Source organism: Daucus carota, chromosome 3 (assembly GCF_001625215.2).
Source record: "Daucus carota subsp. sativus chromosome 3, DH1 v3.0, whole genome shotgun sequence".
Taxonomy (NCBI): domain Eukaryota; kingdom Viridiplantae; phylum Streptophyta; class Magnoliopsida; order Apiales; family Apiaceae; genus Daucus; species Daucus carota.
In genome coordinates, this window is record NC_030383.2 from 12,707,957 (window position 1) to 12,778,265 (window position 70,309).

The 70,309-nt window shown below is 35.1% G+C and overlaps 9 protein-coding genes across 13 annotated transcripts; 5 read left to right on the forward strand and 4 right to left on the reverse strand.

Annotated features, from left to right (window-relative positions):
- The first annotated feature begins 2,330 nt into the window (after nucleotides 1–2,330).
- Nucleotides 2,331–8,650, forward strand: LOC108214239 (coatomer subunit alpha-1). Of its 2 annotated transcripts, none has more exons than XM_017386118.2 (4): nucleotides 2,331–2,507; nucleotides 2,612–2,823; nucleotides 3,384–3,878; nucleotides 5,349–8,650. In XM_017386118.2, exons 2-4 carry the CDS (start codon nucleotides 2,616–2,618, stop codon nucleotides 8,291–8,293), a joined length of 3,648 nt encoding a protein of 1,215 aa, XP_017241607.1. In that variant the 5' UTR covers nucleotides 2,331–2,507; nucleotides 2,612–2,615; the 3' UTR covers nucleotides 8,294–8,650. The 2 variants fall into 2 exon arrangements, with proteins under 2 accessions (XP_017241607.1, XP_063945323.1); XM_064089253.1 differs by having other exon boundaries at nucleotides 2,341–2,507; nucleotides 2,597–2,823.
- Nucleotides 8,651–10,309: 1,659 nt separating this feature from the next.
- LOC108212259 (uncharacterized) lies at nucleotides 10,310–11,095 on the reverse strand. Its single transcript, XM_017383984.2, has one exon. The coding sequence runs from the start codon at nucleotides 11,093–11,095 to the stop codon at nucleotides 10,310–10,312; it is 786 nt and encodes a 261-aa protein (XP_017239473.2).
- Nucleotides 11,096–17,867: 6,772 nt separating this feature from the next.
- On the forward strand, nucleotides 17,868–20,637 carry LOC108213094 (protein EXPRESSION OF TERPENOIDS 1). Of its 2 annotated transcripts, XM_064088782.1 has the most exons (3): nucleotides 17,868–18,816; nucleotides 18,901–19,283; nucleotides 20,379–20,637. In XM_064088782.1, exons 1-2 carry the CDS (start codon nucleotides 18,165–18,167, stop codon nucleotides 19,236–19,238), a joined length of 990 nt encoding a protein of 329 aa, XP_063944852.1. In that variant the 5' UTR covers nucleotides 17,868–18,164; the 3' UTR covers nucleotides 19,239–19,283; nucleotides 20,379–20,637. The 2 variants fall into 2 exon arrangements, with proteins under 2 accessions (XP_063944852.1, XP_017240325.1); XM_017384836.2 differs by lacking the exon at nucleotides 20,379–20,637 and having other exon boundaries at nucleotides 17,869–18,816; nucleotides 18,901–20,331.
- A 7,533-nt stretch (nucleotides 20,638–28,170) lies between these two features.
- On the forward strand, nucleotides 28,171–32,247 carry LOC108210444 (uncharacterized). Its single transcript, XM_017381727.2, has 6 exons — nucleotides 28,171–28,499; nucleotides 28,644–28,752; nucleotides 30,740–30,870; nucleotides 30,948–31,028; nucleotides 31,597–31,746; nucleotides 31,872–32,247. Exons 1-6 carry the CDS (start codon nucleotides 28,290–28,292, stop codon nucleotides 31,989–31,991), a joined length of 801 nt encoding a protein of 266 aa, XP_017237216.1. The 5' UTR covers nucleotides 28,171–28,289; the 3' UTR covers nucleotides 31,992–32,247.
- A 167-nt stretch (nucleotides 32,248–32,414) lies between these two features.
- LOC108212261 (protein NRT1/ PTR FAMILY 8.2-like) lies at nucleotides 32,415–34,969 on the reverse strand. Its single transcript, XM_064090333.1, has 5 exons — nucleotides 34,731–34,969; nucleotides 34,517–34,631; nucleotides 34,219–34,436; nucleotides 33,575–34,134; nucleotides 32,415–33,439 (listed from the first exon to the last, which is right to left on the reverse strand). The coding sequence occupies exons 1-5, from the start codon at nucleotides 34,824–34,826 to the stop codon at nucleotides 32,533–32,535; spliced, it is 1,896 nt and encodes a 631-aa protein (XP_063946403.1). The 5' UTR covers nucleotides 34,827–34,969; the 3' UTR covers nucleotides 32,415–32,532.
- A 798-nt stretch (nucleotides 34,970–35,767) lies between these two features.
- Nucleotides 35,768–39,679, reverse strand: LOC108211313 (uncharacterized). Of its 3 annotated transcripts, none has more exons than XM_017382878.2 (7): nucleotides 39,467–39,679; nucleotides 38,057–38,195; nucleotides 37,329–37,476; nucleotides 37,173–37,248; nucleotides 36,974–37,085; nucleotides 36,754–36,845; nucleotides 35,768–36,122 (listed from the first exon to the last, which is right to left on the reverse strand). In XM_017382878.2, exons 1-7 carry the CDS (start codon nucleotides 39,497–39,499, stop codon nucleotides 36,102–36,104), a joined length of 621 nt encoding a protein of 206 aa, XP_017238367.1. In that variant the 5' UTR covers nucleotides 39,500–39,679; the 3' UTR covers nucleotides 35,768–36,101. The 3 variants fall into 3 exon arrangements, with proteins under 3 accessions (XP_017238367.1, XP_017238366.1, XP_063946404.1); XM_017382877.2 differs by having other exon boundaries at nucleotides 35,768–36,126; XM_064090334.1 differs by having other exon boundaries at nucleotides 35,768–36,146; nucleotides 39,467–39,655.
- Nucleotides 39,680–43,423: 3,744 nt separating this feature from the next.
- Nucleotides 43,424–44,429, forward strand: LOC108211151 (uncharacterized). Its single transcript, XM_017382676.2, has one exon. It carries the CDS (start codon nucleotides 43,542–43,544, stop codon nucleotides 44,364–44,366), a length of 825 nt encoding a protein of 274 aa, XP_017238165.1. The 5' UTR covers nucleotides 43,424–43,541; the 3' UTR covers nucleotides 44,367–44,429.
- Nucleotides 44,430–49,800: 5,371 nt separating this feature from the next.
- LOC108214520 (thioredoxin H-type 1) lies at nucleotides 49,801–50,758 on the forward strand. Its single transcript, XM_017386542.2, has 3 exons — nucleotides 49,801–50,088; nucleotides 50,184–50,306; nucleotides 50,398–50,758. Exons 1-3 carry the CDS (start codon nucleotides 49,999–50,001, stop codon nucleotides 50,545–50,547), a joined length of 363 nt encoding a protein of 120 aa, XP_017242031.1. The 5' UTR covers nucleotides 49,801–49,998; the 3' UTR covers nucleotides 50,548–50,758.
- Nucleotides 50,759–50,971: 213 nt separating this feature from the next.
- Nucleotides 50,972–57,033, reverse strand: LOC108214519 (beta-galactosidase 5). Its single transcript, XM_017386541.2, has 19 exons — nucleotides 56,661–57,033; nucleotides 56,478–56,573; nucleotides 56,267–56,379; nucleotides 56,090–56,156; nucleotides 55,909–56,001; nucleotides 55,656–55,799; nucleotides 55,346–55,434; nucleotides 55,156–55,261; nucleotides 54,986–55,073; nucleotides 54,368–54,486; nucleotides 54,102–54,266; nucleotides 53,798–53,976; nucleotides 52,899–53,008; nucleotides 52,647–52,756; nucleotides 52,423–52,533; nucleotides 52,228–52,341; nucleotides 51,950–52,152; nucleotides 51,529–51,865; nucleotides 50,972–51,436 (listed from the first exon to the last, which is right to left on the reverse strand). The coding sequence occupies exons 1-19, from the start codon at nucleotides 56,829–56,831 to the stop codon at nucleotides 51,317–51,319; spliced, it is 2,535 nt and encodes an 844-aa protein (XP_017242030.1). The 5' UTR covers nucleotides 56,832–57,033; the 3' UTR covers nucleotides 50,972–51,316.
- Nucleotides 57,034–70,309: the final 13,276 nt, after the last annotated feature.

Sequence of the window (70,309 nt, forward strand, 5' to 3'; positions counted from 1 at the left end):
AAAACTAGTCTTTTATTAATATTAATGAAATCAAATACGAATACAAGAAAGTATTTCCTAACTCATCATACATGATTGGATTTAGGACAAACACTTTCATTGAATGCATCAACTGTATTGTCTATAGTCATAGATGCAGAAGATGAATTATCTAGTTTAATTATATTAAAAGAAGAAGTAATGATGTTTTAAAAATCGGATTCAAAACTGTTCACTTAGCCTTTTATATGTCGATGGATTATAGGTCGATGTAGAGTTATTTGCAATATGGAAATTTAATAGGCAAGTTTCTTAAGCTATTGCTATTGAACTTTGATTCAATTCTTAGAAGAATAGTGACACCAGATTAAAATCGAATGCTCCTCCTAATTGAAAGGATTTCGAAGAATGTACAAGGGAGGAAAGAGCAAACTATGTTTTTCCTTGAAAGCAGAACTGATCAAGTTTCTTTATTTTCAATGTTTTCTGAGGTTTTTGAGGAGAAGTTTTGCTTGTATAAGAACCTGTAAGCACTAGAGCGTGCACTTCCAGATTATAAAATGGAGTTCCTGCACACTATCATTCCTCAAATCGACGACATCCCTTTATTGATTTTGGAAATCTCTAGAAAAAACTTGGTTAATGACAGTTTCAACTCTACTCTTGCGGTGGATAGTAACGATTTACGCTGTACTTTGCTGATTAAGTTTGTTGGAGAAAATGGGAGAGGGCCAGGCATTGGCGTATCTAGCTCCGAAAGTAAGAGAGGTCATATATAATATTTTGTAATGAAGTTTAATTGGAATAAACACAGGAAAAAATTTTAATATTCATATTATATAATTTTTTACCGTTGCACGAAATAAATAAGTCATGCCCACTTTGATTAGAATAGTGGATACCAAAATAATATTTCGATTATGTTATTTTTTACCGTTACACGACATAATGTAATTATGTAAAATTAAGAACAAAAATTATTTAAAGGGGCTCGACTGGCCCCCTTCTCCTATCAAGATTTGCCTCTGGGGCTAGGGGTACTTAAAGAATGAATTCACTTACAATTCCAAAGAATTCTAGCTATATCCATACACTTCGAAGGCATTCGAAATGATCACCGAATACTAATACCGACAAGAGGTATTGATATTAAATTTTGTTTGTTATATTATTAATGTGCTTTATGTTCTTTGAATTAATAAGGGTATGATGAAATTGCCAATTGTTTCTTGAGAAAGAGTAGTGCCGATCTAAAACTGAAATATTTGATAACTTATATAGAACTCATATAGTTATTTGGGAGTTCCTCTTGATGGCGTAATAATTTTTTTGGCCTTGATTTGTTGTCTATTTTTGCAGCAAATGTGAAAGATGTTAATTTTTCATCTATTTTGGTCGGCTGCATGCACCATGTGCAAGGAGGTTATGCTTGAACCTATAGTGATTAAAATACTAGCAAACAAAAAAAAATCTCTTTACGGGAGTTTTTTAATTATTTAAAATTTTTTTAAATATATTTTAAATGGTGCGAAAAAATTTAATTTATAAATAATAAATCAAAATTTTCAATAAAATAAAATATGAAATTATAATTTGTTTGTAAGTTAGAACTGTTGTAAAACACCATCAGAACCATTAATGATTTCAAATAAATTATTGTAATTAAGCCATTCCTTGTCTCGATCCAACGAAGAATAAGCTTTTGGACCATACAATCATGCGACCAAATTATCTCTTTTAGGCTTATTATATATTATTATATATAAGTATATAATATAATTTAATTTGCAGTACTGTGTTGTATCAATACTTCATGCATATTCTTAATTTTGTAGCTTGTAATGTTAATATTTTCAAAAAAAATTCTTATCTAATTTTTTTGTCTAATATTTATCATTGCAATATCATGAGTTTGATTAAATATTAGAATATATTTATATATTTTTTTGATAAGAAAATATATTTATATTAATTGTATTGATGATATTTTATATTAAAAGTCCTAGCTTATGATAATTTATTACATAAATCTTGAATCACGTAATCTTAAATTATAATAAAAGTTATTATTGTTTTTTTCTCTCTAAAATTTATATCAATTTGATATATTTAAAATCTAAATTCAAGTTTTATTGAATTCAAAATTTTTTAAAAATGATAAAATATATTTAAATCGGGAGGATATACCGGATAAGATTAATTGCTAAACATTTAATAACATATTTGATAGGACCCTTGTAATTCAATAAGTTTATTTAATGAAAATACTTTATAATTTCTTATTGTATGTTAAAAATTATAAATTTAAATCTCGAAATAAAAAATAAAATTATTGAATTTGATATTGGCGTAGATCCAAATCAACACACCCCCAGACCCAGTACATCCACCGGCACATTCCGCACAAATGCACAACACCACATTAGCCTACACCCCTCTTTGCTTATCCTGCGCTCACTTCACCGTCGGCAATCAATCTCCGCCGCGGTGATCTAACAACCTCGGGTCTCCTACTTGTCAGATCTAAGGTGATTCTGTTAACATTGTTCTTTTCAATTACGTCATCAAATTTACGATCTTTTGTGTCAATTTAGTGCGATTTGATTTGATTAATTAGGGATTGATATTGTAGAAAAATGTTAACGAAATTCGAGACCAAGAGTAATAGAGTAAAAGGACTGAGCTTTCATAACAAGAGGCCTTGGATCTTGGCTAGTTTACATAGTGGAGTGATCCAGCTTTGGGATTATAGAGTCGGAACGCTTATTGATCGGTTCGATGAGCACGATGGACCTGTTCGGGGCGTGCATTTTCACAATTCTCAGCCGCTTTTCGTTTCCGGAGGTAATTATCGTTTCCTATGATGTAGACTGTATTTTTTAGATCACTTAACACTATAAAATATATATCTTGCTGTTATAGGAAATTATTTAGTTTCCATAAAATTGTTTAGTAATTGAATTGTGATGTGATTGTTGTGTTCTTGGTTCACATCGTTATGTATTAGTTGCGAATCCAAGGCAAATATTGATGCTGAAGCCTGAATTGATGTCTGTGGAGCGTAGCTGTTACCAATGTAGGTTTCGGAGAAGGTTGAACTGATTGATTAATATTAAATATAACCATTGATCTTCAAATATAACTAGATGATAGTTGCCAGCAGTGTGGCTGATATATATTACTTGTGAAAGTAGCATTTTGAAAATCTTTGGACAATTTAAGTCGCTGAACTGAGGATAATACTTGGCAATACCTGTCATATACGTTGAATTCTCTATGTGATGTTTTTTAATTTGGTTGAAAATACATGCATGTAATTCTTTTGCTAGAAAATCTCGATCCTTACTTCTAAGAAAGAACTCAACATGTATTCTTGGGTTTTAATTAAAATGATCACTATGCAGGAGATGATTACAAGATTAAGGTGTGGAATTACAAGCAGCATAGGTGTTTGTTTACACTTCTTGGACATCTTGATTACATCCGTACTGTACAATTTCATCACGAGTATCCCTGGATTGTTAGTGCTAGTGATGACCAGACTATAAGGATCTGGAATTGGCAGTCTCGTACCTGTATTTCTGTGTTGACAGGTCACAACCATTATGTTATGTGTGCATTGTTCCATCCAAAAGAGGACCTTGTTGTATCAGCTTCGTTAGATCAGACGGTGCGAGTTTGGGATATTGGTGCTTTGCGGAAGAAGACAGTTTCACCTGCTGATGATATCCTGCGTTTGAGTCAGATGAATACAGATTTTTTTGGTGGGGTTGATGCTGTTGTTAAGTATGTCTTGGAAGGCCATGACCGAGGAGTCAACTGGGCTTCATTCCATCCTACTCTCCCCCTCATTGTCTCTGGAGCAGATGATCGCCAGGTTAAAATTTGGAGAATGAATGGTATGATCCCGAAATATAAACTCAAGTTCACTTCTTTTTGTTTAGCTCTGCTTTTCAAAAAGGGGCTGTTTGATAAAGCAGAATCAAAATTACTGATTCATTAAATGACTGAATCAATTAGTTTATCTGAATGAATAATTCAAACTTTTAACTGAATGAAAAATGTTCTTTGGTAAACATTCATGTAATATATCTGAATGATGTTAAATTTATTGATAAAATTTTAAATTTGCATTGTAAAAATAAAAAATTAGCAACCCGTGTGATGCATAGATTATCTTTAATATTATATATATATTTATATTATGTTTTAATTATTATGAAATTGTAATCTAAATAAAAAGTTGTAATCTAAACTAGATTAAAATTTAAACTAAAGAAAAAAGCAATAATATTATACAACAAGAATGCAAAGCACGAACAAATATAAGTTTTAGACATTATTATATTTTATAATAGTTTGAACTTTTTTATTGAAAATGTGCACAGCCATGAGACTGAGCAAGGAAACAAATTTCATTTAGCATTTGTGCTTTCGAAAAAGTTAAGAGTTGGATTGCTTAACGAGAAATAAGGAAATGAAGTGGAGATTGATAAATGTTATGCTCTAAAGAATTAGGTCTACAGTGTCAGTAGCTGAGATACACAACCCTCACTTGAGGATAACATAATAATGCTTAGCCTCAGGAGAACACTAGCTACGTGCATGGATGTCGTATTTAAATTATTTACAGACTAGTGGTGTTGGTGATAATTACTTGTAAACAAAATTGATTTGCTCCTCTTTTCTTCCATTTATTTTTGCATTTTACATTAAACAAGTTCTGATTTTTTCCTCAATTGTGTTCATATGCTTCCTAGAAACTTTAACATGGATTGTGCATTAAGAAGATGTGGGCCACAGCCAGTCAGCCACTATGTTACTCTGACTTGGGTACGAAGGACACAACATATATCTGAGTGTCGTGGACTTGGAAAATCTGAAAATTGAGGTCACGGGGACACTGTCTATTTTTGGACACGAGTACAGGGACACGGCATAATACATTTAGTAAAAAAGCATGATAAGTAGATACGTTAACAAAAAGTAACAATCAAGTTCTGAACAAACACAGTTTTGTCATGAATTTTGCAAATTAGGGATCTTCTCTTCTTGTTTTTTCTGATTTGCATTGTACATTCAACTTATACGTGGTCTTTTAGTTGGTCAAAGTGTCCACATTTTAGTTAAGTGATCCGACACAGAATAAGTGTCGTGCCCAAGTGGCGGACAGGGATACGGATAGTCGGATACCTAAACAGAAAGAGTCAGAGAAACATAGGTTGGCCATATGGTCAGTTTTTCATGAACATAAAATCAGGCTTTCAAATTTTACATGATTTCCTTATATTATTATTTGTTTTTTTTTTTTGCACATGTGTAATAATAAAAGGTTCACTTGGCCATCATAGTTTACAATTTGATTGCAGATACAAAGGCCTGGGAGGTTGATACCTTGAGAGGGCACATGAACAATGTGTCATGTGTTCTTTTCCATGCGAGGCAGGATATTATAGTTTCAAATTCAGAGGATAAGAGCATTCGTGTGTGGGATTCTACTAAAAGGACCGGGCTCCAAACATTTCGCAGAGAGCATGACAGATTTTGGATTCTTGTGTGCCATCCTGAGATGAATCTTCTGGCAGCAGGCCATGATAGCGGTGTGATAGTGTTCAAGCTGGAGAGAGAACGGCCTGCCTTTTCTGTCAGCGGAGATTGTCTGTACTATGTGAAAGACCGTTTTTTGCGCTTCTATGAATACTCAACCCAAAAAGAAACCCAAGTTATACCTATTCGTAGGCCTGGTTCAACTAGCTTGAACCAAGGACCTAAGACTCTTTCTTATAGCCCTACCGAGAATGCAGTTTTGATCAGCTCGGACTTGGAAGGGGGATCTTATGAACTATATATTATACCCAAGGACAGTTTTGGTAGAGGCGATTCAGTTCAAGAGGCAAAAAGAGGTTTAGGGGGTTCAGCAGTATTTGTTGCTCGAAACAGATTTGCGGTGCTTGAGAAAAGCAGTAATCAAGTGTTAGTCAAGAATCTTAAAAATGAAATTGTCAAGAAGAGTGCCCTTCCTGTTCCTACTGATGCAATTTTTTATGCCGGCACTGGAAACTTGCTATGCAGGGCAGAGGATAGAGTTGTAATTTTCGATCTCCAACAAAGGATTATTCTTGGAGATCTTCAAACTTCTTTTGTTAGGTATGTTGTTTGGTCAAATGACATGGAAAATGTTGCCTTATTAAGCAAACATTCTGTTGTTATTGCTGATAAGAAGCTCGTGCATCGATGCACTCTTCATGAGACAATTCGAGTTAAAAGTGGAGCCTGGGATGACAATGGTGTCTTCATCTACACAACATTGACCCACATTAAGTATTGCCTTCCAAATGGGGATAGTGGAATTATAAAGACCCTTGATGTCCCGGTTTACATCACGAAGATCGTTGGAAACACAATATTTTGTTTGGACCGAGATGGGAAAAATCGTCCAATTATCATCGATTCAACTGAATACGTGTTTAAACTTTGTCTGATGCGGGAGAGACTTGAACAGGTTATGACCATGATTAGGAAATCAGACCTTTGCGGGCAAGCCATGATCGCTTACCTTCAACAGAAGGGGTTTCCTGAAGTTGCACTTCATCTTGTAAAGGATGAGCGAACTCGTTTTAATCTGGCACTGGAAAGCGGGAACATCCAGATAGCAGTTGCTTCTGCCAAAGAGATTAATGAGAAAGATCACTGGTACAAATTGGGGGTAGAGGCACTTCGTCAAGGTAATGCGGGTATCGTGGAATATGCATATCAGAGAACAAAAAATTTTGAAAGGTTATCTTTCCTCTATCTTATTACAGGAAACTTGGATAAGCTTGCTAAAATGCTAAAAATTGCTGAGGTTAATAATGATGTTATGGGTCAATTTCATAATGCGTTATACCTGGGTAACGTCCAGGAGCGCGTTAAGATTTTGGAGAGTGCGGGTCATCTGCCTCTGGCATATATTACTGCTTCTGTTCATGGGCTCCATGATGTTGCTGAGCGTCTTGCTGCTGAACTGGGTGATAAAGTTCCTCCTTTGCCAAAAAAGAGACCAGCATCTCTTTTAATGCCCCAACCTCCTATTGTATGTGGTGGCGATTGGCCATTATTGATGGTCACAAAAGGCATCTTGGAGGCTGGTCTTGATAATATTGGAAAGAGCAGCCAGGAAGAATATATGGATGCCTCCGAAGCAGATTGGGGTGAAGACCTGGATCTTGTGGACGTTGAGAACATCCAAAATGGGGACATCAGCTTGGTTCTTGATGATGAGGAAATACATGAAGAAAACGACGGGGGATGGGATCTTGAGGATCTTGAACTTCCACCTGATCTTGATACACCAAAAACTAGTAATGCGCGCTCCTCTGTATTTATTGCGCCTGCTGCTGGAATGCCCGTGAGCCAAATTTGGGTTCAAAAGTCTTCTCTTGCTGCTGAACATGCTGCTGCTGGCAATTTTGACACTGCAATGCGTTTGCTAACACGGCAACTGGGAATAAGGAATTTTGCTCCCTTAAAATCTTTATTTATTGATCTCCATACGGGCAGCCATACTTATTTACGTGCATTCTCCTCTTCTCCCGTCATCTCATTGGCAATCGAGAAGGGATGGAGTGAGGCAGCCAGCCCCAATGTGCGGAGCCCACCTTCACTGGTGTTCAGTTTCACACAGTTGGAAGAGAAGCTCAAGGCAGGATACAAAGCCACAACTGCTGGAAAATTTACTGAAGCTTTGCGGCTTTTCCAGGGCATTCTTCATACCATCCCGCTTATTGTTGTCGATACACGTCGAGAGGTGGATGAAGTAAAGGAATTGATCATCATTGTTAAGGAATATGTTCTTGGTTTACAGATAGAGCTCAAAAGAAGGGAAACAAAGGACAATCCAGTTCGTCAACAAGAGCTAGCAGCATACTTTACTCATTGTAATCTTCAGCTGCCTCACTTGAGACTTGCTTTACTGAATGCTATGACTGTCTGCTACAAGGCGAAAAATCTAAACACAGCAGCCAATTTTGCCAGGCGACTTTTAGAGACCAATCCATCCGCTGAAAACCAAGCCAAAACAGCCCGCCAAGTTTTGCAGGCTGCCGAAAGGAACATGAATGACGCCTCTCAGCTGAATTATGACTTTAGAAATCCGTTTGTGGTTTGTGGAGCAACGTATGTTCCTATATACCGAGGACAAAAGGATGTCAGTTGCCCTTACTGCAGCTCACGCTTTGTGCCATCTCAAGAAGGGCAGATTTGTACTGTTTGTGACCTAGCCATTGTTGGTTCTGACGCTTCTGGTTTACTCTGCTGTCCCTCGCAAACCAGATAATTTGATTTGCTGAGTAATTGTGTCTTCCAGTTGTGATGCCAACAAATATTCTGTTTCTTTCCAACAGAGATAGAGGAATATTAAAAGACCAGTTGAGTTTCAGTCAGTATGTGTTTCCATTCTAATATTTGTTTTCAATTCTACTTTCCGCTTTTCTTATTTCTTCCTTCCCTTCCTTTCTAAGCTTTGCCATTACATCCTTGAGTGTAATAAACTATTTAGAGAATTTTGTCTTGAGCCATTCATGTAATTTGATGATAATATAGAGGTTAAGTTGAAAATTTTCACCGAGTACATTGGATCTTGTGACAATGTAATTTACATATATTAATGTTATAGTAACTTTCAGTTCCTTTATTGTATTGTTTTGGTGTGTATGAAACTGAAATTCCTTTCATAAACAGATTTTGACTTGTAGCAGCTGGAAGTACGCTGCAGGATTGACATAGATTAGTTATATTGTTGCTGTTGGTTACTCTAAATTGTGAAAACTAGAAGTTGGATATCTTCATTTCAGGATTCTCTAATTGCTGCATCTTAGAAATAGGTTTTAAAGTACTTGGGCAGCATGTTGTTTTGTTTAAACTTGTATTTATTATTGCACAGCAATGGAATAAAACTTTAAATCATATGCTTGACCGGCTAATTTGGTGGTTCATAAAAGATATATTCAGAACACCCTGATGCTTAATCTGTTTCGCTGAGAATACTCAATTATTTTCAGTTTCCAAATTTTCTTCGTTTTAAGATGTTCTGTTGATCATTTGTGGTATGAGTTGGAGTCTTGGAGATATTTATTGCGTAAGAGTTGGAGAGAGATAGATTCTGTTAACAGTTTGAGCTATTTATCCTTGAGTTAACTGTGGTCTGTAGATGTTGATGAATGTAATCTTGTGAATACCAGAAAATATAGAAGCTAAGCGAGAAAAGGTCATTTTGCTTCCGGCGTTCGAATCCCTTCCGGACTATACCATTTCCCGTTGCTTTTTCCCAATCTACCCAACTCCATTCACTTCTTCCCTAGATACCCACCTTTTGCATCTTCCAGAATAATTAAATGATAAAATGGAGCCCACCCTTAAGTTGTACAAACAAAAGTAATGAATAATAAACATGCACACATACATTTTACAAATAGGTCACTTAAATTTATTATTTTTATTAGATTGATTTTACTTTTACTTAATTAATTATAATAGATGTATGATATCAAGAATAAAACTAGCTAATCAGAGAAAATTGATACATAAGGCCAGGTTCAGTAGCAAACAGTAGATAAAGAGCTGAAGACATTCCATAGAAATAACTTGAAGTCTTGAACCAAAAGGGCATGCATGTCAAGGTGTTAGACAGGCTCTCCATGTTTCTACTTTCTACCATGATCAGGAACATGTTAGACATGGAAAATGGGGTCGGGCTAAAATAGTTATCTAAAATAATATAAAATAGTGATAATATAAGATTTTGTTGCATTCATGAATCGTTGTATTTTGATCATTTAATAAGATTGCGGTTATAATTTAAAAATGATATATTATTTTAAATTGTTAAAATTAAAATAATTAATATTAAATCGTGTCACAAGTCTTTAAAGTCAACAACAAATTTGTAGAATATAAAACTGATTTATATTAATTCTTGTTCCTCTAAAAAAGATTACATCCATATTTATAACAAACGTACTTGACTCCTAACAATACTCTGCTACTTCTAATAAATCTCCTAAAACAAGATAGACTCAATACCTCCTACAAACTCTCTATAACTCCAATCCAACTACTACAATCTAAAATTAATCCTCAAAATAAATAACTAAACAAATAATAATAGTAAATAAATTTAAGATTATTCCAACAATCACCTCAATAATCTTAAATTTACTTAACAGAATTTATGAAGCACTTCTCTTCATTTTTGTGATGCACTTCTCACCACCATCAATTTATTGATGCACTTCTCATCAACACCAAATTCACTGGAGCACTTCTCTCCCGGTGCACATAATCACCCATCACTCTAAAGTAGAGGTTCTGCCTCCATCAGTTGTGCCATGATTTCTTCATCACCTTGAAATCTACAATTCTTTGCCAAGTGTCCATATCTCTTGCATTTGAAGCATTGTGGCTTTCCTTTGTTCCAGCAGTCCTTTTCTTCGTGACCAATCTTATGACAGTGGTTGCATTGAACTTTGTTACTTGTGGCTTTTGCAAAGGAACTTTTCGCTAATAGGAGTCCTTCAGTTTTTCCTCCATTTTCTTCCTCCCTCATTAATCTCCTTTGATCTACGGCACTAAGAGCATTGACTAATTCCACTAGGGTTATTTTGGATAGGTCTTTGGAATCTTCAAGTGAGGATATTTTAGACTCATATTTTTCAGGAACACTCACCAGAATTTTATCAACAACCCTCTCCCTGGCAAATGATTCATCAAACAACCTTATTTGATTAACAATGCTCATAAGCTTACTCACATATTCCTTAATAGTTTCGTTCCCCTTCATCCGCTGCATCTCGAATTCTCGTTTGAGATTCAAAATTTGCATCAACTTTGTTTTAGCATTTCCTATAAACTCTTCCTTTAACGTGCTCCATGCCTCTTTTGGTGACTCACAAGTCATGATACTTGTAAAGATTCCATCCGACACCGCCGAATGAATACATGAGAATGCCTTTGCTTCTCTTGCTGCTTCCTTGTCACGTTTTTTTATTTGAGCTGCGGTTGGATTTTGTGGAAGAATGGTTAATTCAACATCACTTTCAATCGTTTCCCACAGACTCATAGCTTTCAAATATGATTTCATTTTGATAGCCCATGAATTATAATGATCTCCTTTGAATGTAGGTATCGAAAGGGAAAAATTATTTGATGCCATTTGAAAAAAATACAAAAATTGCTTATCTATATATGTATTGTCATAACTTCACAAGCACTTTAAACCTGGCTCTGATACCAAGTGTAGAATATAAAACTGATTTATATTAATTCTTGTTCCTCTAAAAAAGATTACATCCATATTTATAACAAACGTACTTGACTCCTAACAATACTCTACTACTTCTAATAAATCTCCTAAAACAAGATAGACTCAATACCTCCTACAAATTCTCTAGAACTCCAACAATCATCCAACTACTACAATCTAAAATTAATCTTCAAAATAAATAACTAAACAAATAATAATAGTAAATAAATTTAAGATTATTCCAACAAAATTATGTAAAAAGAATTTGGGATATAACGTGAAATTATTAAAAGGAATTGGATATCAAATTCGTAGCGGACTTGAACTATAGCATTCAGTTTCTTTTTATAATACAGTCTTATATATTTTACAAATTAGTATCTGCCTTAATAATTTTCAGGATGAGCTAAAATCGAACCGGTTGCCCCGGACACCAAAGGATTTGATTAGTATAAAACTTCACCAATGGATGCTTTCCTAATCTTAATATATTTCAAATGCTAGCCGCTTAATTCACAGTGAGAAAATCATCTAAAAGAAACTTACAAACCACTCGTTTCATTTAAGGTGACAGTAGATGAAAAAGGAAGTCAGTATCTGGTGACAATGCAGGCTTTTTACAATGCATCCATACTCTTTAGATCATTACTTACAGAGTTACAGTATTGAGTAAAGAATAGCTGCACTATTAATATACAGTATACAACGTAGGACCAGAGAGAGTGTCAAATAGTCGAAAGAACAAGGATCCTTTAGCCTCGGGCCCTTAAACTTTACTGTAGCATTCTATTCCTTTATACTTTTATAAATTTCACTCAATATTTTGTTCATATATTTAAATGTTAATTAAACAACATACAAAATTAGGGAGTATTTTAAAGTAACATGGCCACTGATTAGGTCCATCACGTGCTTGATTGAGCGTTAATTAGCCACTAAAACAATCCTTTAACAGCCACATACATTATATAGGGTTTTATAGACTCTATAGCATGAATCCCAAGCAAAACTGTAAGTTTAATTATAGGGAGGTCCTGCCCTACCATCCTCGTCCACCACTCAATTACCATATTTTAATATATATTTGTAGAGATAATGATTAGGCATGTGAATTGAAGTGAGATCACAATCAAGTCGATTACAATTTGTTGATTTATTTCATCCATTCTTTATTTTCTCATCTGATGCCACTTTTAACCACCGGGCCGAATACTCATTGACCATGTATACATCCACACAGCATGTACGTGATAGAATAATGTTATGTTCAACTTGCACTTACGCGTATCTAGTGATCTAGGTTGCATTTTCATGATATTTCACATTTAAAATGAACACTCGTACTATTGCCTGAGAAATATAAACAAAAATTCTACTTTATAATAATTACATATAAAAATTATTCAGATATTATTTATTTATATGATTATATACTTTAATAAAATTTAGAGGTCAGTTTGATTCTCCTTTTCATTCGATTCAAATCATACATCTAGTTTGGTTAGAAAACTTTAGATTTTTTTTTTTTGCTGAAACCAATATTTTCACAAGAGTGGTGGCATATATAAATTAGGGTTATATATATCATTTCTCTTTCTTTAATATTAATTTCTATTTTAATACAAATTATAAATATTAAATAAAATTAATTACACAAAAATATATAAAAATATTAATTAAATTTATGAACTAATTATAATTAAGCTTTCAAAAATAGTTAAAATCAATGATATATTTCTTTTGCCATAAACGAAAAGTACTTTCATTAAACGGAATAAAATATTATCCCCGGCCGAGAAGTTGAAAAACAAATAATATAGTAACAGCAACTCCGGCCAACAAAACTCTTATCTAAAAAGTGAGTTAACATATGAAAAATAAAAAATATAGATGATTTGATTTGATGAAAATATCACACTCCAAATATACTCTCTTCTTGTCTATAATTATAGGCAAGCTCGTCGTATAGATGATTGTTAAGTCAACGAATAGTCAAGGTGTTAGTGGTTAGTTAGTTGATAGTTACAACAGTATGGTTAGTTAGTGAGTAACAGTAACAAACTTAGTGGTGTGTCAACTTGTATATAAACACATCTTGTAGTTCATTCACACCAAGTATTGAAAAATAAAAACATTTTCTTCTTTCTCAAGTCTCTCAAAGTTACATGGTATCAGAGCTTGCAGAACTTTAATGGCGATTTCGATCTATTCACACATTACGATAATGGCGATTCCAGGTTTCACACATCACACGCATTCGTTTTTCTTTACTTCTCTGTGAATTACATCTCTGTTCATATACAATTCACTGTGAATTTTCTGAGATTTCTTAAGTCTCTGCGATCTGCGATCTGTGATCTGTGATTACTTGCGTCTTCTCTGTGCGTATTGTTTTACGAGTATTGTTCTTGCTTTTACTTCATCAATGGCGTCTGAAACCAGTAGATTAATCTCCAATAATGATCCATCGAGCGTATACTATATTCATCCGTCAGATACTACTTCATTTCAACTTGTTTCTGTCAAATTCAATGGCGTTGGTTATCACAATTGGCGTAGATCTATGATGCTGACTCTGTCCACTAAAAACAAGCTAGGGTTCATTAATGGAGGTATTCCAATGCCTCGAACAACTGATGTCTTGTACAAACAATGGGAGCGTTGTAACGATCTTGTCATCTCCTGGATCCTTTTCAATCTAGATGAAACTATTGCTCAGAGTGTTCTTAACATGAAAACAGCTAAAGAAATTTGGGATGATATTGAGGAACGTTTTGGTATTGCATCTATCGCACAGATCTATTCACTTGAACAACAGCTTTTAGAAGTTAAACAAGGCGTTGACTCTGTTTCTGAATTCTATACTAAGATCAGGACTATTTGGGATGGAATTACTGATGTTGATCCTTTACCATGCTGTACCTGTAACAAATGCACTTGTGGCTTGACTCAGCGAATTCAACAAAAACAACAACAACAGAGGATGATACAGTTTATGATGAGGTTGACTGAACAATTTGCTATCATAAGAGGAAATGTGCTCATGATGAAACCACTCCCAACTGTTGCTCAAGCTTATCGACTATTTGCACAGGAGGAGAAGCATAAAGAAATATCAAATCTCACTACACAGACTGAAAATATGGCATTCTACTCCGAAAAAAGAACTGGTGGAAATTTTTCTCAGAATCAAGGTTTCAAGAAGAAACAGTTCCCAAATTCTAGCCAAGGCCAGAAAACTAAACCATACTACTTCTGCACACATTGTAACATTGCTGGTCATAGTATTGAGAGATGTTTCAAGATTCATGGATTTCCTCCTGGTTTTCAAGCTAAACAGTCCAAGAAAGTGGCTGCTGTAGCCCATCAATTCCCAGATAATTCAGAAAATGCTGATCAGTCTGTTACAATTTCACCAGCACAATATAATCAGTTTTTGGCAATGATGGACAAGACTCAAACTGCTACAGCTACTTCTGATGTTTCTGAGAGTTCTGATCCTAAATTTGCTATGTTGGCAGGTATTGTTTGTCTCAGCTCTCAATCAACTTCTGAATGGTTGATTGACAGTGGGGCAACCGACCACATTTGTCCATTTCTTGATCAGTTTCAAGATTTTAAAGCTGTTACTGGAAATAATAGCTTCATTACTGTTCCAGATGGAAGACAAATAAAAGTTCAGCACACTGGCACAATTAGACTAAACAATGACATAGTATTAAAACAAGTTTTACATGTTCCTGATTTTCATTTTAGTCTTATATCTGTGAGTCAATTATGTGCTGATATGGATTGCCAGGTCAATTTTACTAATCAAGGTTGCTTTATTCAGGGCCTTTCAATGAACAGGCCTCCAATTCATCTTGGTAAATTCTGTAATGGACTATACAGTACAAAGGCTACATTGGATGGTAAAAGGTCATATCCTACACAACTTTGTACTGCTGCTCTTAATAAAGTGGATGAAGCTAAACTTTGGCATGTCAGGCTGGGACACATGCCTTTCCAACAACTTTCTCTAATCACTCCTGTTGTTTCTGTTAAAGAATGCTTATCTACAAGCATATGTCAAATCTGTCCAGCTGCAAGGCAAACTAGACAACCATTCCCTGTGAGTACTATAAAGTCTACTGCTGCATTTCAATTGTTACATTTAGATGTTTGGGGCCCATATAAAACCAAGTCTTTAACTGGTTGTACTCAATTCCTGACAATTGTTGATGACTTTAGTCGTTTTACTTGGGTACATCTACTCAAATATAAATCTGAAGTGTGCTCTGTACTGCAAAAATTCTTTGATTATGTGCAAAATCAGTTTAAGACATCTGTGCAATGTGTTCGTTCTGATAATGCTCTTGAATTGAGTGAAGGTGCTGTTAAGTCTTTATATATGCAGCATGGCATAATACATCAGAAAACCTGTGTTTACACTCCACAACAAAATGGTGTTGTGGAGCGGAAACACAGACATTTACTGGAAACTACAAGAGCGTTACATATTCAGTCAAATCTTCCGGATAGATTTTGGGGTGATGCAGTTTTATGTGCTACATATTTGATTAATAGAATGCCACTGACATGTCTAGATAATCAAAGCCCTTACTTCAGACTCTATAAAGACAAACCATGCTTGCTTAACCTTAGATCTTATGGTTGCCTGTGTTTCTTTTCTACATTAAAAGTCCATCGGACAAAACTTGACCCCAGAGCTAAGGCTGGTGTTTTCATAGGATATTGTAACACTACTAAAGGCTACAGAGTATTTGACATGTCTAATAATACTGTTGTCATTACTCGAGATGTGGTCTTCCATGAGTTTACTTTTCCCTTTCACATCCTAGCTGCTACTAAACAGACTCAAACACAGCTGTTGTCACAACCTTTTTTGCCCAAATCTTCATCAACTTTTGATGTTGATATAAACACTCCAGACTCACCTCCTACTTCACAACAAGATGTTGGTTCACCACAGCACTTAAATTCACCACAAATCTCTGAGTCATCACAAAATTCTGGTTCACCACAGAATCATGTTTCGACACATGACTCTAGTTCAGCACAGAACTCATCTCAGAATCAAAATTCTACTGGTACAATTCCTACTGATGTTATTAGGAGGTCAGAAAGAGCTAAGCATACACCTGTTTACCTGCAAGATTATGTGTGTAATGCTGTCACTAAACCCACTACTTCACACTGGTGTAATTTAGTGGCATCCAAAGCACTGCCACCAACTGTTCATTGTTTAGTAGCCAATCAATCAGTTTTAACTGAACCTAGTAGCTATAAACAAGCTGCTACAAACCCACTATGGGTGGATGCTATGCAAAAAGAAATTACAGCTCTTGAGAAGAATAAGACTTGGGAGCTCGTTCCTTTGCCTCCTGGAAAAAAGGCTATTGGAAGCCGTTGGGTTTTTAAAGTTAAGTTGAATGCTGATGGGACTCTTGAACGTTGCAAGGCTAGGCTGGTAGCAAAAGGCTACACTCAACAGTATGGCATTGATTTTGAAGAAACATTTTCCCCAGTGGTAAAAATGAGCACAGTTCGTTGTGTGATTGCTTTGGCTGCTTGCAGAAAGTGGAAATTGTTTCAACTAGACGTTAATAACGCCTTTCTCCACGGTGATCTCGATGAAGAGGTTTATATGCAGGTTCCAGATGGATATCCTAATCCTCTTAATCTTGTATGTCGTCTTCGTAAGTCTATCTATGGATTACGACAATAAATATAAATATTCGATTCTTGCATGAAATCTGATTGAATTCGAGGTATTGACTTCTAAACAGAACCCGAACACTTTATAAATTGTATATGTACTGATTAATATACACATACATGTTGACGAAGGAATACATCTTTTGTCCGATAATGATACACTTCCCACGAGTAATGTTAAACGTTGTTAGACGAAACCCTAAAGGGAAACAAAATAATTTAGTATTATGTTTTTTTCTTATATTATTGTTATTAACATACCTACACTCTCATTTTGGATTCGATTAGATTTGAACTTTCTACCAAATGTGAAAATACTGTGCTCTGACTTATTCGAACTCCTTAATACGCCCGGGGTGTATGGATGTTGGATTCTTTCATTTTCATGAGAAGCTAAACCAAAGCACAGTTGCAGTGGCGTAAAAATATTTTTATCCAATTAATCGACCTCAAGTTGTGATTGTCACTCATATATATAGCTTAGGACCATTGGATTATCAGATATGAAGGCGTATAAATTCAGATTTTTATGTAAGAAACTTCCGAGCGAGAAGGATCATTCTGTTTCATTCTTTTTAATTTAGTCTTTTCGTAATGTTTTATCAAATATAAGGTGGGTGCGGGTGAAAGGGACAAGATGGGTGTCTAAATGTGGATAAATAATTAGACAAACAAAATCACAGATAAAAAATTTGCCCCTTAGAATGTCAAACAATAGTGTGCAGAAAAAAGTTTAGCGTATTTTCCGCGCAAGGACAAACAAGCAAAGCTGGCGCATTGCCACGTGAACTGCGAGGCCACCGTTGGATGGACATGCAACGGCTACGATTAGTCGTTTCTAGATGACAAATTCAGAACAACTGCTGGACAACTGTAGATGGTGAAAAATAAGTTGCGAGAGAATGATAATCCAAATACTACCACTTTAAAGAGTGATTTATAAAGAGAGAAAAAGAAGAGAGAGAACCTCTTTAATCCACTCATGGATTTGTCTTAAATTGGAGTTGCAGTTACTTGAGTATCCATGGCGGCGTTGCAGGGTAATTGCCTTTATTTAATGCACCAAACCAATTAGACACAAACCTAATCTTAAGCCCTCGGTGCTCTATATATTATGTTACATAAATAACTCCACAGATTATAAATGAATGGAGATGTTCTCAAAATTAGGGTACTCAAACAGTAGAGAATGTCAGGTTTGTTTTCACTAGGAGGAAAAGATCAAGATCAACATCAAGAGACCAATTTCTACTTTTTCAAGAACGAGGAGATCTATAACAAGGGTTTCGAGCTATGGCAACAATACTATCATTTACACCAACAACAGAAGTCACAGCTTCAAGATGTGGATCTCTCTCTAGTAGCTGCTTCCGCTTCTAATTACTCTTCAACTAAGAGAACAATTACCACAACGGATGGTGATCAAGCACTTCTTTACAGATCATCGTCTTACGGTAGGAATATGATGAGTGGAAGTAGTAGCAGTAGTAGTATAAATTGTCTGGATTGCGGAAACCAGGCTAAGAAAGATTGTGTGCACATGAGGTGCAGGACTTGTTGCAAGAGCCGAGGGTTTCCTTGCCAGACTCATGTTAAGAGCACTTGGGTTCCTGCGGCCAAGAGGCGCGAGAAGCAACAACAATTACATCTCTCTTCGGAACAACAACAACAACAACAACAACAACAACAACAACAACAACAACAACAACAACAACAACAACAACAACAACAACAACAACAAGAGCATGACCAGAATCAGCTGAGTCTGATGAGAGCATCGGATAGTGTTAAAAGGCCAAGAGAGGATCCACTCAACTGCACTTTGACAAGCCATAATTCAGGTTATATATGATTATAATGAATTTTTTTAAAATATAAGGTCTTGATAATATGATATTAATTAGAATATTTTTGTGTGTGGCTAGGGCTAGAAGTGGGGCAATTTCCAGAAGAAGTGAGCTCCACGGCCGTGTTTCGCTGTGTAAATGTTAGGGCAATGGATGATGCCGAAAAGCAGTATGCATATCAAACCGCTGTCCAAATCGGAGGCCATGTCTTCAAGGGACTTCTTTATGATCAAGGCCCTGAACACCGATTTGGCCCCGGTGATACTTCTACTGGCGGAGCTCAACAGCCACTTAATCTCACAACTGCAACTACTAATTCTCCTGGAGTGACATGGCTAGACTCTTCAACCACCTATCCAACTCCACTCAATGCTTTCATGGCGAGTACACAATTTTTTCCACCGCCAAGGCCTTAAGATCGGTAGACAAAATAATGGTACTTACATCAATTCTGTATCACGGTATTTCCTTTATCTTTTCACCCAACAAAATCATGATTTAATTGTCTCGGACGTCAATGTATGGTACCTAAGTGGTAACAAATTTATGCTCTTATTAACAACGGGGATTATTATCTCTATAGGGTTGTAGGTAGTGACTGCTGTAATTTATTGATGGTAGAATGCAATATATGATGCTTGTAAGTTCTTTTCCTTAAATCTTGAGATTTTAGAAGAATTTGTCACTTAACATGATATCAAAGGCAGACTCGCACTTTAAAATTTTATGTCGCTTAACATTTATAACGACTAACGAGTGTTGAAATCTCAATCAGCTCAGACACATCTACGCCTAAGTGTCAGTGCAAGGGTTCTCTCAAGATAAGTGAGAGAGATGTGAGGTTGATTAGCTAATTTGTTCAAGTTTCAAGCAAGATTCTATATTGCTTATGATTGTTTATCAGGATTAGAGTTTGTAGTAAGTCCTCAACAAATATATGTGATCCGATCCTTTAACTGTGCTTTTTGTAGTGTGTGTTTCATGCTACATATGGTTACGTGCTTACATTATGTAAGACGAGCTTTTCGTTTCTTGAATTCATTCAATATTCTCCCTGTGCATTCGATTTGATATGATTTGATTTTTAATCTGCTTTTTGGTTGGTTTTTGAACTCGATGCTGCTTTCCCCGTTTACCCGGTCTCTTGCCGGATATTTATGTGGCTAGTGCCTTTTAGCTCTCTTAATCATTCAGTGTTTATCAGTTCATGTCCAAAATATTGTCGAATTATATTTACACATTTCATTTAAATAAATATGTTATAATTTCATATATCTTGTTTGGTCTGAGGTGCCCTAAAATAATATTGTTAATATTGATATGCCTTTAATTTTCTTTACTCGGAATGTTTGTCTCTAGAGTTCCATCATGCAGTTCTCATCTACATACCTTTAAATATTTGTGATCAAGAATGGAAGGCCTGCTTCAAGCCTTCAACTCAGAGAATCTGTCTCCTGTTTGCCATATATTTTGCGTGAAATGTGTATCTTCTGTCTATCAATAATCAATACAAGTTTGATTTTCTGGACCTTAATGTACATTTCTCTCTCACACAGACACACAGCAACTGGTCAAAACATAAGAAGATTTTAATTTGCTTTGGAAATAGGTTGAAGTACTTGCATGGAACGTGATGCTAGTTTACGAGTCAGGCTTTGAAGGAGGGGGTGATAAATTAACATGCTAAGGACTCGGATCATGTAGGCTAGAAGATAGTATGTTCAACTCATTAACATGCATATCTGGTTATAAGTTAAAGGCATATGTGATAGAGGGCAGTACACACTTCGACGGTGAGAGTAAGAACATATTAAAGGTTCTTCATTGTCAAAACTCTTTCTCATAACAACTGTCTAATTTTCACATATACAAAAATATAGTTGACTATTAATAATTTGTCCATATAGTAGCATTTGAAGGCCAATAAACATATATTATCAACTTTATTCATATATGGACAAAAACCTATAGTTTTCGCGATGATGAATGAACATGCATAGAGAACAGGAACAAAGTATTATTAGCTAGCTATTTGAATTTTGACAATTGTAAATATCAATTATTAACAAAAAATTATTATGTCGAGAATTGGAAAGAAAAAACAATTATAGAGTTTTATAAAAACATTTGAAACATCACCATGACTAAATAAAAATTTATGAATTCTAGTGTATATTTTAGATAACATATTTAGATTTTAGAAAATTATATACTATTTATTTTGATAGATTCAAAAAATAAATATAAAATTAAAAAATAGCAATAAATATTTTAAGATCTAAATATATTATCTGAAATATTAAAATTCACAACTTTTTATACCTAGTTGTGATCATATTCAAGAAAATGTGTCAAATTTTATAAAAATTATTTGTACTCTCATAACAAATGTGCAGAAGTATATGATATTTTTCTTGAAACTAATTCATAATTATATTTATTATAATTTTAATGATCAAACATATCAGGAGCAAGATGGTGTGAACTCCGTTTCATTGACCAATCATCTTTCTCCTTTAACTAACTTATTCGAAAAATAGTTAAATAAAAAATGATTGTTTGTGTGCACGTAATATCCCTGCAAAATATCAAAGAAATAAAAGGTTCAAACTTAAACTACGACACACTCCCTGTGATTTCAACAAAAACGCGCCAATGTCGTGTTACATGTGTTTGTGTTGCCCCGGTATAAAGTTACAGAAAATTCAAAATTGTATTAATATTTACTTTTGGGTTTATGTAAGCTTGTAAAGTTACTATATTTAATCCTCATGTTTAGCGGATATCTGACTTGATAATTAAAAAAAATAAAAAAGTATGTGATTTGTCAAAAGTAGTTTTTAGGAAATAGCAGGCACATAAGAAAGTCTGCTTGGTACGTGGATCAGTCATCCGGTCAGATCGGATTAACTGCAAGGATGATTAATTATACAGCAGCATGGTATATAGGGTGTGGAATGGTTAAGTAGGAAGGCAGAGGCGTGGCCATACCTATAGAAAGCAAGGCCCAATTTTATATGCATAATTCATCTTCTGCCCTCTTCAACAATTCTGCTTCGTTAATGTAGCTACCACTACCAGTGCATGCACACCGTTTCGGTACAATTTATGGTGATACAGATTGAAATTAAGATAGGGTTAATTATCTAGTTGGTCACTGAAGTGGGCTTAATGTATCAAGTTGGTCACTGAACTCAAAACGGTATCAAGATGGTCACTGAAGTGGCCATAAATATCAAACAAGTCACTTGAAATATAAGTTCAAGCACTAAAAATATTATTTTTAAAGTTTTACACATTATTTTTGAATGTTACCAAAACCAAAGAAAAGGTTATGACTTCTAATATTTATGATAATATATTTAGATTTTATCAAGTTTATTTAATATTTATTTTTAATTAAAACAAAAAAAAACTATATGATAAAATATAAACAATAAATAAACTTGATAAAATCTAAATATATTATCATAAATATTAGAAGTCATAACCTTTTCCTTGGTTTTGATAACATTCAAAAATAATATGTAAAACTTTATAAATAATATTTTTAGTGCTTGAACTTATATTTCAAGTGACTTGTTTGATATTTATGGCCACTTTAGTGACCATCTTGATACCGTTTTGAGTTCAGTGACCAACTTGATACATTAAGCCCACTTCAGTGACCAACTTGATAATTAACCCAATTAAGATATGGTGGTCCAATTTGCAGCCTTCACACTAACATTATTCTTTTATTCTCCTCTTGCACACGGTCTCTGCATGCTGAATCTCTTGTTCGTTTTCTTTTATCGATTTATGATACATTTCAAAAATATTTTATTATCTTGATCATGACCCATGGTGTCATATTTAGGGAAATTCCAAAAAGAGGCGGTTTGGTAACGGTTTAAAAACCGGTTTCTGTATTTATAAATTAGAAACACTTATTTATTTTAAGCAAGAAGTACTAAACTCATTTAAACGACCCCAAAATCTGGTCCAGTCCCCGTTACAGCAAAAACAGCTAAAGCTATATACTGATCGTATGGTTCCGGTCATTTTTATATTATAAACGATTATAATGACCATTTCAATATATAAACGATCGAGAAGTTCTAGTGTCATTTTTAAGAGTGTTGGAAAATAAAAAGAACAATCAAAAAAGATTTCAATGTGACTGAATCTGCAGAATATATAAAAATAAAAGATGTGATCAGAATTAGTCGAAGACCAATGTCTTCCATGACGAGATTTTCACTTTTAATCTCGCCAAAAATTTCAAAATATTTCATAAACATGAACACATCACGTATACTCAGAAAATCATCATTCATCGACGTAGACTTATATATTTATAGGGGGATGATCAAATACAAACTTTTTTTTTCGTAAAAACTACAAACTAATCTGCACCTTTGATTATTATTTACCATCTTTTAATCTGGGTCACTTATTTACTTAATATAAAAAGAAATAAAAAGACAGATATTTTGTTAATCGCTTGTCATTAATTCATATGCTTTCTCTCTCTAAGAAGTACTACTCTCTCTAGTAATCTTTTCTCTGAAATCTCTCAACTCTTCAGTGATATCCATAGTCTCTCTAGCTCGGTGCCCTCTCTCGTCTTTCTCGGTGCTCTCTCTCGTCTCTCTCCGTGCTCTGTTTAGTCTTCGCATCTTCATCATCTATCGCAATCAAAATCAAACTCAGTTTTTGGAGCTGTTGATTTTATAATTGGTGTACGATGATTACAACAGATCTCATCAAAATCAGTGATAATCAAGGTGATTACTTTACTTTTATTGTTCGATTTACTATGTAGATATGGAGAAAATGATGTACTAAGTGTTTTGTTTGAAAGTCGTAGTTTCTTGTTGATTCAATTAGCATACGTATGAATGTCTTGTAGTTTTTTTATTGATATATGATGTTAACTAGTAAATTAGATGAGTTTAATTAGTAAATTATGTATTAATTGGTAATTTCATGTTTATGATTTGGTTTATTATTCAACTTCTTCTGTGTTTTGGTCACATATGAATTTGTTCTGTTTAGTAAGACGTTTTTGTTTTGTTATGGCTGAACTTAATCTAATTTTGTGGTTTATTGTAGTGTATCAAAGTTATCAGTTCAATGTAAGTCCATATTCACTATAATATAAATCTACAATCACTATAATTTGATGATGTAAATCACTACAGTATAATATAGGTTTGTAATTGTTATGCAGTTGATTAGTAGTGTGTGTAGTTTTTGCTTTTAATTGTTGTTCATATGCGGATGCAGGTTTTAGTTGTGGTGACTTGTCTTGTATTAGTAGTTCAAATGCGAGTTGTGATCTTTCTTCTGGTGAAAATGATGGTCAATTATCAAGTTATGTTTTGTCTCCTGGTGGACGGAAATATTATTCACCATCTGTTGTTGATCTTAGTTGTGTGCCAGATGTTAATCAAGTTCATGACAACTTGGAAAAAGCGTTTGTATTTTACAGGAATTATGGTCATTTAGGAGGTTTTGATGTTCGTAAAGAAACAGAAAAGAGAGCTGATGATGGAACTATTATTCTTAAGCATTTTGTTCCTAAGGGAACAGAATAGAGAACTGATGACTGCAGGATATGTGATAAGAAGAAGAAGAAAGCACTTCATTAAGAAAGTGTAGATTGAAGAAAAGTTGTTGTAAAAGTGATCATATTTTGTTTAAAATGTACAGTAGTTAGTATGAATTTGATATTACTTAGTTTTTGACAATTTATGTTCATTTGAATGAAAATATTGTGGATTATATAGTAAATATATTTTGCAATCATTAATTTTTTATGGTCCAACTACTAAAATGTGATGTTGTAATCACTAGAATGTGAGTTCCAATCACTGAAGTTTAGCTGTATTTTAAAAATAGTAGTTATGTTTTTTAGGAGTTAGTTTTGTGTTTGCAGTTCAATGGTTTGAGATTTGTACATATTATAGTAAAATTTGAAGCACATATTACAATTTTGGAACATGTTAGTAGCATAAATTAAATTACTCATATTAGTGAACTGAATTTGCTACCTCTGAAGAAGTTAAAAGTAAAATTGAACAGTTTAAAATTTTTTGTACAATAGCATCCTCAAAAAGTGAATAAGCAAGATAGAATACCACATATGATTTGTCATACAATCATTGCTTGTCAAGTATTTACAAAAATAAGCTAACTAGTTCTTAAACAATCATTGTTTGTCAAGTTGTCGTGAATTTCATCAAAACTAGTTGCTGAACAAATCATTGGGGTTTGTCTGCGGCTTCATTGAGAGTGGTGGTGAGGTTTTTTGCAAATGTGACTGTCTTCATGTTATCAGCCTTTCGTTGAGTAGTCACTGCAATATCTTCTTCTTGAGACGTTTGTGAAGATTGGATGGAAAAATTGACCAGTCTCTTTGATGCCATATCAATATTTAATTCCTTCCCCACTTTTATGATTTCTGATCTCCTCTCATTCAGTGTTGAAGATAAAATCATATTGTTATATTTGAGTCGGAGTCTCATACTTTTGCGGAAACTTTGTTGTCTTATTCTGGAGCTTCTTCTAAGCTGTGGTCTGTGTCCTGCAAACATGAATCTCGGAAAGGGATTAAACATACATGCCATTTTTTGACATGTAGAACTATGTAGATATGTGATTACAATATTTGACACTAACAAAATATAAAACAATAACTATAAACAACTCTAATAAAAACTATTTGAATACAAATGACAAAATAAGAACGAAAATATTTAAACAACATCGCCCGCCCCCTAGAAGTCATCACCCACCCTCTAAAAGTCACCATCCCCCCGACACTGTAGTTTAGTACTCTGTAATAACAAGTACCATAAAGCAAGCCTATAATCACTGTAAATCAAGACTAGAATCACTAAGTTTTTCAGCATAATTAGTGGAATTAATCACTATGTTTAACATTAACATTATAGTTAACACTACTTTGTAATAGCAACAAATACTTTAAAGCAAGCCTATAATCACTATAATCCAACAACCACCACTAAAAGTCATCATCCCCCCTAGAAGTCATCACCCGCCCTCTAAAAGTCATCATGCCCCCAACTCTGAAGTTTAGTACTCTGTAATAACAAGTACCATAAAGCAAGCCTATAATCACTGTAAATCAAGACTGGAATCACTAAGTTTCTCAGCATAATTAGTGGATTAATCAGTTTGTTTAACATTAACATTATAGTTAACACTACTTTGTAATAGCAACAAATACTTTAAAGCAAGCCTATAATCACTATAATCCAACAACCACCAGTAAAAGTCACCATCTCCCCTAGAAGTCATCACCCGCCCTATAAAAGTCATCATCCCCCCTACTCTGTAGTCTAGTACTCTGTAATATCACAATCACAAAAATAGAATGTACACAATCAGTAACACATAATGTGCAAAATAACACAATCAATAGCAATCAGTAACACATAATGTGCAAAATATAACGTACACAATCAGTAACATATAATGTGCAAAATAACACAATCAATAACACAGAAAATGTTCAAAATCTCCTTACAAACAAGAATCAACATACCTCCTCTAGTTCTAGCCATTATATTATGCTTTCACAATGAAATAAATAAGATCTACTTGCTGTTATAGAGAAACATAAAGATGAACAATTAGTTTTTGTCAAAAAAAAACCCTAGAATCATCATTATACTCACTACGAAAGTTTTATTCACTTGTTTATTAACTTAAATCACTAAAAAAGCATAGGAATGTACCTTTTGAAGATTTTTGAAACTGATTTTACTTAATTCGTTGCTCGCTTCGGTGCTCGATTTTCGGTGTGAAATTGAACCGCGGTATCAAATACACGAAGAAATCAATTAGTATTTTGTAAGAAAATGCGATTCGTAGCTGTAGTAGATGCGATTCGTACCTTTGTTTTGAAGAAGATGAACAACGCGAGAGGAAAAGCAACGAAACTGTAATGTATGTATATGTGTATCTAACTGTAATATTAAATCTGTCTCTGCGGTTGTTTTGTATAATGGACTGGGCGGGTGTTTTGTATAATGGACTGGGCTTTGCTATTGGGCTGGACCAGGTTTGTAGGTTTTTAGATTATCTTAGTTTGTACTAGAATAGCCCCCTTTATTTATATATTGAACTAAATTTTCTTCTGTGATATTGTAAACTCCTAAACTTAAACTATTGACAAATTAAGAGTAGATGTACCGGAATTGTACATGACTGGAATTGTATTTTTCTAGTACCGACTAGTTTCTTAATTATTTCTCTCTATTTTTTTAATTCAAATTCCGAATTGACTCACCTCTAATTATTGAATTATAATGAATGTAACTCAAGATCATCGTATATTCGTATTGGATCAAAATTAGTGAATGTATTTAAAAATTCATAAACACTTTTTTAACAAAAAAAAAAAGCACAGAAAAGAAAAAAAAGTTTACTGCCGGCAAAACTCGGGCCCAACCCAATAGATTGTCATTTACTGAACAAGGCTCATCAGGGTTGTATTTAGCCGAGATTTTAGTGATTTACAAATTTTAATAAATATTTGATTTTGAATTTTTTTCAAATTTTGAATCAAATATTGTACAACTAAGGGGCCATTTGGCAAATCTGAAAAAATCTGAATTGAATGATTAATATATCTAAATAATCTGAATCAATGAGGTATCTGAATTCTGAATGAATAATATTGTTTGACAAATAAAAATGTAATATACTATCATAATCATTATTATTTTTAAAGTTTTTGCTAAAACAAATTTTGTTATAATTTGGGTCCACGATGATTATTTACATTAAAATTTCATAATATCGTATTTGATCATTTATGTTAATTAACATTAATTTATAATAAACATCATTAATTATATTATTCTTAAATTATTAAATCTTGATAAACAAGATTATTAATAAGCATCAAATTAATGAATATAATTTCCTTTTTAAAATTATATTAACCCAGTTGTTGACTATCGAAAAGATAAGCTAAGGTAGTGGCACAACAGCTGAGTGATTCATTTAGAATATTTATCCTGTACCATTCAGCTCTATATTAATGATTCAACGCAGGGAAAAAATTTGTCAAATAGTCTGAACAAGATGAAGCGCTCAGATATGTAGTTATTCAGCTGCATTAAGAAGTAAACAAATGAGCCCTAATACGGAGTCTCTGGGATTTAAACACTATTCTTCGTAATCTCATGATTATATTTCAAAATCTGAAAAATTATAAATAATCATAATTAAATACTATCGAAATTTTGAAATATAATTAAAATTACATTCAGATTTTATACGTTAAATTAAAATACTATTTAAATACGTTTTTAAAAAACTCAATTAAATACGCTGGATTTCATAAATGAAACTAATTAAATACTACCCTCGAAATCACAACAGCGCTCTAGAAATCCAGGAGGGAGAGAGCCGAGAAAACTTAGCGGTGAGCGATCCAAGCGGAAAAAATGGAAGAAGAACAAAAGAGCAGTAATAACAATAACGGTAGCGTAAATAAGAGCAAATTAGAGACGGGAAAGTCGGAGAGATCGGTGTGGCTCATGAAGTGCCCTGTGGTTGTATCTAATTCATGGAAAACCGCTGCGGATAATGAACCTATTTCTAAAGTCGTCGTCTCTCTCGATCCTCTCTGTCCTGAATCTCCCTCTTCTCTCCAGGTTTATACATACAAAGCTCCTAATTCGTAATGTTTTTTTAAGGTTGATTTTAGGTTAATTCTAAGGGTTGATTTTAGGTTAATTCTAATTGTTTGTTTAAATTTTGTTTGTGAAGTGTTTAATTGGGTTGATTCTGTGTTTTAGTTTACGATGGAGATGGCCAACAATGAGGCTGGGAAGATGCCCAAGAGTTATTCCTTGAACATGTTCAAGGATTTTGTTCCCATGACCATTTTCTCCGAAGTTAACCAAGGTCAGGATTTTGCTTTGTTAACTATTTGTATTGTGGCCTGAACTGTATTAGCTAATCTGGAGAGCACACAATTTAGAAGCTACGCGTATGGTGTAATTGCCATACGAGGTGCTGTATTCAACTGGAACGATGCCCATATTAACAGCTTATTCACACGACTAACAAAGTTATAGTGATAAGTATTGGTCGAGGATGATTGTAATTCCTTTAGAAGCGATCCCCCCCCCTCTCCCCCCACAATTTTTATTTTAAGTAATGCTTGTTAATTTCAGAAAGCAATATTGGTTGGATACATTGGGATGGGAGAGATTGAGTTAGAATTTGTAATTACGAATGTATATGCGTCCTATTAATTACATTCCTTCCTTGTTTCTTTTCTCAGAATTATACAAGAGTTCAATCTCTCACAAACAAATGCTCTTCCTGTGTTTCTCAATATCGAACAAAATAATGATCATTATTGTCTTGTACTAATATTATACCATGTCTTGCCAGAAAATATCACCACACTTGCAGCATTAACTTTCACCTTGTTCTTCACTGTTTTCCAAATTTTAATCTTCGTACATTTATTATTCTCTTCACACCTCATTGCACTTCCAATTGACCAAACACAGCATCAGTTTACCATTCAATTTCTTTACACTTGTTGGCTGCAACTCTATTTTCCAACAATTGTATGACATTTATGCCACTCTTTAGTGTGTTCATAAATTATTGCATAGTTACAGTTTAGACATCAAAATAAAATATTCATAGTTGTTTTAGTAAAAGCGGATATGGCAGTAGAGCTAAGATTAGCAGGGAACAAAACCATTCGTAAAAGTATATATTACCTGAACTAAGAGAAGCACAAAAAACATTTGAGCCTAATAACCTAATTGACCAGGGAATGACAATGGTGTGGGTGTTGGGGCTGCCATCAAGCTTTCAGGATATATTGAAGAATTAATGTGTCCTTCGGTCATCACCTATCAGTATACAACTTGGGCAGAAGTGGTCATGACCACCAATTACCTTTACATCAAATTACAAAGAAATACCTACTTAAAATTATTCATGTACATAATAGGATATGCATGAAGGTAGAATTGCAGATCATAATGTTTAAGTGAACCCAATGTTAAAATGCTGGTGCATAATTGGAACTAGTTGTGAGTTTGGCTTCTCAACTATGTGGGCTGAATGTTTATCGTTTTAGATGCGTTTGTTGACAAATTTTTTGATGTTTTCTTATAGTATCAGCTTTCTAGTCTGGCCCTTCTGTAGATCATATTCAAATTTTGTAATTTTATGGAAGACCGAGGTTTGTTTCAAGTACTTATGTTTGAGCAGTAGAGTTGAACTACGTTTAAGAAAGTTGGATTTCTGAACTGCAACCATAGCTGTATCTGACGTGATCCGTGTCTGTCACACCATTGTTCATATCGTCTGTTTCTTTAGCCCCCGACATCTTGGCATAAATTTCATTTTGTTTCTATATAATCGAACAATCTTGGCATAAATTTCATTCCTGTTTCTACTTACATTTGTGGAGTTCACACCGAATAAACGACCTGATTTAAAGAGAAATACTGCAAAAGATGAGAAGAACAGAATATTTAAAAGAGTAGAAAAGCCAGCTGCTTTTATCTTGTGCTATTCTTGCAACATACTTGTCTTACTTTTATGTAATGCATCATTTCTTGTAGGAGGAATAAAATAAAGTAATGAAATGTAGACAGACAAAAAAGAATGAGTTTTTTGTGGATTTAATGCTAATGAAATTAAGAACATACTACCTACTAGGTTATGTTTTTATTCATAGTTATAATTGCTGAAACAAACTTTTGCTAACCTCCAGGGCTTGTGCTAATATTTAGTACTCTCTTTTATATGCACTATTAAAGCTTCTGCGTACAAACAGTTGATTTTTCATTATATTCATATATTGTCAACAAATTGAGCATGATACATATCTTTTTATGAGTATGTTTGTACAATATAGGTAAAGTTGCAGTAGAAGGGAAAGTGGAACATAAATTTGACATGAAGCCTCACAACGAGACCATGGAGGAGTACAGTAAAATGTGCCGCGAGAGGACAAATAAGTCAATGATTAAGAGTCGGCAGATTCAGGTGACTGTAGTTACAGTTCACCTGTTTTTTGCAAATTGTCTGATATCTTATCATGTATCCCGTGTCTATTTTTTTAGGTTATTGACAATGATCGTGGAGTACATATGAGACCCATGCCTGGAATGATTGGATTTATTGCTTCCAATTCAAGTTCCAAGGTAACTAAAGCTCCTGTTAAAAGTTTTCTTGGACATAAATAATATTCTGTTTCCTTCTTATTAGTGCCTATTAAGTTTTAATGGAATCCAGAATTCCCTCTTAGCACAATTATGTCCTATATTCCTCCTTCACTATTTATTAGAGAATAAAAGCTTGCTTCCATGTAATTTTTTATATAACCACCAAAAATTGATAATGATTATAGTCTTTCTAGTTGTCCAAACTGAAAGGAATCTACTTCACTCAAAATTTGGGAAAGTGAAGTTTTAAAATATTGAGAAGAACTTAACCGGAAAATAATTGTTTGTACATGTTAATTTAGTTCTTACAGTTCTTAAAACTATGACATACCTTTCCACGCCATTAACAACAGAATAGACTAGTGTTGATGGACTAAAGGAGGTGCCCGTAATTATGTTTTCTTCGTGCATGGTGATCAAGTCTGTATTTTCTAGTGGTAGATAATATGGTGCATGCCACATATTATTATTCCTCCAAGCCACATTATTCTTCTCTTGTATGTGCTTGGCATGTCTAACGTCTCTTGTAAAAATCTATTCTGTTCAGGGTAAGAGGCCAGCAGTACCAGTAAAGGCTCCAGATGTGAAAAGAACCAGAAGGGATCGTAGTGAATTAGAGGATATCATGTTTAAGCTTTTTGAAAGGCAACCTAATTGGACCTTAAAGCAGCTAGTCCAGGAGACAGATCAGCCAGCGGTACATATTATTATGCATATTTCAAGTGAAAACCTACTCAGCTATAACTTGCTCATAATGTAAAAAGAACTTTAATAACCTTTAACTTCGGTCTTGAATCATATGTTTTCTATGTCTCTTTGCAGCAATTTTTGAAAGAGATATTGAACGAGCTCTGTGTGTACAACAAAAGGGGATCCAACCAGGGTACATATGAACTGAAGCCAGAATACAAGAAAAGTGCCGAGGAAACGGCTGCTGAATAAGTAGTTCTGTTCCTAAACTGAATCGATAATGTGAGGTTGTGCTTTAGGTTCAAGGTACACGCAGACTATAGGGTCACATAGTCTTCTGCATCTTAACTTCGTATTTTGTATTTTCCAAAGATTATAATCGTAATAGCTGGTGGACATTGATCGTAATTTTGTTCTCCCAGATGAGCATTACTTCCGTCCACAGATGTCAATGTGATGTTAATTTTGTACAAAAATAGTATCAAAGGTAGAGTTGTTTTGATGTCAATTTCAAGCTGGTGATTATGTAAAATGTCAAAGTATAGTTACATGGCTCGGTTCGTTGTTTTCTCCCTAATGAAATAAGTAACTTCCGTTACAAACCCAAACATTCAAAAGTTTATGCAGAAGGATATATTACTTTTAGAGAAACACTAGAATATTTTAAGCCTAGCATACAATAAACTTATACCAATTTGAGAATTCGTAAAGTAAAAAAATAAAATGATTACATGAAAGTTAAGCTTAGATACACGATTATGTATATAGATTCACCCTGGCAAAAATTGAAGTATTAAAAAGCCATACTTGTCAAAGAAACTTCATCATCCTTTGTTTTGCCACTATACACCGGATTTCTTAGTACAGGAGAAGCTTTTTCCGTCATGACCTCATGCCTCACCATCCCACTCGCACTAGCACCATCTTTTCCCCTATACCTCCACGCAATGAAAACATAAACGAAGAAGTTGACGACATTGATTCCAGCCAAAATCCAGTACAAATAATCCAACTTGCTTTTATTCAGATCATTTCTCAACCAGCCTTCTTTCTGACCACCTGTTGCACCTTCAATAATCTTCACAAGTGCAGTACTTAACCAGCTTCCGATCCCGATTTCACTCAAGAACATTGCACTGCTAATACTTTTAGTACCTTCCGTAGCTTCGTCGTAGAAAAACTCCAGTTGTCCAACGTAGGTAAAGACCTCAGCGCTTCCCATTAGAAAGAACTGGGGAAATAGCCAGAACACACTCCAGGTAGCTGTGGGGTCGTCACGCCTGTTCTTTTCTATCACGGCTGCAGAAATCAGGGCAAATATTGATATGAATAAACCAACGCCCATGCGTTGTAGCGAGGTGAGGCCACGTCGGTGGCCTGTTCTTTTACGGAGAACAGGAACAATGACTTTTTCATAGATAGGGACTAGTATGATGGCGTTAATGGCAGAGAAAACAGGTACGGAGCCTGAGGGGATCACGAAGCTTGAGCCTAGCTTGCGGTCCATGATAGAAGCTTGGCTGAGGAAGAATGTGGAGAGCTGCGCGAAGGAAATGGAGAGAGCAATTGTTGACGCCCATATGGGTAATACTCTAAGGAAGCATTTGAATTCTTCGACTTGTGTCACAGTGCACAATTTCCATCTGTTTGTTGCGTTGAATGCTTCAGGGTCTGATATAACAGCTGCTTTGTCCAAAAATCTGCAGGCCAAAGTTAATCAGACTCTGTTTTATTGCTATGTAAACACAACTTCCAGTCTGTTTTTAACTGATAAAACACATACAGGATATAGAAGATTTGGACCTGGAATAAATTATTGTGCACTTGAAACTAACCTATATTGTGAGGAATGAACAAGCTTTTCGGCACCAAGAATAGCAGATTCTCGAGTTCTGACTTCATAAAGATCAGCTTCGTTTCCTACTCTGACGCCTTTCATATGATTTCTCACAGAAGCCACAATCACCTGAATAAACCTAGTAAAAGGACTCCCCATCGGCTTCTTGTATCGGTATTTGGAAAATCCAACAGCCAAAATTAGTATGGAGCAAAACATGATCACTGTTGGGACGGCAAATCCCCAACCAAACCCTTTCTCCTGTTGTATATACACCATCACAGTGATACCCAGAAGTGCCCCCATGTTGATGGCAAAGAAGAACCAGTTGAAGAAAGCATACTTCTTTTGAACTTCCTTCTCATCAGCCTCGTCGAATTGATCTGCTCCAAATGAGGATACACACGGCTTAATGCCACCCGTGCCTAAGGCTATAAGCGCCAGTGAGCAATACAAGAATGCTGATTGTCCGTCTGTTGCTGGAATGCAAGGCCTTGCGGTGCATAAGGCTGGCCTCAAGCTGTCTATTGATGCGGATATTGTCAATAATATCATCCCCTGATACAATAAAATAGACAATAAAGATTAGTGAAGTTGCCAACAGCAAAGGATCTCAGAGATGCAGGTTCTTCAGTTAATTACCACTGCATAGACACATGAGAAGACAATGATGGTTAAGAACCGTCCTAGGTAAGCATCTGCTAGAAACGCTCCGAGGATGGTCAGAACAAAGGCAGCCCCAATCCAATCAGTAACATGTGTAGCAGCAGTAGGTAATGATTCGTGCATTTCCCTTACTAGATAACCTACCATGCTCACTCCAACCGCAAAGAATGCTAATCTCTCCGCAATCTCATTAACTACATGACATTATTTGCTGTCAGTCCATTATGCTCACAGTTTTTAATAACTCAAATACTAAGAAATTTATGTAACAAACCTATGATGAATGGAGAAGCATTCCATCCTCCAGTCCTTTGTTTATCCGCAATCATTCCCTTATAATTGACGCAATTATTGCTTACCAACGTCGTTGATTCTAGTCTGCCTTCATCCTGTGAATTAAAAAAAATACTACTTCATTTTGATCCTTGAAATCATCTAGATAAGCGGTCTAGAAAAGCAAGCGTTATCCCTATTAGTATTCGTCGTACCTGCATGCTCTGCTGCTTCAGATCATCAAACACAAATGCAGACATGGACGGCTCAATATTAGCCATGGATGGCTCTGTATATGACTTATTCATCATATCAAGATATCTGAATCTCCTTAAGACCAAATAGTTTTCTTGTGACTCCCTTGCTTCAGACAAGTTGGTTAAGTTGAGGTTGAGGATTATGAATCCACCACATTTAGGTTTATAGTCTATATATAATGAACCAAGTCTTTGGTTTTTTTTCCTCGCCGTTAATCGGCCTGTAAATCACACTAATGTTTGACTAAACAAGACAGTATGGTCGTTTGGAGGATGCTCTTGAATCTCTGGTTGGCATCTACTGGATTAGACGGCAATGCATGTATTTATTATCTTGTTATTAAGCTAAATGATGAGATAAAACATAGCTTAGACCCCTTGAAATGTTCCGAGTAAGGTAAGAAGTGTTCAAAGTGCAGGCCAAAATGTAACAAAGGACTTGTATATTGCAAATGTAACAAGTGTCGGTCAGCTCAATGCTGTCAAGACAATGTTCGAATCTGCTACTGATAGCTCGTCAGTTAGACATCAGCATGGTTTTAAAATGATTAATCTTTACCAGCATTATGCAATTTAATTTTTAAAATTTAATTAATAGCTATATGTTTTTCTAGAAACTAGCAAAATAGATTTAGTAATTTAAATAATAATTTATTTATTTTAATATGTCAAATTCAAAGTCCAATCTTAATCCTCAATTATCCGATTATTTCTTAACTTTCACCAATTAAATCTAATTTCAGCATTATACAATATAAGTAGGATAGGGTTGAGCTATATTAAAATTTTCAATTGTGATGTTTGTACTACCGACTAAAAAGCATATGTTTAATATTTATTATAAATAATTGAATTTCTAAAGTTAGTTTATTTTAATTGAAATGTTTGTGAATAAATAAACGCTTAGTATTCAAATGAAATAAATATATATTTTAAACTTCTTTTTGAATAATTAATTCTGAAGTACGGTACTTGTATTTGGTAACTATTACTAGTAAAATAAAATCACGGCTACATACTGCAAAAATTTTGGAGGTATGGAACGTCAATAGATCACACATCGAGCATAACCTCATGAGTTTATTAACTATAGCTACATGATTTATACTTGTATCATCATTTGTGGAGCTGGATACACAAAAAAGACAGCCAGGAGACTTGTCAAGAAACTCAGAAACAAGAGAACATTGAGTACAAATGTCGCAGACTGAGTAGCATTTGCCATAATTCCTGTGCGGAATCTGATAGGAAGCTAAATACTTAAGTTTCACAAGATCTTGAGAATCGCCGAGTACACAGCTCCCACACTCTAGCTTTTCAAAAAATCCTTCAAAGAAAAATGCGAAAGACCTTCCTACAGAAGAAGAGAAGAAACTGAGATAAAGTAAGATTAATGGGGGCAATAGTGATCAAGAAAATATGTTACACTTAGTTTATGAGCGAAAAGAGAATGTACTACTCCATATCATTAGACAGTAGGAAAAAATACTCAAGGCCAAAGCTACCTAGTCCTGCACTCCTGCTCTTAATTTATAAGCATCATCTAACTATTGTTTGATAAGACTTGAAGGCCAAGCCTGTAGTATGCATTGTCTAACTATCCATCTTAGGAAATTTACAAAATATATAATATTCAAAGTATTGATATTATATTACTTAAATACCATGATAAAAAAATGCTCCACACTGTATGCATTCTATAAATCCTACATTTAGTCTAATCTACCAAAATTAATAAGTTAAATATTTCACTCTGTAAAGAATCATCAACAAGCACTGCCATTACATCTTACAAAATAAATAGACAGTGAGGTAGAATCTGAATTAGTGTTTGGGGGATCTTCTTATGTTTATAACGATTTTTTAAGAGATATCATAGTAAAATCAGTTAACAATAATTCCAACAAGCTTCATATGAATAAGGATGATAAAAATTTCCCATAAATCACAGTAACGGGGGAAAAACAATACTCAGAGCTACCTTGTCCTGCTCTTGATCCAAGTACTGTCTGACAACTACTGTTTGTTGCATCAGCCGTTCTACTGCTGGATAGCTGGGTAGGTTGGCATGTGCTGACAATAACCAAAGGCACAAGAGAACAACATATTAAATGACTCCAGAAAACACAAGGTCTGACCAATTAACATTGATCAGTTAGAACTTAAAAAGCTTAATTTGTTAAATCAAAACAGAAACACACCAAGAATCGCTCTGTTCAAGCTCTCTGCAACATGTTGTCGATACTCAGAACTAAGTAAATGGAACATAGGTGATTTTTCTGGTTCTTCATAAGCTAGCAGAGCCATGAAATCCTGTTGAAGTTATATATTACTCCTAAAGTGAGAATCCAGTAATTGAATATATATGCCTAAGATAATTCCGTCAAACAGGGTACTTACTTCAAGCTTCTCTACATACTTCTGCACATCACCAAAAGGAGTTAACTTCGTCCTAGCGAATTCAACAGCTTCTGTGCTGCCATGAAAGAGACATATTTCATTTGGAGAGGATATGTGACTCTGTAAACAAAGAGTTTGATGTTGTACTGTACTCACCATTTCCTGGAGCAGACAAGCTCAACAAAATGAAGGGTCAGAAGATCAAAATGCAAGTCCTTACTTTTATCCAGCAATCCAGGAGCAAGCTGTTCCGTCAGCTCAATGGCTTTTAGTGCATCCCCCTCCAGTGCCAACATAAACACTCCTGAAAGTATTTGTGTAAGGGCAGATTAATCAAACACATCAAACAGTTTACTTTATTATTTGAACAAAGACACTCATCATCGCAGTATGAGGTGCATAAAAGGATGTATAGTGACTACCTCTTAAGCTCATATGGTTATACTAGTCTTTATGATTCATTTTTAAGGTCCACCAGTCAGCAATGTTTACCAACAAGAAGCAAGAGAAGTTTCAGGAAATAGGAAATTCAGATGATGTATGCATGCTTCAATATTATTATTTTACTAACAATGTTTCAACATTGATATATATTATCCCATGTTGGCCAACGCTTGTAGCCACAAAAATTACTCCTAATCATATTAACAGGTTTTAAATTCTACTACATAAAGTTTTTTACCCAATTACATGAAACTTTCTATATGAAGGACAATTATGCACACCATTCGAGATATATATCCAGTTGCAATTGTGTTACACTGACTGATATTTTCATCAAGTAACTAGATGAACTTTCTTAGACTGGTTAAAAGCTCAGTAGCTTGTGTTAAGCAGCCATCACCTCCCTACCAGGATACGAGGATAATAATTGAAACACTTACGTTTTCTTTTTTCCATGTCCTCAAAAACAACAGGCTTCGTCACTCCAGTAGTAGTAATAAATGATTCCACTGTGTCTTTATAGCAGTTATGCACAAGATATGAAAGAACAATGTTGTGGATGTCATCATCATTGATAGCCTGTTAAAAATACACAAAACAGTGACAAATTCATCAAGTTCCAAACACAGGACATTTCAGACTAAAGAATAATTAATAACTAGGAGGCACTTCACTACACAGAAAGCAACATAAGTGGAAGAATCCAACTTCTGATTACAAGTAAAAAAGCCACACCCAGGGGTCTGATTCCAATATTATCTTTGTTTCAAAAAAAGTGTATCAGTACTTTAACCAAGTCTCTTAGTATAACAGTCCACTAGTGGGTCTTCTGTTGTCAAGGCATAACCGAGCTATTGAAGCCTATCGGCACCCCAGAATACAATGATTTCATGGATACTAGATAATTGTTTCCTGCATTTATATATCTGGCCGGCACAAATGACACATTTTATACCGAATTATAGCAAATGCACATGCAAGATAGGTACATATTTTATTACAGGTTTGTCTCTGGGGCAGGCAACTCAAATGAATAGATTATGTACCAAAGTAGTATGAGCACTTGACATTAAAGACCTTTTTTCTTCTGTCAAAAAAAAAAATAATAAAGACCTTTTTCTTAATGTGAAGAAACACAACACAATTCTTAGTTTCGTACACACACAAGAAAGTGATATAGTCCCAGGCCTGTTTTTTACGTTTGTCCAAGACATTAGACTCGACAAAATACCCACATAAAGATATAATTGAAACAAATATATAAATATATATGAAAGGGGAACGCAGTCTTCAAGGTTTTGGCACACGACCACACAGGGATAAGTCATAATTGTGCACAATTTTTCTTCTAGTTTAGCATTAGATATATTAACTTGTTCTTGAAAAAATATAGTTTGAATCTTTTCAATACAATTAACAGCGTGATTTAGATGGATTTCATACATTATTTTGCTACGTTGGAGACTCTAGTGGTTCCGCTGCTCATGTACAAGAGTAAAACCATTCCGCGAAAACGAGAATAAAGAGATTGATAGTTCGCACAAGGATACAGGAAAGCAAATAGGAATCGTAATTAAAACATAAGATTCTGAAATCGAATCTCCAAACTAACAGAATTAAGATCCATCAATGCCACATATCTAATATCAGAAAATCCCCAAAAAAGTGATTTAACAAACCTACATCCTCCTGAATTGTAAACATATACAAACTCCACAAACTCATATAAAAATCCTAAATTAGTGGAAACAACACATTAAAATCACATGAATTAAATAAATTACAGTTGACCTGAATTGTAAGAAGAGAATTGAGAAAGCTGCAAAACATAGAGGTAGAGAGTGACTTACAGTGTTTTCGTATTGACGCGGATCTATATCCATGGTTGAGCAGCTGCACTAATAATTTGCGAGTAGAGGAGAATATATGTGTTGACAAAATTGATCCAGCAGGGATGAATAATATTAATGATGGTGGGATAAGTGATTCCACTGTGATGGTGTAAAAGCTGGCAATTCAATTATATACCGGATGTTGATAGGACGGGATCGAAAGACAGAGACGTGGTAGTTTTTCATTGTATTACTGGGGTGAATTTATGTATACAGTAATTAGGGGGTGCACGGGTCGGTTCGGCTCGGTTTCTACCTAAAACCGTTACCGAACCGTGTATTTCGGTTCGGTTCCGTTTTTAGGTAGAAACCGTAACCGAACCGTTTCAAACGGTTTTTTTCGGTTCGGTTAACCGTTGGTCGGTTTCGGTTTTTTTCCGGTTTATATATGATTAGAAACTACTATACAAATTTAATACTTTTATTAATTTTAGAAAAATATTTATATACTTATCATATCAATTTTTCTTACTAAAATATATAATTAATATATTGTTGCACATATATATATAATATGTTATATATAATAATATATAATAAATGTTGTATTTTTATTATATATTATATAAACGGTTTGGTTTTTTGGTTAAAACTACTATACAAATTTAATACTTTATTAATTTTAGAAAAATATTTATATACTTATTATATCAATTTCTCTTACTAAAATATATAATTAATATATTGTAGCACACATATATATAATATGTTATATATAATAATAAATGTTATATTTTTATTATATATTATATAAACGGTTCGGTTTTTCGGTTCGGTTTTAGGGGTAAAACCGTAACCGTTACCAAACCGTTATATCGGTTCGGTTCGGTTACGGTTTTTTTCGATTTTTGTCGGTTACGGTTTTTTTCGGTTTGGTTTTTCGGCTCGGTTTCACTTTTCCGGTTTTTTTTGCTCACCCCTAACAGTAATTCAGAGAGGAAATTACTTTTTTTTGTCTGTTAAAAGAGGTAATTGCATATCGCGGTCCGTTCAAAAACGATAGAATACTTATATTTTAAGAAACTCAACTCGCAGGCTTTATCTTTACTTTTCAAAACCCGTTAACTTCCGTTAACACAGTGCACTCCGTTAAGTCACTGTATATATAATTGCAATTCGGATCGCCTAACTTACGTTCAAAAACGATTTTGTACTCATATTTTTGAAAACTCGAATCGCACCACCTATTTTTACAACTCAGAAACGATACGCACCCCCTCCATTGAATTCCGTTACCTTTCGTTAAAATACTCCTCCGTCTCAATTTACATGTCCCTTTTGCTTTCTGAGAAATTAAATTGACTAATTTTTTACCAACTATTTGAAAATATGTATTTATTAAAATAGACTACATTTAATTTTTGATGATATTTTTTTAAAAAAATTCGATCAATTTTTCCAAACAAAATAATTAAAATTTATATATTCTAATCAAAAGATAAATTTATGTATTATTTATAATAAATATCACATAATATTTATTTTTTCTATTTAAAATAGTGTATATTTTAAGTACTTAATACATATGTCACTAAAAATTTAAAATCATTCAATATGTAAAATTATTTTGACTTTGGCATAACTTAATTAAACAAAAATTTTAAAAAAATATCATCAAAAAGTAAATCTAGTCTATTTGTTTTCGCAAATAATAGAGGGTCCGAATTTCGCAAATAATAGAGGTAACTGCAATTCGGACCCCCTATTGTTTACCTTTATTAAAATAGGCTAGATTTACTATTTGATGATATTTTTTTAAACAAAATTTAGTATATTTTAATATGTAACTTTCTTTTTTCCTAAAATAATAAATAAATATTTTTTTAATAATTGGTCAAAAATTAGTCAATCTGACTTCTCAAAAAGCAAAAGGGACATGTAAATTGAGACGGAGGAGTATTTTAACGGAAGGTAACAGAATTCAACGGAGAGGGTGCATATCTTTCTTGAAATGTAAAGATAGATGGTGCGATTTGGGTTTCCAAAAGTACGGGTACAATATCGTTTTTGAACGTAAGTTAGGGGGTCCGAATTACAATTATATATAGTGACTTAACGGAGTGCACTGAGTTAACGGAAGTTAACGGCAAGTTAACGGCAGAGGGTGCATCTCGGTTTTGAGAAGTAGAGATAAGGGGTGCGAGTTGAGTTTCTTAAGGTATAGGTACTCTATCGTTTTTGAACGATACGTAAGGGGTGCAATATGCAATTACATCCTGTTAAAATAACTTGCGTGTTTTATTTTTAAATAAAATTAATTTAATACATTGGAATTTTATTCCTTTGAACGAAAATCATAACATATCCATACTGTTATTATGACCGGAATTGGACTATTATAACCTGAATCAGGTATAATGGGTTGAAATAATACTGTGGTTACTGCATTTGTCACAGGAAATAAAACATTATTATAAAATTAATTAGTAACACAATGTCCGTGAAATAAAAATACTATTTGAAATTAATCAATTAAAAATAATAATTTCTGTCAATTACAAAACCTACTTAAAATTTTGATTTAGGACATTGAAAGTACAAATAATAATTTATATGTAAATATATATAGTTTTTCTATTTTTGTCATTTTTTCCCAGAAAAAAAAGAAGCACTTTCATTAACCAGATAAAATACAAGCGGGACAAACCCCCCGACTCTCATTACAATTGGGTTTGAAAACAAATAACATATTAAAAACAATTTGCTGTTTTGTTTCCTGATCATTTAACACGAAAAATTCAATTATTCTTAGAGTTAAAAATGAAATCAAAAATATTCGAAGGGACCAGATTGTACCATCATCCCAGGAAAGCAGGATCATCATAATTGATCGTTTTTCTCATTTTGTTGTTTATCATGTTTGGAAGTATAGATATGCGGGATTTTCATGGTGTTAATTCAGTTGGGATTAAAATTCACAGGACTTTTTTGGTGTTAATTCAGAATAAAGGTTTTCATGATAATGCATTTATGGTCGATTACTTGAATCAAAATTGAAGGATTATAATATGTACATATTTGTCGAAAAATCGTTTGGTTGTCAGTCAAGAAGGAAAAATTCAAGCGTGAGATTTTTTTTTTTTTTGGATGGAGATAATTCAATAAACAACAGTCATACGACATCTACAAAATGATCGAGTCGAACAAGCATAGGATAGATTAACACACATGTCTTCATATCCAAGATGAGACAAATAAGCGATGCTGAAATTAACGATGGTATATTTATAGATCCTTGCTCTGCGTTCACCATCTTTTTCGAAAAATCTGTTTGAGCTATCAACTACAAATGCAATCCTCAAAAGATTTTTATCGATAAATTCAAACCAACTCTCACAAAAGAAGGAGAGAAAAATCACACACTCTCGTCAAGGAGAGAGATCAAACTATAATTATAACAGATGAGCGAAAATTCAACATCAAACTAAAACGATTAGATATGCACCACGAACCTACCTTTAGGAGATAATCGGTCAACTCACAAATCCAGAAGCTCTCTAAAAACGAATAAGGAACGAAAATCGAAAGTTTCGGTAATATAGGTCTTATAAAACTTTGCCAAAAGAAGAGATTTATTAAAAAATCAATGAAACAATGATATAAATTAAATAACCAAATTATTGTCTTTATCCTTATTATATAAGGATATAAATCACTCTTTTTCTTTCTTTCTTTTTTCTTTTTCGTCAGGAAATCTACTCACTCTTAAGTCTTGAAACACTTACAAGCATTTTTCTGATAAAACAAAAATTCTCATCGGAGGCCCATTGAACCGAATTCCCTCCACGTTTCACATAAGCTGAGTCTAGATATTACTCACCTTCAAACTTCCACCACCACCACAAAACCCGAACTCAAATATTATCCAAATCCAAATGAATTTAATATTTAATAATTAATAATACTATCACTCAATTTTCTTCAAAAAAACACAAGCAGCTCCAAAATGCTTACACACATTTCCTGTATCTAACACTTTAACTACACATTTATATCCTGTATCTAACACTTTAACTACACATTTATATCATCAATGGCTCTTCCCCAGCTCCTTCCTTCTCACTCTTCATCTCCTTACTTAAAATCCACTCAACAAAACCCTAGATTTCTCTTCTCGTCGCCGCCGTCAATTCTCCTCCGGCGCCGGAAACCTAACCCCCTCCGCTGCTCCGCCTCCTCTTTCTCGGAAAAACACCGCGCTAATTCCCCTACAAACGACGTCGTTGAGCTGCCTTTGTTTCCGTTACCGCTCGTGCTCTTCCCCGGCGCCATTTTACCTTTGCAAATCTTCGAATACAGATACAGAATGATGATGCACACTCTTTTGCAAACTGATCTTCGATTCGGCGTTATTTACACTGACGCCGCTACTGGAACCGCCGATGTCGGTTGCGTAGGCGAGGTTATCAAGCACGAGAAGCTCGTCGATGATCGGTTTTTTCTGATTTGTAAGGGCCAGGAGAGGTTTCGCGTGACAAAGCTAGTGAGGACTAAGCCTTATTTAGTTGCGGAGGTGAATTGGTTAGAGGATAGGCCGAAAGAAGGGGAGGAGGATTTGGAGGCGTGTGCGAATGAAGTGGAGAATTATATGAAAGATGTGATTAGGTTATCGAATCGTTTGAATGGAAAACCGGAGAAAGAGGCACAGGATTTGAGAAGGAATTTGTTTCCAACTCCGTTTTCGTTTTTCGTGGGAAGTACATTTGAAGGTGCACCTAGAGAGCAACAGGCATTGTTGGAACTGGAGGATACTGCAATGAGGTTGAAGAGGGAGAAGGAGACGTTGAGAAATACGCTTAATTATTTGACTGCTGCATCTGCTGTCAAAGATGTATTTCCTTCTTCAGGAAAGGATTGATAAGTAGGTATTGTTGTTCGAACTTGTTATGATTTTATACATGATAATTATTATGAATTTAAATTTGTTCTGCGAGATATAATTATACTTATAGGTGTGGATGTGGATTGCGATAATTGATTGCGTCTTTTTGCTAACAGTGTGAGGTTCTGCTTAGTGTTTGGTGGAGCTTGAGAATATTTAGCATTGACACTTGTTGAGACCTGAAATAGTGTTTAAAATATTTGGCCTCAGTTGGTATAGTTATGTGAGAAGCACCTGACCAGCAAAAAAACCTGAGATGACAAAAACGAGAATTGTGTAATATTAGGGAATCAAATTACTTGGATACATATATGCTTTGATTTTTTAAACTGCAGTGTCCAGTGGAACTGAACAAGCACTAGAACACAGTAATCTACTGATATGTGTATGAATTTGAGAAACTGAAGTTTGTGCACTGCAAGCATAGTAAAATACTCATAATGATAATACTATATCTTACCTAGTAAATGAACATATATCTTGATTTTATAGAAATCTTTAGATCAGATTACATCATGCAGGTTCCAGTCTTCTGCATTTAGAATTTTAATTAAATGTCTTTTGGACATCGGTTTTGGGGAAAATTATTTGGTTAATACTACTGTCAGAATTCAGTATATGCACTTTCAAATAAAGGCACCCAAACATATCTAGTTGAATAGAGGATTTGATAATGTAATTATACATGTGAACATTTGCTGAGAGAGGAAGAGGGAGAGGGATGGGAGTATGGGACAGAGTGAAGGGCAGAAATTTGAAGTTGGAACCATGCAAGAAGGTTTCTTCACTTGACATGAGACTAAGAGCCTTTTTGGCGGGGCTTTGGCCCCCGGCTTAAAGCTATTCTCAACTTTAAGATGAAAAATGTCTGTGACTTACGGTTAAAAGTAAGTATCAGAAACTGACTTAAAGTCAGAAGTTGGTAGGATGCACTTTTTTAAACAACTTGTTTTTTTAAAAAAATTAATAAAATAACTAACCTATTAAATATATATTTATTATTATATTTTTATTAAGTTATAAGTCATCTATAATACAAAATTACCCAAACAGACAATTTAAGCTACCCACTTGTCATTATAAGTCATAATTTTAAACTCACCCAAACGGGTCCTAAGACTGAAGTCCGAGGTAGGTCTAGTGCTCATTTTATAAAAGCATAGTATATTAGTAGGCATGATAATGAAAAATGGTTTTACTTAGTTGTTTGCTTATCTTCAAAAATAAAATAGAAAATAAATCTACTTGGACAGTTACAGGATTCTTTAAATATATGCTGTATCTACTATCTTATGTAAGCTTTCATAAATTTTATTAATGAGCTAGCTATTAGTTAATAGAGTGGTAAAAATGTACAATTCCTTACTCTGTTTATCTTGTATGATGAGCAAGTTAGTTTTCTATACATGGCTGCTAAATATATACATTAAGTTATCTAAGTATACTAACTGTTCCTTTATATAACTATCTGGTTGGTACTCTGTAGTCTGTACTAGCAAGGACGAGTGGTAGATAGCAGCATGTCTTTTACTGCCAATAGTATTAGGAAGGAGATTTAGATTTATAGATAACATTATGCCTTCTACTACCCATAAGGACTATTGTAAGGGCACCTAGGGCTGCTTTCCAGTGTTCTAAAAATCGGTCTAGGCGGCCGCCTAGGCGGTGCCTAGGCGCTAGGCGGCACCAAAACGCCCCGATTCAGTCCTAGGCGGCGAATTAGGCGTTTTTTTCAAAAATCGGTTCTAGGCGGTCAAAATCCCGCCTAGGTGGTCCACATCCCGCCTAGGCGGTCTAGGCGGTCTGGAACATTGCTGTTTTCTAATGAATATGATGTCTACTCTTTGACTATTCTAACTAGCTTAGCACCTGCCCTTCTGATAATTTCTGGCTATAAGTATATTTTTGGTTTATATAGTTGAGAGACCCAAAATATCACTGCAAACATAGAAACACTTTTATCGCTTTGTATACCTATTACCTATAATATTTGATTGAAATTTCTGCTGCAGCAACTCTACAAAATCAATTTCACCATGTTGGAATGCCAGAATGATTTTAATAATTATCTTAAGAGCTTAACATGATCATTATTCTTTAGTGTTTGCATCTGTGTTTGGTTAGATATATTGGAATGGGTGAGACTGAATGAAAATTTGTGATTACGTTTGTGTGTGTGAGAGAGAGAGAGAGAGAGAGATTGTGTGTTAATTATCTGATAATCGCGATCATCTTCATCACACTTACACAAATCATCACCATTGACAACAGAATAGTAGAGAAAGAAAGTGTATAGAAAGTATATTTACAACTACTGAAATGTAAACAAGCTCTAATGTGTTTTATATACAAGCTGGAATGTAACTAACTTTCTAACTGATTGTGCTGACATGGAAATCTCTGGAACTATCCGAACTGATTGTGCTGACATGGAAATCTCTGGAACTATCCGATGACTAAGATGAAATAGAACAGTGAGTAAAGTGGATATTAATCAACATTATCCATTCCATTCCTACATTGTTCTGTTCTCAGAATCATACAAGAGTGCAATACCTCACAAAATAATGCTCTTTCTGTGTTTCTTGATCCCTAACAAAATAAAATAACGATCGTTGGTGTCTTGTACTGGTATTTTTCCTGTGTTGTGAGGAAATTTTAGCTCACTTACAGTAATATCTTCAACATTGTTCATTCATCACTATATTCCGACTTCAAATCTTGAATTTACTCGTCCTCTTCACACCTCAATGCAATTCTAGTTGACCAAACACAACATTGGTTCACCACCCCCATCTCCTAACACTCGTTGGCTGCAACTCTATTTTCCAACGTAGTATGTGTATGACATATACACCACTCTTTAGTGTTTACACAACTGATTGCAAAGAGATTAAATACTCCAGTTATAGGTGTTTCAGGGAAAGGGGATAAGACAGAAGAGCTGAGATTAGTAGGGAACAAATAATTACAACTAGTGAAAGTATATGTTATATGAACCGAGGAAAGCAAAATGAATTCTGAGTCTAATAACCTAATGGCCCAGGGAATGACGGTGTTGGGCTCCCTTCAAGGTTTCAGTGTATAATAAAGAATCAAATGGTCCTTGGGTCATTACCCATTTTGGTATTAAGTGGGGATAAATGGCCATGACCACCAATTGCTTCTGCCCAAAATTATAAGGAAAATGGGCCTCACATACTTAAACTATTCATGCACACCACAGGAAAATAGGCATCGATTCAATTATTTCAAATTTACAACCATATACGGGCATCTAGTCATATCATCGATCAATTTTTAATATGAAATATAAGAGCAAGCCCAATGCAATTCTCTATTTTCAATCCATAAAATATTATATATTAATGATTAACTAAAATATTGGGGATCAAAAAGTTATTTTGTTCCAACGGTGTTTCCTATTTGATTCCCTATATTTTAAATTTATATATGCAACTGAAGGAGAGAGAGAGGTTGCAGTAGAAAATAAGAGGAGATTTGAGCTGATGATGACATGAAGCATACAAGGGTTGCTTTTTCATCCCTCAATTAAGAGGTTGAACTTTCTCTCATCTAGAATTAATTAATAGGGATAAGGTGTTGCGTTGGAGGAGCTTTTTTTTATTCTCAATCCTCAAATCTTGTCCATTGAGATCAAATATATATACGGAATGAGTAATTGGAGTTGCTCTAAGCTCTTGTATATTCTCAAAAGTTTGGGAGGGTTGTAAAAAGGATAGTTCAAATGTTTTTCAAAAATCAAAATGGCGTAGAATAAAAAAATCGACAAGAATAATCAAGTTTGAGACCTTCATCCAAGGAAGCTGGACGTCTGAAGTGCAACCATGTTTAACTGTATCTGACGAGACCTGTGTTTGTCTCACAATCATTCATATTGCCCGTCTCTTTCAACCCGAGGGACTTGGGCCTATATTCCATTTTGTTTCCATATTAATCGAACAATTAACTCACTTTCGTTGAATTCACACTGAATAAAAGACCTGATCCAGAAAGAAATGTGCAAAAGATGAGAATAACCGAATGTATGAAGAGAGGAACAGCTGGCTGCTTTTTATCTTGTGCAATTCTGGCCACATACTTGTCTAACTTTTTTTTTTTTTTTTTTTTGTGATGGATCATCTTTTATACAGTAGGAAATTCAAATGGAGACAGAATATTGAATTATGGTAAAAGTGTTAAATTCTTCTTATCGGGTATCGATCTTTCCACAAACTCATCGTCTAGCTTTATGCGTTTTGTGTTTCAGTGCTTCACAACAGTATTTCAATATATGTGACGCTTTCACTTTGAGCACGTACTTTTAAGTGTTTTGACCGAGTAGTTAAAATTATTATTTTTTAGATTTTCTTTTTTTTATATAAAAATATATAATCAAAATCTTAATTCACAAAAAAAATCAATCAAAAATAATAATTTTTACTATCCGGTCAACTCACCTAAAGATATGTGCCAAAAGTCAAAACATCAAATATTAAAAAACAGTGGGAGTATTGTATTTACGAGATTATGCCAATACTCCTTCCGTCTCAATTTATAGGTCCATTTTGGAATAAACACGCATATTAAGAAAATAGTTGGTAAGATATAACTTTATCTCATGTATTATTAATTAGTACATTGATAAGGGAGAATATTGTTGAGCTTGAAAAAAATCACAATATATATAAAATTTTGGTGCATTGAGAAATGAGAATAATGTTGAGTTTCAAAAAATTCATAATTAATATAAAGATAAATTTATATTGAAAAGAGAGAGTGACAAGTATTTTGGGTCAATTTTTTTTTCGAAAGGGACCTATAAATTGAGACGGAGGAGGTAAATTATTTAATTTTTTTCATTTGTTTGTGATAAAAAAACGGATTATATTGCTGTTGAAGATGACCAACATAATTGACACATAACGACTCGCATTACCAATCATCTTACTTGAATGTGTGATGTAATCTCAGAAATAATTTTTGTTTATAAAAAGTTCTCCACCTTACCTTTTATACTACAAAATATCGATGAGTATATATTACTCCCTCCGTCCCATTTAATTGTATACGTTTCTTTTCAACTGCTCGACACGCATTTCAATGCTCTTATAAAACATAGTTCCGTAACTTATTTTTGAAATTTTCTTTTTCTGAATAAAAATATAACATTCAAACTTTAATTCAGAAAAAGAAATTTTTAAAAATAAATTACACAACTACATTTTACAGGAGCATTAAAGTCCGTGCCGCGTCCCCGTCCCCCAATGTATACTACTCAGGGGGACGGAGGGAGTAGTTGTTAATATTTTGTGGAAAACGTGTGCTTAAATCGTAAAGCTGCATCATGCGGTTTGAGCTGACGCGATGCGGCCGTAATTTGTATACTCGTCCCGCGCCACGTTCTTACAGGCTTCATGAGTCTTCAACTCACCGAATAATAGAATGACGTAGGGCATTACGTTTCGGATGTAATTTTTGTAGTCTTGCAGAATGTATAGTAGCCCTATAAATAGAACAGACCACAGGAGGTTCTGAATCGAAGCTAACAAAACATTTTCAAAAATATTTTGTATTAACAACAAAACAACATTTATTAATCATAAACATGCAAGGTCAAGAGGGACAAGTTTTTGCTTGCCACAGCGTCGAGCAGTGGAATGAGCAGTTAGTTAAGGCCCAAGAATCCAAGAAGCTGGTATTTTTCTTTTCGTTCTTTTTCTTCAGTTAGAAGATTATGCATTTTGATATCTTCAGAGTTGGTTTAGCTGACTAAATGAATTTTATTGATAGGTTGTGGTGGATTTCACAGCTACATGGTGCCCCCCTTGCCGTTTCATTGCCCCGATTTTCGAGGAATTTGCCAAGAAGATGATTCATGTTATCTTTCTTAAGGTGGATGTTGATGAACTTCAGGTGAACAAATTTGAGGTCTTAGTTACGAGGGTTTAGATTTTTGTCAGTAGAGCTTGTTTGCTAATATACACATGTTGTTTTGTTAATGCAGTCTATTTCCGAAGAGTATGAAGTGGAGGCAATGCCAACCTTTGTGTTCATCAAAGAAGGGGTGGTTGTCGACAGGGTTCTGGGTGCTAGGAAGGATGACTTGCACAGCACCATCGTTAAGCATTCTGCTGTTACAACTGCAACTGCCTGAACTCGCGTCTTTCTGGAGATGTAAACTTGTGCTTCTAATTATATCTATCCTGTTCATCATAATGTAGCCATGGATTACACTAGTTTCCTGGCATGGAGTGTTGTGTGTCTGTGTGAACCTTGTAATATTATTGCTTCTTAACAAAGAATTATGCAGCAAGTGTTCGATTAATAAACTTATATTTTATCTTAAAGAATAACTGTTGGTTTTCTGGCTGTTATCTCTGATATCTCTCGCAGTTTTTCTGGTTACTATGCCAGTGTCATTGATTATGATTCACCTCTAAGATTGAACCAGAAATCTTTGGCGCTACCAGCCTCCCGGCACATTATAATTCTGTACAACTATGATCTATATCACCATTATCATTCCTTACAGCACCTGCTTAATGTTTTGGAATCTTTAGCAGAAATAACGAGGCCAGTTGAGATAAATACTACTATCACTTGGATTTCATACAGCGGTCTTGTAATATACAAACGACTACAAGGCTAAGCAGACACTTCGAAGACAATCACCCATTCATTAGAGGAAGTTGTCGACTTCTTGAGTATGGATGTAGGACAAGAATTTGAATAAAATTCTATAGCACCTACTTCACAACCAATAATTATGTATAGAAAGTGACCTGATTATCTCTGAACGATCTCTAACTAGTGGAAGCACCAGTCTTGTCTGTTGAATCACAACCTCCTCCTTGTTTCTGAACGCATCTGACAATAATTACACTTAAAGCACCATTCTGTTGTTTTGAGTCAAGTGGCTTTCGTCACAGTTTACCAGAACAAACAGCTTCAACTGATAGCCTCTTCAACACATTGGGACAGGGATCTGCTTGGAAGTAATTATTTGATGCAGTAACTTTGCAGCTCTCCTTGCCCACGCACATCTGTTTCATATTTATTTAGGAACACAATGTAAGTTGAAAATCTCTAGGACACACCAAGTCAGTTTAAAGATGTTTGATGAGTTGAGAATCACCTTCTCTACGATGGCATGAGAATTTGGTGAATGGCAAGCCCCCTTTTGAAAATTTCCACAAGTTCCCGTTGGAGTTCCAAAGCTTGCAAATTTTATGGCTGATATTGACTGGCCTGGGGCACACCTTAGATGAAGGTTAACCTCTCCAAGCATTTTTGGTTCACCAGTATTATCGATTTTCCAATTCTCAACAGTTGGGTGGTGCTCAAATGTATCAGCGCAAACACTTCCAGTTGTTCTTTTTGATAGAGTTATCTTTGATGCATCTCCACCTAGTTCTTCAAGAAGTACCAGAAGATTTTGTTTTGGATTCAACCAAGATCTGGGTACATGATACCTGATAACACCAAATTATTGTTGAGGGAATTAAATTTTATAAAATCAAGTTAGTAAAAGATAATTAGCACTTGTGAAGCTTTACCATCTTTGAGTTGGTTGACCGCAGCCTTGCTGGCATTTTGGGGCTCGGTAAGTTCCAGCATACTTGCAGACACCGCAATTTCCATTTGCATATTCCATCCAATATCTGCCTATGCTTTGCCCGTTGATCCAAGCTTGACCTTTGCCCATGCTTCTCAAGTCCAATGCCAATGGCTCATTGCCTTCTGGTGCATCAAAGTAAGCCTGCAACTCTCGGAGATTATTATAAGGCTGTAGCAAATTTAAACTTTTATTACAATTTCCTTGGGTATCCCTTACCTTATACCATGTCAGTGGCTGCTGGACACGGTTAAATAGTGATCCTCCAACCCACTCAACAGCTGATCTTTGACTTGGAGAAACCAAATTCATTGACTCTCCTCTCAGTCCAACCTATTTGAAGGTCATTGCATCAGGGGAATTAAGAAAAAGTGTTAAGAGTAATAAACCAATTACATGTGCAGTGTAACTTACCTTATAGGTCCATTCTTGAAATGATAGATCCCTCCTCCCCTGGTCAACTCCATGTAGCGAAACTGGTCCCATAATTCCAGTATTCCAAGTCTCAAACCGCAACCCAATATTCTTCAGAAGAAGGCAATTAAATCAGTGACAGAATTCACTTGTACAGAGCAGTTGACATATACAAAAAGAAGTAATGATGTATCTGGGAGTAAAAATATAGCAAAAAAACTTACAGGTAATCCAACAGCAACGCTAAGTAGTGCAATTTTATTTGTTCCAGCGCGCAAGTTGACTGGTCCAGTAAATGTAAATTTCATGTTCTCCCGGGTACCATAGGCAGAACCTTTATATATTAAACAAAATATCAGCTTAATGATGCCTTGCATTGATCATTCACATTAGAAAATTAAAGAAGCAAAGTAAACAGATCATCTATATCTAGTAATATGAACCAAAAGGGATATAGTGGTAAAATCTTATAGTACCTGAATACTGCCCGTTGACAAAGACATGTACTGCATGACCTCTCGACTCCGCAGCAAGAGTGGGTTTCTGTCCTCCTCGAAGAAATGATTCAGATGACTTTACGTCAATGCTAGTAGAGGGCACAAAAGTTGAGTCAAAAACAAGTAAAGAGTGACGTGTCCCCTATTCAGCCCCGGTAAATCTTAATAGAACAAAAGGTACATCTCAAATTATTTCACTTAAATATGCTTTTAAAAATTAAGAAAGACCGAAATGAACTCTGAGAGTGATGAGTTGCTCTATAGTTTCCCGTGCTAATGTTAGTGCTTGACATAAAAGCTAGAGTTTGCGACAAGTTGTTTCTTTGCAAAGCTTTTCACAAGAGCTATAGAAGGGATCCGACCATATCTTCTCTGTTATTTTAACTGCAAATTCTATACTAATATTTGCTTCTCTTAGTGTACTTAGCTTATCTGCTAGTTTCTTCAGTTGACCGCTGCTTTGCTCTTTAAGCTTCTGGGTCTGTCAAGTAGCTTGTCACGGGGTGTGCCCCTAGCATTTGTCGTTTATTTTTCCATTGGTATATAATATATTTATTTAGCAAAAAAAGAGAGAGGGGGGGAGAGTTTCGCAAACTATATCTCTTGACAATATATCTTTTATCTTTTATAAATTTTTTCAGGTAAACTGATTAACAATATTTTTCTGAACCAAGTTTTAGAACTCAAAAGTAAAAATAGCTTTTAATATTAAATTTTTCAGAATGGTTTATCTAGCTTCTGGTAGAGGTGGACTAATTTAAGCTAAATAACAAAGTTTTTGGAGGGGGTTTGTAGAATAAGCAAATATTGAATATGGTCAAGAAAGTATTGGTTAACAATTCTTAACCATAAATGTTTGTACAACAGAAGAGACGCACCTTGTCATGTACCACAAATAGTCACTGTTATCTCTAGTTACATTTAGCTGTTCCAGAAGCCCTGTCACTGTGAATGTGGAACTTTTACTTAAAGACATTATATCTTCATCAAAAGTCTGCCAAGAATGCAAGAAAGAATTGGTTGGCAGCATTTGAATCCGTGACGTTTGACTTTTAACCTATAAGATCAGGGAAAATCACACATTTAAGTACTTTCTACGAGTGAGGTCAAAATTAACACGTGGAGCATAAGATCTAAGTCAGCATTAATAAACTGCAGTGTCCTAGTTAAACTTCCACTTACTTTAGCAGTGTTGAAGACTACATTTATGCAATCAGGAAGGATGCTGACAGACCAAGGAGGCAAATTATAATGCTTGTTATTGAATTTCACCCTCGCAGCAGAGTTGTTATCAATGTTTGTGAGAAAAGCTGCACAATGTCCATGATCACCAGAGAATACATGGGCCTGGAAAGTGATGCTTGATTTAGAAATAGTGGTAAATTGCTTTATTGATGTTAAAGTTCAAATTACTGTATGATAAGGATATATATGTATAATTGGAAAACCTGCTGATATTTTCCTATGGATATGACATTAGGATCTGAAGAAACCAGTGCTTGTTCACATAGTTTAATAGCCTTGTGAAGTTCCTTTAAGTGGCCATATTTTGGTTCCCTGATCAAACCTGCAGAGGGTGAAAGTACATGAGTAGGTATACTAAAGGACAGATACAATGAAGTATGAATGTGTTTTCATGTATTTTTTGGAAATTTTGTAAATTTATATATGACTAAGGTATATAATATATATATATACCACAAGTTCAGGAAATAATCATTGTTTTAATACGATGTACATTAGTATATCAAATAAGTAAATGGTTTATCTTATTAGAAAATATATTGAATACGATTGGAGAGGGAGAGCAAACGGAGACAAATAAATTTTGCAAAGAACTAAGATTTGTAATTAAACTGGAAAAGATGTCTACTTATCCGATGGGTTTTTATCTGAAAAACTGATGATAAAGTATGTGTAAAATGTAAATATAAGAAAAGTTTATATTCAGACGACATACAAAAGATCATCAAACATTTTTGAATGTCTGATCATCTATGACAAATCCTCAACATTTCAATGATTTTCAAACACTATAATGACAAGTGGAAAAGTAAAGTTCTCACCATATTCATCAATTGGAGCATCATAGTCATAGCTGGTTGTGATAAAAGGACCACCAGCACTGCGACCAAAGTTGGTACCCCCGTGGAACTGTTGGGAGGAGTAAGCATAAGAAGACAGTATTGGGAACAATTATAAAAGTTACGGAGCATAACCATGCAAAGGAGCTAACCATGTAGTAATTCACGTATGATCCACCTTTAAGCATGAAACGTGTCACGGCAAATGCCAAATCTTGAACTGGTCGTTGGTAGATTGGACCGCCAAACTCAGTGAACCTTATCGGTCAATACATAAGACATAAGAAACTACAGGACTAAAGTTGCATTCCTTTTAAATATATGTTTATATATTAAGCTTACCAGCCGCTCCAAGCCTCAGTCCACATCTTGGGCTTGTAAGGTTTGTTTGGCGAAAATGCATCACAGTAGAATCCGTTGCAGGCATTTATCTATATTGAAGATATCAATGAAAACACGATTCAAACATAACATATCAGATCCAAAGTTGGATACTTATTGCAGGAAATAGCAACATATTTATTCAACAGAGATAGCAGCACTGAATATCCATGGCTTTGTTCTTAAAGTACATAAGAACGCAATAAAAGAACTATTTATTGACTGCATATGATCAAAAACAATATAAACAAAACACATATTGACAACTTACAATGGGGTCAGGTGCATCCTCTTCCTTGCACATCACCCAAGGCACTCCTGTATCAAGTCCAAGAGCCATCTTCGCGGCCCAATTTATGTATGATGCACCAGCAGCACCTAGTGCATTTCTTTCTGCACCGTACTCATTTTCAATCTTCACAATCAATATCAAACAGCTAAGTTTGGATATATTATTATCTATTACTGCAAACAATAACAATATATTTGCCACTACATATTCTTATTAGTACAATGACTCAAACCTGAGATAAGATTATAGGCCCTCCCTGCGATTCAAACAGTCTTTCACTCTTCATCATCTGAACAATTTTTTGGGTAAAACCTTGCATAGCAGCCTTCATAACAATGAAACTTGAAAGTCAGCAATCATGTACAGCAGGAAAAAGAATAATTAAATTGTTACCACACAAATAGAATTAAAACCTTGAATGGTCCATTATCTGTTCTGAAGCTAATGCCAGGAACATACTTTAACCATACAGGAAACCCCCTGCATCCAAAGAAAAGAAAAGGCCCAATTCCATCACCTTGCTAAACATTTGATTGCAATGCAGGAAAAGAAAAAACAAGAAAATGATAAATCTCTGAAAGATATAATACCCAAAATTCCATTCAGCACAAACATATGGTCCAATTCGAAGATGAACATAGAGCCCAGCTTTTTGCACTGTCTTAATAAACCTCACAATATCATATCTTCCCCTAAAATCATACTGGAAAATTCAATACAACATTAATCTTTATTGAACAAAGCAACTAAAGTAACATAACAGAGCTTGTTGTCATAGGAATCTTGATCAGAAACACTCACATTGCCAGGAGAAGGTTCATGAACATTCCAAAAAACATAGGTATCAATGACATCTAATCCTCCATTCTTAGCCTTCAAAATAAGATCTTCCCACATCTGTCACACACCCATTACAACAAACACATCAACATTATCAACACAGTTCAAAAAAACAGCAAAAACTCTATTAAAATGCATACATACCTCTGGGGTACTTCTTGGATAATGTATAGAGCCAGAGAGGAGGATTCTTCTGTGCCCATTAATGATAATTGCCTTGTTATCATAAGTAACAGAAGATTGGATCAACTGGGCACCTAAAACTAACACTAAGCTCAAGAAATACACTGATTTGGTGACTGAGTTGGTCACCATTTTAAGTGATTTTAGAGTAAAGTTGCTAACTTTGTTGGCCAAGGAGGGAAGAAAATTTAAAAGAAACAAGGCAAATAAATGAGAAAATTGAAAAGGGGGTTTACACTTGTGATCTCATAGGACCATATGCAAGTCTGCAAGCAGCAGTGCCAGCAAATAATAGTAAGCTGCTTGGATTCTTTTGATTATTCAAATCTATAGTGTACTGTGTGTTTTCTTCTCACCTTAAAATACACTTTTTCAAATCCAAAACCTATTGCATAGTACCAGGAATTTACTGCGATCTTTTACTGTTGATGCAAAGATAAAGATTCTTCTACCAATGGTTAAAATTTTCGGTCAAGATATAATAGAACATAAATATGAAAACTGCCGTAAGTAATACTCCCAGTTGTTATTACCTTGAATTTTCTGAAAAGAATTGTATAGTTGGCCTAAATAGTATTCCGTCATTCCGTGTCTGTGCCGATCATTTTTCAAGATTTTTATAAAATATATCTTTTATAAGGTTTTTTTAAATCCCTTTCTGAACTAGAAATTTTGATTTTATTTTTTATTTAAAATAAAAAATTTCAAAATAATATATAAATCTTAATATACGTGTCAAAAATTGGTAAAGCTATATAAAAATGAGAGGGTGTTATATATTTGTAAAATTGGCGTAAATAGTACGGAGTAGAATGTCGGTGGTAATAATTGGCTTGATTCACTTTAAGGTGGGTTTAAATAATTTAGAAAAAGCTGGGTTCAACTCACCGAACTTTCATCATTTCTCCGAGGATTTTATTTTTATCGGTTTTTCTATCGTGTGCCCATTGCTAAAATCTATGGATTTGGAAGCTTTTGATTGGCTTACACCATCTAATAATGGTGGACCCCCCTGCATTTGCAACAACCACACCAATCAAACACCTCCAAATCCATAGATTTTAGGACTTAGCATGTGCCCATGGGCACACACTAGACAAACCCTATTTTTATATAAGCACTGACGTTACATTACACATATATTTTCTGTCGGTTATTTGTTTTCATCTTTTTGAAAATTTCCCCCAGCTTTTGATGAATAACAACTTTAGTTGGATATGTGTCCAAGCTAGTAGTATAAGTTGGAGCAAGTGAGAACTTGAACACTGCTTACTCACACTCCATAAGTGATGATCAAATTAGATTATTTATTGTAATAAAGATGTAAGAAATTAATTATCATTATTACCTGCAGACCTATAAAAATCATTTATTAATCGAGATTCACTGCCGTTGGTGCTTTTAATTTCAGAGCCGGTGAGTTGTGCAACTCAAATGCGATATGTAATAGGGGTGTGACATGTTATAATAATGCAAAACACATTTTACTTTGATCTATCTCTAATTCTTCCTGATTAACCTGGCATAACATGATTAACAGCAGATATTTGAGGCCCTGTTTGTCCAAGAATATACAACTTATCTGTCGTATAGCACGTATAATATGTATTTATGTCGAGTTTGATGTGGTGGGGAAAAGACTTGCGCCATGTGATGTGTCTCAGAAGGTTTTGACCGTGCACTAGTAGCACTGTAGCGGGGCGGATCGAGCTGGAAGCTGGAGCATCGCTTATAAAGAAAATTTTAATAAAATTAAATTATATATATATTGAAAACATTTAAATTCTTTTAGTAGTGTGTGATAGAATGAACCACCCAGACTTACCCAATACAACAATAATCCAACAATTAAGCAGCAAAACAGGAAATGATATTAATTATAGGTACGAATTACACGGAATACTGGACTTTCGAGCCGCCAGGTAGCTCCCAAATTCTCCCAAAACAGACAAGATAATTCGATAACCCTAAACATAGCATTTCTCACCCTAATATCCCTCTTCTCCTGCTCAAAGACCATTATGCCCTTCCACCCGTAACTGGGCCAACCACTTTCTCTTTGGGCTTACGACGAGTGTACACTTGTGCAACTGGGCCTGGATCCTGATGTATGGCATTACCCTCCCCTTTGAATTTCACCTTGTCCTCAAGGTGGAAGTGAGGAAATCGCAGGTCCGTCAAAGCAGCATCCTCCCATGTAGCCTCAAAAGGTGCCAACCCTTGCCATTTGATTAATACCTCCCGCCTCACGGCCATGCCAACCTGAACCAACCTTGTTGCTAACACTGACTCCGGTTCCACCTTAAGTTCCAACTCTGGTGACAGTTGTGGGGGCAACTGTGCAGATACCTCAGCTGAGCTCACCGACCGCTTGAGTTGGGATACATGAAAAACTGGGTGAATACGAGCTTCTGGGGGTAACTCCAGTTTGTAAGCGACCTTACCAATGCACTGAATGATGGTAAATGGTCCGTAGAAACGAGCTGATAATTTTTCATAGGGACGACGAGCCAGTGAACTTTGACGATATGGCTGCAATTTCAAGTAAACTTTATCCCCAACTACAAAGCTTTCCTCTCTACGCTTGCAATCCGCATACAACTTCATTTTCTGCTGGGCCTGTACCAAATGGAACTGCAAATCATCACGAATTGCCTCCCTTTCCTGTAGCCACTCATCCAAACTTGCTACCTGTGTCTTCCCTTTACTCAACCGAGCTAGATGGGGTGCTTCACATCCATAAAGAATTTGAAAAGGACTCATTTTTGTTGACAGATGGGGTGAAGTATTATAGGAAAATTCGGCCCAAGCCAACCAATTTGCCCATGTCTTTGGCTTGCCCCCAATGAAACAACGCAGGTAGGTTTCCAGTCCTTTATTTACCACCTCCGTCTGTCCGTCGGACTGGGGGTGATAGGCGGTGCTTCTGTGCAACGCCGTTCCGTGTAACCGGAAGAGTTCAGTCCAGAAAGTACTCAGGAATATTCTGTCACGGTCGGACACTATGGAAGAAGGGAATCCATGCAATCGAACTACTTCCTTCACAAAAACCTCAGCCACTGTAACCGCAGTATAAGGGTGTTTTAACCCCACAAAATGGGCGTACTTGGACAGCCGATCGACCACGACTAATATCGAATTAAACCCTTTAGACAAGGGTAATCCATCCACAAAATCCATGGAGATGTCCTGCCAAACCACTGTCGGAATTTGAAGCGGTTGTAATAACCCAGCTGGGGCAAGTTGTGAGGACTTCTGTTGCTGACATATATCACATTGCTGCACATACAAAGCCACATCCTTGCGCATGCCCACCCAATACCAGTCACGCACAAGACGTAAATAAGTCTTAAGCTCCCCTGCGTGTCCCCCCATGGTGGAGTTATGGTAATCATGCAAAAGTAACGGAACAAACTTTGAGGTTCTGGCTACTACCCCCCTGTTTTTGAACATCAGACGGTTATCTACCAGGTGGAAACCAGCATGGGACTGGTGGTTCGTGTGCAGCTGCTTAACAATTTCTCGCATCCCAGGATCTCTACGTAACTCTTCCTCCAATTCCTCCCAGTTAACCACTGTAGTTGTCACGATGGCATTCAAGTGTATCCCTTCGGTTTTGCGAGATAACGCATCTGCTGCCTTGTTTGTTATGCCTGGCTTATATTTAACTTCAAAATCAAACCCCATAAGCTTCCGTACCCATTTCTGGAATGCCACATTAACATCCCTTTGCAACATCAAGTGTCGAAGACTCTGCTGATCGGTATGTACCACAAAATGCCTTCCAAGTAAGTAGTGTTTCCATTTCTCAATAGCTAGGCAGATTGCCATTAACTCTTTCTCATATATTGACTTTAGCTGCGCTTGATTGCCCAACAGCTTACTAAAAAACGCAATCGGTCGCTGTTCCTGCATCAACACAGCGCCTAATCCATACCCGGAAGCATCAGCTTCTACCACGAATTGTTTCTGGAAATCTGGCATTGCGAGCACCGGAGGCCTTGTCATCGCCAACTTGAGGCTATTGAAAGCTTCTGTTGCTGCTGGTGTCCACCCAAAATTATCTTTCTTAAGCTGTGCAGTCAAAGGTTGAGCCATTTGGGCATACCCTGCTATAAACCTTCGGTAGTAGCCGGTCAACCCTAAAAAACCCCTGAGTTCGCGTAGGTTACTGGGCTGAGGCCACTCTACCATTGCACGCACCTTATTACTGTCCATGGCTACCCCTGCACTGGAAATCATATGCCCCAGGTAAGACACCGAAGTCTGCCCAATTTCACATTTCTTCAGATTTGCATATAGCTGATGGTTTTCTAGCTGACCCAGTACTTGTGACAAATGCCCAATGTGCTCCTCTGTGGACTGACTATACACTAGAATATCGTCAAAGAAGACTAAGACAAACCGTCGAAGGAAGGGTCTGAAAACTTCATTCATTAAGGACTGGAAGGTGGCCGGCGCGTTTGTCAACCCAAACGGCATTACTAAGAATTCGTAATGCCCATCGTGGGTACGAAACGCAGTCTTGTGGGTATCCTCTGGCCTCACTAGAATCTGGTGGTACCCCGCCTTAAGATCAATCTTTGTGAACACTTTAGCACCGCTCAATTCGTCCAATAACTCGTCAATCACCGGAATAGGGTACTTGTCCGGGATGGTCTCCTTGTTGAGAGCCCTATAGTCCACACAGAAACGCCAGGAATTATCCTTCTTCTTTACTAGTAAAACCGGACTGGAAAACGGGCTGTTAGAAGGTTTTATGAGCCCTGCTGCCAACATTTCTTTTATTAACCTCTCAATTTCATCTTTCTGGCTCTGCGGGTATCGATAAGGCCTCACCCCTACTGGATTGCTGCCTGCCATCAGATTAATTGCATGCTCGTGACCTCGCACCGGAGGCAGCCCAACAGGATCCTGAAATACTTGCTTGTATTTTGTGATGGTATCCGTCAAATATCGGGGAATAGTTTTCAACCGTTGCTCTAATGATGTTGAAAGTGTGTCCTGTGCTTCCAATTGACTACACTCTACCCAGAACCCTTGTTTTTCTTTCCTCAGACTACGCAGCATTGCTTTCAAGGAAATGCGCGCATGGACCAGAGAGGGATTGCCTACAATAGTTACTGCCTTGCCGTCCACTTCAAAACTCATCTCCTGAGTTTTCCAGTTTGTAATAACTGGTCCAAGAGTCTCAAGCCATTGCACCCCTAAAATAATATCAGAATTTCCCAAAGTAAGAGGTAAAAAATCAGCGTGTACCTCTACTCCGCCCTCCAAGTGCACTACTACGCCCTTGCACAGTCCTTGTCCCCGAATAGCCTCACCATTGCCCAGTGATACCCCAAAAGAGCCTGAATCTAGGATAGGCAGCTTTAACTGCTCCACCACGTTCGTAGAAACGAAGTTGTGGGTGGCCCCTGGATCCACCATTACGACAACCTCTGTATCACCAATCAGACCCATCAGTTTCATAGTTTTTGGGTTTGACAACCCAATGACCGAGTTCAGAGAAACCTCAGTTGTGAACTCCTCCGTCGGTGAAGCTGGAGTTTCAGTGGCTGCTACATCTGACATATCGTCCTCCTCCTCATCCATTAGTAACACGCTCAATTCCTTCTTTCGACATCGATGTCCCATCATCCATTTATCATCACAGCGAAAACAGAGGCCCTTCGCCTTTTTGTCCAATAACTCCTTCTCAGTTAGGCGCTTCACTTCACCCAGAGGCTTATAAGCTGTCACTTTAGGCATAGAAACAGATGCCTGGGATTCTGTTGAGGCCGATGTCCAACTCTTCGCTGTACTCCCAGGACTTGAAGGTGCTCCTGAGCCGTGCCCTTGTCCACTAAAACCCCCCTTGCTATAAGAAGAGTAAGCAACAGTGCGAATAGAACTCACCCCTGGCTTCTTAACACTGGCAATTCTCAATTTCTCCTCTACCCGCCCTGCTAACTCCATGGCCTGGTCCAAACTGACCGGGTTTAGTAACCGTAACTCAGCTTTAATCTCGTCCTTAAGACCCGTAATGAAATGACCCAACAGAATATTTTCTGACACACGATCGAGAGGGGCTGCTGTTTCAATAAATTTGCGGCGATACTCCTCGACTGATGTATCCTGTGTAGTGGCTAGCCACTGTTCGTATAACGAACCTCCATGCGCAGGCCTAAATTGCCGAAGAATGAAATCTTTCAGATCTGCCCACAAACGAATAGGCCTTCGTTTTTGCTCCCACTGGTACCAACGGAGAGCATCTCCTTCGAATGCTACACACACTGCTTCTAACATCTCCGGCTCTGTCAGACGATAAAATGCAAAATAGCGTTCCACCCTTAACAACCACCCATCAGGGTCAGTACCATCAAAAACAGGCATATCCAGCTTACGAAAACGCCACTGACCCGGACCCCCGCCCGAGCCCCCACCACCAAAACTACCAAACCCACCCCTATCCATGTGTGGGGAACCCCCCAAGCCACCCACAAACTGCTGTGGTCCGCCGTTAACCACTGTTCCTGAGGCTTTGGAGTTGCTGTCCTGGTTATCCTCCTTGGCACCAAACCCACCTTGTAACCCCATCATGGACGCTTTCAAATCAGCCTGAAATTTGAGCTGGTCACTACGCATCATTTGCAACATGTGCTCTTGATTTTCACGGGCTCGCGAGATGCGCCCTTCCAATCGTTCCGCCATCGCATCAAACTCCTCACCAAACTTCCGCGTAGCGGCGGCCTGACCTTCGATTAGCATTTCCGTAAGCGACTGGCGCATCGCGTGGACTGCCGTCTCCACCGCTTTTGCTACCATCGCGGCCATCGCTTCATCCATAGCGGCCGTCTTCTCTTCCAAGAGATCGATGCGTTGTGCAGCAGTCGGAGGCCCCATAGATCTAGGGCTCTGATACCACTTGTGATAGAATGAACCACCCAGACTTACCCAATACAACAATAATCCAACAATTAAGCAGCAAAACAGGAAATGATATTAATTATAGGTACGAATTACACGGAATACTGGACTTTCGAGCCGCCAGGTAGCTCCCAAATTCTCCCAAAACAGACAAGATAATTCGATAACCCTAAACATAGCATTTCTCACCCTAATATCCCTCTTCTCCTGCTCAAAGACCATTATGCCCTTCCACCCGTAACTGGGCCAACCACTTTCTCTTTGGGCTTACGACGAGTGTACACTTGTGCAACTGGGCCTGGATCCTGATGTATGGCATAGTGTTTAGTTTAGAACAATTTACATGCGTTTGTATTGAAATTGTATAATTTATGTGGATGCAAGGAAGAGAAAATCAAATATGCATATAAAATTATTGCTATGAAAATAACATTTTCCTCTATATTACTCCCTCCATCCCAAATTAGATGACCTTTTTGAAATTTATCACCAATCTTCCATCCTTGCTCTTTCTTATTTATCATTTTCAATGTAACATCTTACTAAAACTATAGAAAATCAATACAATAAATAAAGGGCATAGATGGAAAAAAGAATGAATCATTTAATATTTTTTAATACGTGTGAAATGAGCAAAAGGCTCGTCTATGCTTTACTGCACCACCTCCATGATTATATTTACAATCATCATTTCATAGTGATTTAATGACTTGACATTTAATTTACCGAACCTAATCCCATCACCATTGTACTACTCTTTTTTCTTAAACGGAGCAATGTCACTATTTGTAAGAATTTCGTGTGCTATCAGGTAGTACTATATCAGATGCGTGCTTCAATATTGTTGCTAATCTCAAAGTATAACGACTGAGATAATTTTATCATCTTCTTTTCTCTTTAATAAATCATAAGGCATGGGTATCTGGATTTATTGAATATAGGAAAGAAGAGTGCAACACGCCATGAAAATAATATTAAAAAGATCTGTAAGAGAGGAAAACATGAAAGGGGAGAAACCCAAAGAAAAAGGGTTGCAGCTCGTGTACAGCGAAGTCCATCGACATGAGACCCCTGCTCCAGAGCAAATATCGGATCTCACTCTGGGTATTCAACTTTTTTATTTTAATTGATTATAATTTATACGTGAACTCCAACTTGAAAGGACCAAACGTAAACTTGACGTATCTTGTGATCACTGAATTTATGTATGGAATCATCATGTATGCTAAATGATCACTTGCGGGCAGAATTAGGATTTATAGGGGTCCCGGCCTCCGGGGGCATTTCTCTAAACATCAATCAATACCCCTTATTAATAACCGAAACCACGTTTCGATGGAACATCGGTACTAGAGTATCAAAATTTGATCATCATATATTATATTTAATTATTATTATTATATCATTATTAAACTCCTTTTAAAAATATTATACTCCTATTAAAAGATATAAGACGTATATATCAATGAGGACTTTTTTACATAACGATTATTCATAATATAGAATTCTATCCCAATATAATTAAATACTAGTTTTTCTTGCCCGCGCTCCGCGCACGGATGTCTTGATATTGTAGTTGTTTTTTGTGACGTTGTGAAATCATTTTATGATTATAACAGAAAATCAAACCATCATATAATCCCAAATTAAAAATTAAATTAAATAAAATTCCATTTAAAATCAACATAGTCCGGATGAAAAGCTCATAGTCTATAAAGGATTTGAGCTTAATCTCAAATACTTTATTACATTATTGTTTCATAAAAAATGTAAATATTGTAGTATGATTATTCAGCTATCTTAGAGATGTTATAATCAGAAATCCAACAGTGATACATATTTATCATAATAAAGCCTAGAATGACATAAAAAATTTATAAATTATTCTCGTATTGTTTTGAAATCAAATATACAATTATATGATTCTGTGTGAATGATGAGCAAATTAAATAAATATCTATGTCTCATACTATATACAGCACTCAAACTTGGATTAACATAGACTTTCGATGCCGGTGTGTTGATAAAGCTAATATCTCCTATAATTGTATAAATTTTCATCAAATAGATTTGGGAATTAAATGTATTTAGATGTGTATATAATTGAGCCGAATGAAAATTTTGATCTAACCTTCACACATTTGAACCTTCATATATATATTTTCTAGAACCAAGATCACCGGTATTTCTAAATCGTCTTGATAAATATGAATCGCAGATATAACTTGATATCTAAAGGTTGATTTAGTACTTCATCAATATATTTCACAGGAATATAATCAGCAAATATTGTGATATACTAAAACGGGAGATTACATATGGTTTAGCAAACTTCGTTCAAAGAAACCATATGAATATACTTCGTCAATGATATGAAAACATCAGACTTATCACCCATCGTTTCTTCATGCATTATATCTGTGTTAGTCTTACAATTCTTATTTTGAGCAAGTCGAGTTAGACCGTAAGCTCCTACTCCGGAGATACTTGAAGAAACAATTTCACAATCAAATGGTTTGGTATCCTTCCATGGTCTTCCTTTCTTCCATGGGAGTACAGACAAATTTTTTAGTCTTTCATATCGATTATCAGCCAAGAAATTTAGGCCTGTTGCTCTGTGCATTATTAGAGAATGGCCCTTTCCAGGTACCATGTTAAGGAACCAGTTACTCTAAAACCTCAAGGTATTAGAGAATGGCCCTTTCCAGGATCTTATATTCTAACATTCCCCCTCACTCGAGAGCCCATTTATGGGTCGAAGAGTGGATCACGGGCGCTCATCTTTGGAGCATTAATTTGCCATTCGTGCCACTATAAATTGTGAGAATATTGGGGGTGGCAGGGATCGAACCCGAGTCCTCCGCCAACCTGGCTCTGATACCATGTCAAGAAACCAGTTACTCTAAAACCTCAAGGTATTAGAGAATGGCCCTTTCCAGGATCTTATATTCTAACATGCATTACTCAAAATACATGGTTTGTATTTCATCAAGTATTCAGAGATGACAATTAGATGGCAGTCGGGTCAGGTCGGGTTTCATGAAATCCATATCCAGTCCGTTATATTTCGGGTCGGACCGGGTTCGGATATTAAAATGTAAAATCCAAATCCAATCCGTCGGGTTTTTTTGGGTTCCGGATCGGATTCGGGTTTCAGTCGGATATCTTTAAAAAATATTTAAAAATAAAAAAAATTATAAACTTGTCAAAATTATGATAATTAAGTTTTTTTTTTCAAAATTAGGATTATTTGATGATATTTATTTGTTTAATTTAGAATAATATAAGCTTAAACCATATTTTTTTTAATTATTACCAATCATTCAATTTATCAATTATAATAAATTTATACAAAATATGATTATACTTGAATTATGTGATATAAGACAGTAGATCAAATTTTTTTAAATTAATTTATTTAATACCCTCATGTCATTTAATAACTTATTTTATACATAATATTAGTGATGAAGTATTTGTCTTGAATAGAAACCCTTATTCATTTAACCTAATCTACTAATATTGAGATTATATAACATTCATCAAAAAAATTAAATAACATATGTTATATATATGAGTTATGTTCAAAAGAGAACCATTAGACAGATATATTATAAAATAATTTAATATGAATATACTATAGTGTATAAATAATATATGTGTGTGTGTGTGTGTGTGGGTTCGGGTTTTTTTTCGGATTTCGGGTTCAGATCGGGTTTGGTTCTAATTTTGGATTTCGGATCGGGTTTTGGATCGGTAAAGGTCATATCCAAATCAAAATCCAAAAAAAGTTCGGGTACAAAAATCAAATCCAAATCCAAAAAATCGGGTTCTGTATATTCAAAAATATGGATTTCGGATAGTGTATCCGTCGGATCGGATTATTTTGCCATCCATCTTGATGCAGTACTTCACTTCATCAATATATTTCACAGGAATATAATCAGCAAATATTGTGATATACTAAAACGGAAGATTACATATGGTTTAGCAAACTTCGTTCAAAGAAACCAGATAAATAAACTTCGTCAATGATATGAATACATCAAACTTATCACCCATCGTTTCTTCATGCATTATATCTGTATTAGTCTTGCAATTCTTGTTTTGAGCAAGTCGAGTTAGACCGTAAGCTCCTACTCCGGAGGTACTTGAAGAAACAATTTAACAACCAGGTGGTTTAGTATCCTTCCATGGTCTCTCTTTCTTCCATGGTAGTACAGACGAATTTTTCAATCCTTCATATCGATTATCAGCCAAGAAATTTAGGTCTGTTGTTCCGTGTATTACTCAGAATACATGGTTTATATTTCATCAAGTATTCAGAGATGACAATAATAAAAACACCGATTAGTTATCTCAATTATATACAAATGCTATAATGTATGCATATATTAAGGGATAGTCAACGTAAGATTATAATTGATTCACTTCATTTGACCTAAATATAATCTTTCTAAAAATATATATATAATATATTTGTCTTTTATTAAAAATATATAAAGATTTCATCTCTACACTTTATTTGATTAATAGTTAAATAGAATAAAGACGTCTTTAATAGAGAAGTAAACTAATTATATCATTTCTAATTATATATGTTACATAAATATATAAGATATTAAATCAATAAATTGGAATCACTAATTATAATTTATATACTGAGATTTTAAACCGCATTAAAAAATAGATACCCTATACTTAATTGAATGTAAATGTTTCTTAAATTTAAGGGATACGCTATATTTAAATTTACATGGTACACTTTAATTTTTAAAGCAATATCATACAAAAAATCTTCTAGAGTGTTTAATAAATATTAAAATAAGTGGAAATCAAATTATGTTCGACTATGTATCCTTTTTTGCTATGAATTATAGCAGTATATATCCATGAATCGGAAAATATATAAAAATTTCATTATCAAGAACTAAAATTGTGGTGTTAAAAAGTGTTCCACTGATTAGGAATTATAACAAAAACTCTTGATTTGAAAATTAAATGTATTAAATATGGAAACCAATATATATTATACAAAGGGTTAATTATCAAGTTGGTCACTGAAGTGGGCTTAATGTATCAAGTTGGTCACTGAACTCAAAACGGTATCAAGATGGTCACTGAAGTGGCCATAAATATCAAACAAGTACCTTGAAATATGAGTTCAAGCACTAAAAATATTATTTATAAAGTTTTACACATTATTTTTAAATGTTACCAAAACCAAGTAAAATGTTATGACTTCTAATATTTATGACAAAAAATTTAGATTTTATCAAGTTTATTTATTATTTATTTTTAATTAAAACAAAGAAATAACTATATAATAAAATATAAATAATAAATAAACTTGATAAAATCTAAATTTTTTGTCATAAATATTAGAAGTCATAACCTTTTACTTGGTTTTGGTAACATTCAAAAATAATGTGTAAAACTTTATAAATAATATTTTTAGTGCTTGAACTCATATTTCAAGGTACCTGTTTGATATTTATGGCCACTTCAGTGACCATCTTGATACCGTTTTGAGTTCAGTGACCAACTTGATACATTAAGCCCACTTCAGTGACCAACTTGATAATTAACCCATTATACAAAAGAAGATTGTAATAATAACGGCCAATATCAGTTAAATTAAATAAACTTTAACTATTTTTCCTTATTTACATATAGGTTATAACAGGCTATACTTATGTATCCAAAAATTTTAAAAAGTCAAATATATAAAAACTTCATTATCAAGAGGTAAAATTATGGAGTGAAAAAATACTCTATTAATTTGAATTTATAGCAAAAAGTCTTGATTTGAATATTGAAAATAATGAATATGGAAACCGCAAAAATTAAATAAAAAAGTATTTTAGTAATTAATGTCAAAATCAGCGGCAGTCAAATAATGTTTGACTTCCCTATTTGCATATGAGCTATAACACTCTAGATCCATCTATCGGAATATTTAAAAATCTAATATATAAAAATTTCCTTATCAAGAGCTAAATTGTGGAGTGAAAAAAGACTCCATTAATTTGAAATTATAACAAAAATTCTAGATTTGGAAATTGAATATGGAAACCACTACATATTATACGAAAAAGGATTAATGCCAAAATCATTGAAAATCATTATTTTGACTAATTTTCCCTATGAGTTAAAAAATGCTAGATTTATGTATCTGGAAGGAAATTGTGTCATATTCATTCTCGATGGCTCTTGACAAAAAACAATGACACACGATAAGATGTAAACAAAAAGTCTAGATCAATAAGCAGATGTTGAGGGAAAGTGACTATAAATCTTCACACGATGAGCATCCGATAGTGGCCTGGATGATTATCTCTAATCAGCAACTGCAAAGAAAACTCAATAACAAAAAGAGTCTCAATAAATTCATTAGAGGACATATATGCATCATAATCACTATCAATACGAAAGGAAATTATGCAAAAATAATGTAAATAAAATAATTACAAATTATCTTGTCATCTATACAATATAAAAAAACTCAAAAACCGGAACAGAAATACAAAAAAAAAGAGAACATATTCCAATGCTAAGTCATAATCCCATATGCGTAGGTCGTATACTTTCATAAAAGCCTCTCTTGCTTTCCAAACTTTCACCCGGTGGCTGCCTTAATCCGATCAGGTGAATCAAATGAGCGTCCCACATGAGAATTAAAACACAAAACACTAAGATTA

Bases quoted from the DNA above. Each gene is read 5' to 3' on its own strand.
- LOC108211313 (XM_017382877.2), bottom strand. From the start codon at position 39,499: ATGGATATAGATCCGCGTCAATACGAAAACACT. The intron at 37,086-37,172 runs GTAAGTACCCTG...TAACTTCAACAG, and splicing joins AGTATGTAGAGAAGCTTGAA to GATTTCATGGCTCTGCTAGC. The intron at 36,846-36,973 runs GTGTGTTTCTGT...GGTTATTGTCAG, and splicing joins CTTGAACAGAGCGATTCTTG to CACATGCCAACCTACCCAGC.
- LOC108211151 (XM_017382676.2), top strand. From the start codon at position 43,542: ATGGCTCTTCCCCAGCTCCTTCCTTCTCACTCTTCATCTCCTTACTTA.
- LOC108212261 (XM_064090333.1), bottom strand. From the start codon at position 34,826: ATGATGAATAAGTCATATACAGAGCCATCCATGGCTAATATTGAGCCG. The intron at 34,632-34,730 runs GTACGACGAATA...TTTAATTCACAG, and splicing joins TGAAGCAGCAGAGCATGCAG to GATGAAGGCAGACTAGAATC. The intron at 34,437-34,516 runs GTTTGTTACATA...AATGTCATGTAG, and splicing joins TGCTTCTCCATTCATCATAG to TTAATGAGATTGCGGAGAGA.
- LOC108210444 (XM_017381727.2), top strand. From the start codon at position 28,290: ATGGAAGAAGAACAAAAGAGCAGTAATAACAATAACGGTAGCGTAAAT. The intron at 28,753-30,739 runs GTCAGGATTTTG...TGTACAATATAG, and splicing joins TTTCTCCGAAGTTAACCAAG to GTAAAGTTGCAGTAGAAGGG. The intron at 31,747-31,871 runs GTACATATTATT...GTCTCTTTGCAG, and splicing joins AGGAGACAGATCAGCCAGCG to CAATTTTTGAAAGAGATATT.
- LOC108214520 (XM_017386542.2), top strand. From the start codon at position 49,999: ATGCAAGGTCAAGAGGGACAAGTTTTTGCTTGCCACAGCGTCGAGCAG. The intron at 50,089-50,183 runs GTATTTTTCTTT...TTTTATTGATAG, and splicing joins CCCAAGAATCCAAGAAGCTG to GTTGTGGTGGATTTCACAGC. The intron at 50,307-50,397 runs GTGAACAAATTT...TTGTTAATGCAG, and splicing joins TGGATGTTGATGAACTTCAG to TCTATTTCCGAAGAGTATGA.
- LOC108212259 (XM_017383984.2), bottom strand. From the start codon at position 11,095: ATGAAATCATATTTGAAAGCTATGAGTCTGTGGGAAACGATTGAAAGT.
- LOC108214519 (XM_017386541.2), bottom strand. From the start codon at position 56,831: ATGGTGACCAACTCAGTCACCAAATCAGTGTATTTCTTGAGCTTAGTG. The intron at 55,262-55,345 runs GTAAGCTTAATA...TTGACCGATAAG, and splicing joins ACTGAGGCTTGGAGCGGCTG to GTTCACTGAGTTTGGCGGTC. The intron at 52,757-52,898 runs GTACTATAAGAT...TAATATATAAAG, and splicing joins TGTCAACGGGCAGTATTCAG to GTTCTGCCTATGGTACCCGG.
- LOC108214239 (XM_017386118.2), top strand. From the start codon at position 2,616: ATGTTAACGAAATTCGAGACCAAGAGTAATAGAGTAAAAGGACTGAGC. The intron at 2,824-3,383 runs GTAATTATCGTT...ATCACTATGCAG, and splicing joins GCCGCTTTTCGTTTCCGGAG to GAGATGATTACAAGATTAAG. The intron at 3,879-5,348 runs GTATGATCCCGA...ATTTGATTGCAG, and splicing joins TAAAATTTGGAGAATGAATG to ATACAAAGGCCTGGGAGGTT.
- LOC108213094 (XM_064088782.1), top strand. From the start codon at position 18,165: ATGTCAGGTTTGTTTTCACTAGGAGGAAAAGATCAAGATCAACATCAA. The intron at 18,817-18,900 runs GTTATATATGAT...GTGTGTGGCTAG, and splicing joins TTTGACAAGCCATAATTCAG to GGCTAGAAGTGGGGCAATTT.